The sequence below is a fragment of the Amia ocellicauda genome, chromosome 7, assembly GCF_036373705.1.
Source record: "Amia ocellicauda isolate fAmiCal2 chromosome 7, fAmiCal2.hap1, whole genome shotgun sequence".
Lineage (NCBI taxonomy): Eukaryota > Metazoa > Chordata > Actinopteri > Amiiformes > Amiidae > Amia > Amia ocellicauda.
The window spans coordinates 23,326,863-23,398,951 of NC_089856.1; the positions used below are offsets into that span (position 1 = coordinate 23,326,863).

Below are 72,089 nucleotides of genomic sequence, written 5' to 3' on the forward strand. Positions count from 1 at the left end.
TCTAGCATCAACAAGGCATTTTCGCCCACAGGACTGCCGCATACTGGATGTTTTTCCCTTTTCACACCATTCTTTGTAAACCCTAGAAATGGTTGTGCGTGAAAATCCCAGTAACTGAGCAGATTGTGAAATACTCAGACCGGCCCGTCTGGCACCAACAACCATGCCACGCTCAAAATTGCTTAAATCACCTTTCTTTCCCATTCAGACATTCAGTTTGGAGTTCAGGAGATTGTCTTGACCAGGACCACACCCCTAAATGCATTGAAGCAACTGCCATGTGATTGGTTGGTTAGATAATTGCATTAATGAGAAATTGAACAGGTGTTCCTAATAATCCTTTAGGTGAGTGTATTTATTTGTGATAAAAAAACATTAACTTGGTGAAATGTGGTGTTTCGGGGACTGGAATTATATTATTTTGGTTCATTGAATCTGCAGAAACATATCTAATTTAAGCATTTTATTATATTAGAAACTGCAGCTTTTATAATCCTGATGTTTCCAAAGGATAGTTTTAATTTTTTTTTAACTTTATACAATTTGCAGGATTAATAAACGGAAGCACTTTAAAAGGAACTACAAGTCATGGAAAAGGGTTTCCTATTTAGTAGCTCTATTCTGCATGAAACAACTAAACATTTAATATCCCTGATAAAAATTAAGAAGCTCTCTTCCATGGAAAGATTGATGTGTGTAAGAGAAATCTGATATGCTGCTGTACTGAGTAAAAAAATATTAGATACAAAGAAATATAGAATAAAGCTGCAGTTGAATGTTCAAAAAAGAAATTAGTAAGACATTATGTGCCTCATCTAAACCCATGTTGACTATCTCCAGGAATATGGTTTTCATTAAGATGCTCCTCTATTTTCGGTCTAATATATATATATATATATATGTGTGTGTGTGTGTGTGTGTGTGTGTGTGTGTGTGTGTGTGTTAATACAGGTGAGACTGATTGGTATGTAATTTCCTGGCTCAGTTTTTTCTCCTTCCTCGTGGATAGGTATGACATTAGCTTTTTTCCAATCAGCTGGCACATCCCCTGTTCTAAGTGTCATTTGGAATATTTTTAGTTTTTCTATAAATAATTTTCCTAATTTCTTTAAGTACTGTTGGAAATATACCATCTGGCCCAGAATTTGTTTGATTCTGCTAATCCATTTAGTACCTCCTACTCATTTATTGTGATCTCTCTTAGGGTTTGACTGGAGTGATTGTTAACCTGTGGCATGTTTTTTTCTTTTGTAAACACCTCTGTAAAATACTAATTTAGAATATTTGACACATCTTGTTTGTTTTCGAAGATACTTCATTTTTTTGCCTTTACACATTTCAATTCTTCCTTTATTGACCTCTTGCTTTTATAGTATTGAACAAAGCCTTTTGCATTCGTTTTAGCTCCAAGAGCTATTTTTCTTTCTATTTCCCTCTTTGCTTCCCTGATCCCTCTCTTAACATCTCTTTGTAGTTCTATATATTCCATGTCTTTTGTTTCTTCTCTATCCCTTGTGTATACACTATACAACATTTTCTTTCTCTTGATATATTTTTGCATACTTCTATTACACCATATAGGCCAATGTTTCTTGGTCCTCAATTTGCTAAGTTTTGGTACAAATTTCTCCTGCGCCTCTAGTAGTTTATTCTTGAAATATAACCATCCATTTTCAACTGAGTCTGTATTCAGTGTGCCCCAGTCTAACTCTTCTAAGTGCTGCCTCATACATTCAAGGTTTGCTTTTCTTTAATTGTAGACCATTATTTATTTATTATTTATTGCTATTTATTTAAGCTAACCATATTGTGACCGCATTCGCCATTTGTTCTCTGAAAAGATCAAGTCAATTCTCTCTGGTTGGTTCCCTAACAAATTGAGTTGTAAAGCTGTCATTTGCCATATCAACCATTTCTATTTCTGCTTCTGTAGTCCCAACTGGGCTTTCCCAGTCCATGTTTGGGAAATTTAAATCCCCCATTATAACAGCCACATCCTTGGGTGGTCTGTAACACACTCCTACAACCTTTTATTTTTATTCAAAAGTTTTACCCACAGTCATTCTGTTATGTTAGCAGGATCTAATTTGAGTTCTTCTGCCTCGATGTCACTTTTGACATATAATGCTACCCCACCACCTCTTTGATTATACCAGTCTCTCCTAAACTGTGTGTATCCTTTCAACTTGTATTATTCCCCATCATTTTCTGTAAGTCATGTTTCTGTCACTCCTACAAAATCATAGTCACATGCTAGCACTGTGGCTTCTAGGTCTAGCATATTGTTCCTTATACTCCTGACATTGAGGTACAAACATTTCAGGACTTTCCTACTAACAGTTTCCCTTTGTTTTTTTTCTTTAGTGGAACATCTCCCATTGTCAGAGCTCCCTGCCCCGCTGGTGCCTAGTTTAAAAGATTCTCAATTACTCTGCACATTCGCTCTCCCAATGTATTAGCCTCCTTCTGTTTAGATGTAGACCTTCCTGTTTGTACAGGTCCCATCTATCCCAGAAGAAAAACAAATGCCCCATAAATCTAAAGCCCTCTTCCCTACACTAGGATTTCAACCAGGTGTTGAACTTTCGAATCTCTGCCTGTCCCCCTGGTCTGGCACGTGCTACTGGAAGTATTTTGGAGAAAACTACAGTGGTGGTCCTGCTCTTTAGTTTCTTACCTAATTATTAAAATTTGGTTTGCAGAACCTCTGGTCTACCCTTTCCTATGTTATTGGTTCCAATGTGGACCATGACCAGTGTGCACCCTTTTCTGCGGTTACAACCTACTTGTCATGCTGTCTGCCTGCACCTCCTCCAGCTCACCACCAGATGTCACCCTTCTCCTCTCATGTCATTATTCCATTATCCCTAGCACCTGTTCTTGATTTCCCTCACTCAAACTCCTAGTGTATTTAAGCCCAGCTGAAACCCTGGATCAACACAAAGTCTTTGTTTGCTCTAGCATCAGTTTCCAAGCCTTTCCTAGTTCCTAGCTCTTTCGTGTTTGACCCTTGCTTCCCCTTGACCACTGTTCTTCGGATTTCCTTATTGTCTTGCTTCCTGGATTCTTGACCTTTTGCTTGCTTTACCTCAACTACGTTTCTGGATTACCTGCATTGCCCTGTTTGCCTGTCTCTCGACCTCTGCCTGTTTTCCTGACCACGTTTACGGAACTGTCTCTGCTACTCCTGTTTACCGGCCCCGACCTCCCTGCCTGGAAAGAGATCGCTCCGCGTCTGGTCAGTGCACCATGACCGACCTGGCACTACTGTTATCCAGCAGTTCTCTACACTTTCCTACTCTTAAGGGCTTAGCCTTACTAAGTTGTGGCATGCACACCATCTCTCTAATGGGCTGATTGACCAATTCTTCCATATCACTAATACAGCGCAGATAAGCAAGCTGAGCCTCAGGATCATGGACTTTGATCTCTAGGACTTGCTGACAACATTCACAGATTCAATCTCCAGGAAGGTAATCATTCTGCAAACCTGACACTGTAGTGGCCACATGCTTCTAAATTTAGTAAGTTGTTGGTGCCCTAAAGACCTCTTCGTTTTTGTCCCCTAATTCAACTGCTTGACTTTTTTTGTTTTGTTACCAAGAGAGCTGTTTGACAGTTGACACCTCACTGACTCACTGACTCCAAATTCCTAAACTAGGTCACCTTTCCTTCAATCTAGTTACTCTTACCAACACAACAGCTGGACTGAATTAACTACAATTAAGGCAAACTAGGAAAAATATTAACTTCAATTAAAAACAAGATAAGGAATGTTAAGACTGTCTGAAACTATAAACAAATCAATTCATGTCATGTTGTAATTGTATAAAATACTGATTGAAAAATCTTTAATTGTGTGACCTTAAGTGTAATAGAGGTGTATAAAATATGGTACCTGTGGCACACAAATCGTCACATTTCCATTGTTTGCTCCCCAAGTTGTGCTATTCTCACCTATGCAAAGGCGGGGGTGCCTCCAGAACACTCTCATAAAATCAATACAGAGGTTCGGCTGACAAATTGTAAACTTGTTGACACATGCAGATTAACCATCACCCTTTTGCTGCACATCCAACCAATCAACAATAATGGGCTGTCCTTTGACTGGAAAGGTCAATGAGGAACCACCACTTTAGGTGTGTTTACACACCATTTCTGATCCAGATCAAATGTATCAGTAGCATGGCAGTGGAAACATTCAGGATCAAATGTACCTCTCAGGGAGATGCTACCGATGCATTTGATCCAGATTTGTACCATTTGATCATGGCAGTGTGGATGCTCGACCATCTCAAGTTCCAGGCAATGCTTGTTTTAAAGGCAGGTGGTATGCAAACAACCTTTGCATCAGTGGAGCAGATACGATAACACTTCCCCACTTCCCTTATCATAAATAAAATATTGCTAACATTAACACTAAATGACTTGTTATGTTATATTATTAAAAATATATAATTGTATTTTTATTTAAAATGCTTCCGTTGCGAAAAAATAGTTAAGTGCATTGGTATTACTTGTTAGAAAATTCTCAATGAGATAAAATGACAGTTTGTGTTTCCAAACTCTGTTCCTGGAGGACCCCCTATCCTGCTGGTTTTTGTTCCAACCGAGCATTCAATTACTAAATTGAACCTTAATTGAAGTAATAATCTGCTTAGATTTGACTTTTTAAATTGTAATAAAACAGTTGGTTCTTTAATAAGTTATTTATACAATTCTATACTTAACCTAAACCCCCTACTGTTTAAAATAATTAAAATACTCTTATTTTGGAAATTATTAGTTCAATTATGGGTTCAATTAAGTAATTGATAGCTCGATTGGAACAAAAACCAGTAGGGTAGGGGGTCCTCCAGGACCAGGGTTAGGAACCACTGTTCTAAAGAAGTTTGGACTCACGTTCTAGTGCACATGCAAGGACCCCTGGAGCTGCTGACAGCTGATCCTGATCAAAAGGCAGTGTAGATGTGACATCACTGATCCTAATCAAATGTACCAATGCATTTGATCCAGATCAGAAATGGCAGTGTAAAAGTGCCTATTGTCTCTGATCACAGCCCAATAATTTAAACTGTCCAATCACCACATACAAGGAAAGTATGAAAAGAGCTAGGACATTCAGTTTGAAGCAAGGTTCAAAAAGGTTCACACACTCAAATGAATGGATTTGAGACCACAAAGATCTGCTGGGTTCTGAACAGGGCTTAAAGGACAGGTCAAGAGAAGGTGTGCTGAAACTGTGCAGTGCCCTGTTTTGGAACGCAGGGAATGGCTGCTCTGGTCTCTCCTCAATATTTTTATATATATATATATATATATATATATATATATATATACACACACCCTATTCACGCAGAAACTTATGCCGGCTTTTTGGTGGCATTTTGTTGCCGGCACGGCTTGTATGAAAGGGTCTAAGCCGGCATTTCAGTCACCAGCAAACTGGGGACCTAGTCTAAAGGCCAGAATTTTTCTGGCAACACGTCTTTGTGAATGGAGCAGGATTTGGAATGCTGGGATATAACGTGTCACGTCCTCGCTTTGTCGATGCAGTACGTTAGCTAAGAAGTTATATACCAATATATCATGCAAAATATAATATTTCTAACATAGTCAAATGTGTTAGAGTGCATTACAGTGTACAAAATGGTAGTTTGTTTCAAGTTAAATTTTAAGGTAGTAATGTCAAACTTAAAAAAAAAAATTAATAATAAAATAAGTACCCATACATTTGGTATAGATATCGATATACACATAAAGTAATGTCATGCTTTTTTCTCATTTATTTCAGTTGATTTAACTTTGCTGCAGTATATGTCAAGACCCCACACAATGCCTCTCGTTATTTGACCATGAACCAAGAGCCGAGTTTCATACTGGGTTCACTAATTCAAATGATATGTGACCGCTGGGTCCAGCGTCCTCACCATAAAAACACACAGTCACAAAACCTGATGACCCTAGATTGACATTTTGTTTGCATTTCCCTCCTGACTATTTGTTCTTGGTAGTGAGAATGAACCAAACCGGTGCCCTACTTAGAACCAATAACCCATTAAACACAATAGAAGGAAACTGGCAAAATGGGTAAACAATCGAACATTTACAAACACATCCAGAATATCAGTCTGTGTCTCCTCTCCTGAATCAACATGCTTTTCTAGCATCACGTTCCCAAGGCTACATGGCTTATGTAGTCATTTTATGTTTTCTGTGTGAAAGGGTGCATGCCTGCATTTTGCCGGCTTTCAAGGCCAGTGTGAATTGGGGTGCAATAGGAAAAAAGCATGCAAATGCTGCCTGAATTTCAGTGTCAATTGGACTTTATATACATATTTAGATGTCATAAAAGAAATTTCAGTGAAGAGCAACCAAAACTATGGTATGAGTTAAAAGAATGGATTTTGTGAAATGAATCTCTTCAGTCCTGCGGAGCCACATCTTAGGGGAGACTTAAGTGACATTTTCCAAATTGTAAAGGTAATAAATAAATTATTATACTCTATTTGTTAGTTGATCAAACAGAATGTGAGGACACAACTGGAAACTTAAGAGCATTCTGCAGCTGTACTGGAATGCAAATGTATTTTTTAAACCGAGAATTTGTGACAGACACATATTATAACTTTGTAAAGGCCTGAGCAAGTTCTTCCCCAAAAAACAGTATTCTTGAAAAAACAAAATGTATGATTTAAGTAAACAATATGTATGACCCAGAGCATTAGATATGTAATATCAAGTGCTACATTTCACAAATAATATTCCCAAACGGGACTTTCTTCAACCTATGTTTTCACAACATGGCCAATAATATTTACAAACATGTGGAGGACTAATTTATTAATCATAGTTATTAAGGGTGAATTGAACAACTTATTGTTGATTATTTGTACAAAGGCTGTGTAAAAGGAGAAGAATTGCTCTGATAAGAGTAATCTTAATGTGTAAGGATTAATACATGTATAACGGTGCTTGCACAATTGATTTAAAACCAGGGATGAACCTAAATATCTCCACATTTCAGTTAAATGCTATTTGACATATGTTGGTTTCATTTGAAAAGCAATCTCTGTTCAACCAGGAGTAAATAATTTTCTCTCTCTCCAGGATAGCATTCATTTTGGAACTACTCTCCTGTCATGATGCATTTTATCCACAGGGACTGCAAAACAAAGTTACTCCCACCACAAAAATACTTAAATATTTGTATTATATCTTCCAGCTTTGTTCCCCCACCCCCAACTCTAAAACATTTATTGGAAATATTTTCCCACCATCTCCATTAAAGTATACAGTGTTTTGTGCCCCAGGAGTTTAGCTTGCAGAACTACTCTGAGCAACATTTTTCCCACTGCCACTCCGTGTTCTTGAGTCCTCTGTGAGAACAACCCCTCTCTAACTGTATTTTTAAAAATTCAACTGTCATGGGAATATATTAAGAAATGTACTGTATAAATGTACTCTTTTCAACTGTTTCTCATGGTGTTTGTTAGATTGTTGTAACTAGGTGCGAATATTGTGCATTGGTCTCTACAACTTTTCTCAGAAAGTCCTTGTTTAAAATAGTTGATAACACTTGATAATAAGGTTACATCTATAGCAGTTAATATGTATATTACAGATTATTAATAATAACATATAAAAGTATTATGAATGTTTATATAAACTTCATAAATTAATTATCTTATATGAAAGCAAAAGTGAGAGGATTTAAAATCATATTCCTGTATTCAATGTATTTAATCTATTACAATCACAGACAAGCTATTATAGTAGTCTGACCACAAAGCTGATGTTTGCTGTCCAATCACTTCTTCCTTTGAGCATTTAAACATTATTTACATATTCCAACAGATATAATATTTTAAGGTTACATGAATACAGGTTATTTAATACTCTGTTATACTGTTATACTTTATACTCTGTTAAAGAAAACTGGTTTACTTCCAGGGCAAGCAAGAGCTTCTAAAAATTCTAGCTTAAAGTCTAAAATATACAGTAATATATTGACAGCTGCACACAATTTGTGAATGTACACTTCATAAAGTCCATTCAGTCCATTTGTACAATCTTTAAGAATATACACTGCTGACTGTCACTTACAGACCATAGAAATTGTATTACATGTTTTAACCAAAACAAAATGGTTACTGAATTACTGAAAGGCTTATAGGCATTTCTTGAGTATTCCCTTTATTAAAATGGATCATGGACAATGACGCATATTGCTATGATTCTATGATGTTATTATTCATGTTGTTATTCTATTGCCAGATATTTGAAGATTAGTAAAGCCAAGTGGAGATGTGTTTAGTTGCATGTCAGTTCTACTTACGGCATTGCTCAGAAAGCCTTGTAGAACAGCATTGTTTTGTAGTGCTGGCTTGTTTGGGCAAAATTTGGAAAGCAAATCTTTTTATTATTTTTATTGTTTTATTTCAATAAACAATCAGTTGAAATTTAACACATTACTAATTAAATTAAGGAAATGTATAGTAACCTTTTATAAATAATAACCTCAGGAATAACACATTGAAATATACCATAAAAGCTATAGACTACAAAAAACAAGGACAATTACAAAATTAAAAACTTAAGTGTGTCATAGTGGCCTGTGGGCATTGTTTCTTTCAGGACAAAGTATTGTGGTGAATTTTTTAATTCGTTTGTTCTTTTTGTAATGAAAAGGACAAGGAAAATCAGTATATTGGGCTGCAAGGGTGGGTTTTGTAACATATTATTATTAAAAATATGGATTTTAAAGCCCCAAGGTGGATGTTGTGGTCTTAGTTTTAAATCCTACCTGTCACGGTCTCCCCTGTTTCTACCTTAGTTCACCACCTAGTTTACTAGTTTACTAGTTTAGTGCTTCTCCTTTCCTTTATCCAGTCAAACCAGTCTTTCCACATTCTTCCCTACCAGGTGCACCTGTTCTGTCCTCCTCTCCTATCATTGGTCAATCCTTCATTCACCTTGTTCAATCCCTCTCTCCTTCACAGTACTAAAACCCCTCTGTTTCCTAGATTCATCGCGAAGTCTTGCATTCTCTCCTGGATCATTTCTAAGCCTTGTTTCTTGATTGCCTTCCTGTGTATTTTTGACCTCTTGCTTCCTTCTCTCGTTTACCCCTTTCGGATCTCCCTACTAGCCTGTTCGCTTGATCGTTTGACCTGGACTGTCCCTGTTTATGCTCTCTCGTTTTGCCCTTATTGGATTATCTGCTTCAACTCTAAAAGCCTGCACTTGGATCCTTTCCTTTGGTCCTAGAGGACGTCACACTACCTACGATTATTTCTAATCTATATTCCTGTGAGTTCAGATTCACTCCATTACATTTATATGCATTAACAACAATCTTTGTTCAGCTAGTTTTTCTAATAATTCTTTTAGTAGTCACTTAGCAAGAAAAGGGTCTTAAATACACACTGGGTGATTACCAGAGGCTGTGTGGAACAAAGGATAATCAGTCAATGAGGCGGTTGATTGAATGACAATATCTTGAGTGCACGCTGTGTTTTGTTATTAGGCAAAGCTGCTCAATATTTGCTGGGATGGAAACGGAGCTGATACACAGTAATACTTTCATAAATACTAGGCATTGACATAACAGTAATGTATAGACAAAAAAAATACATTAAATCATAGCTCTCAAGTTTTCAAAATGCCAATGTGTGAGATTTGTCACGTAAGAAGAAAAATGCAGTGACAGTCACAGGTGTGAAGCAACATGGACAGAGGATTCTCCTTCCCCTCTCGCTACAGCAAACGGGTGTTTTCCTTGCAAATGATACTGTAAACTACACACACTGCCCTTGTAATGAAAGCATTGCTTGCAAATGAAACTGAAAACCTTTCCTTTGTCTTCAATGTTTCCCTCTGATTCCAAAACAAATACAAAAAAAAGTATTCACCCCTCTTGGACTTGTCCACATTTCAGTGTGTTACAACATGAAATCAGAACTGATTTAATCAGGAGTTTTTGCAACAGATCAACACAAAAAATGTCCATAAAGTGAAAACATGAATGTCAAAGTGAAAAATATAATCTGCAAATTGCTCTAAATTAATTAAAAATACAAAACACAACATAATTTAATGCATAAGTAATTACCCCCATTGCTATGACACACCTGACTGAGCTCTGGTGAAACCAGTTGTGTTTAGAAGTCACATAATTAGTTGACTGGAGTCCACCTCTGTGTAATTAAGGTGTGTCACATGATTTCAGGTTAAATAATAATAATAATAATAATAATAATAATAATAATAATATGTATTTATGTATTTATTTTTCTTGGACTTACAACATAAGTGCAATAAAAAAATCAAGAATACAGTTAAGTACAAGGCATCAAACATTACAAATTCAAATTTACATTATACAAAGCAATTCAAAGTAAAATACTTCCAATTTACACAGGTAAGAACAGTAAGTGAGGCTGGAAAGTAAAAGCTAAGTGCTGTCAAGATGTAAGGTCACAGTCAAGGGCTACAGGAAAGGGATAATACAATAATAATCAATAATACAAGTATTAGTAACGCAAGAAGCATGATAAAATGAAATGCTATCTTACAGGGATTAAAATGACTAACATTACATAAATACACCTGTCTCTGGGAGGTCCCACATTTTGTTAGTACAATTCCTATCAAAAATTACATCATGAAGACAAAGGAACATTCAAATCAAATCTGGAATAAGGTTCTTCAAAAGCACCAATCAGGAGTAGGATATAAGAACATTTCCAAGGCATTGAATATCTGGCAGAGCACAGTAAAGTCCATTATTAAGAAATGTAGAGAATATGGCACAACTATGAATCTTCCTAGATCAGGCTGTCCTCAAAAACTGAGTATCCGGGCGAGAAGGGCACTAGTCAGGGAGGCCACCAAGAGGCCTTTGGCAACTCAAAAGGAGTTACAGTCTTCTACAGCTGAGTTGGGAGACACTGTGCATACTGTAACAATAGCCCAGGTGCTTCACAAAAGTGGCCTTTATGGGAGAGAAAAAAACTCATATCAAATCTCACCCAGAGGCATATGGGAGGCTCTGAGACCAAGTGGAGGAAGATTATATTGTCTGATGAGACCAAAATAGAGCTTTTTGGCCTCCATACTAAGCGCAAGCCTAACACAAGGATGACGCAAGCCTAACATCATCCTGATAACACCATCCCTACCGTGAAGCATGCATCATCTGTGTCAGGGACTGGAAACCTTGTAAAGATAGAGGGCAAAATGGATCCAGCAAAGTACATAGAAATCTTGGAAGAAAACCTGCTGAAGTTTGCAAGAGACCTGGGACTTGGGAGAAGATACATTTTCCAGCAGAACAATTACCCCAAACATACAGCAAAAAGGCTGTGTTTTGGATCCCTGCATTCTCTTGTGATTACGCCTTCCCGATTTCCTAGTTTGTCTTGTTCGACTGTGACTCCACTATGCCTCTTGCCCAGCCCTTTTGTACCACATGGGACCCCTGACCCTTTAGTCAGTGTTCTGACTAATTCCCACTACCTGTGCATGGATTCCTTTCTCTCCTGTTATTTGTTGATCTCCAAGTGTGATACAGAGTCCTGTTCCTTTAATGCTATGGCTTTATTAACATACGGTAATGACTCTGTAATTGGAAACATGAGATGCAAATGTATTTTGGGCTGACATTAAACATGCGCATAGCACAATCGAATTTGAATTGCGTGAAAGCTCTAACTCGACTGCATATACGTGTAATTTTTGTGTGACATTTGCATGGCACATTCATCTAATAACTTGTGCAAAGCTGTGCTCAAACAGTGTGAATGACCGAACACTGTGCACAGGTAGGTTTGCGAGGCACAGGAAAAAAATGCTATATTCCAATGCCACGCCATGTTAGAATATCTTTTTTTTTTTTTGCGAGGCACACATTTTGCGCAGAAATTGTTGAAGTTTGTATATCAGGCCCATTGTGCTATGTTCATATAACATGATTCTGTTTTTGTTTTAAATCAAAAGCAAACTCCCATTGTTACTCAATGGGACTAACACTGACACATTACTGTGATATTTTGTAACTTCGTAATATACTGTTGAAGTTTGACATTGTTGACATGGTAATGGTGAATGTTTAATGAATATGCAGATCCTAACATCGGCCCTTATTGTTGCATACCTTGTTTTTCTCTTTCAGAGGCTTTCCTTAAACTGCACAAAGCAAGGAAAGTGCCTGGGACCAAATATCAGCTCTGTGCAGACACCAGGCAATCATCACTTCTTTGCTAACCATCTTGGAATCCCAACCATACAGTTTGCATACCAAGAAACCAATGCAGGACAGGTAAGGAAGTGAACCCAATAATTACAGGGTTTAAGTATTTAAGTATTTACATTTAAGTAAAATGTATTTAAACTCTCACAGTAACACCGAACTAATAATAATAGTTATGAACACATTATATGCATTACTAGCATTATTAGTAATCCAGCAACCTGGAGGGTCAGGAGCTGATGAATGGTGGCAGTGTGTGGTGTTTTCATTCTCATTCCTTCTTTCTCCTTTTTAAGGGTCTCTCTTTCAAAACCTTTCCTGTTTTATTCAATGTATCATTCATCCACCTCCCTCTACTTTTGGCATTCTAGTATTTTTATGTCTAGTTGTTACACTGACTTCCCATTATGCAGAGTTAGTGGTTTTCTTTTGATCTGTCTTTTGATTGATTCAAGTCAAATTGTTTTCCGAGTTCATATTTAAATGTTCATTATAGCTAATTAAGCTGTCTTATCTTATTCTAGCAGTGTCTTCTGGTTAAAGAAAACAGTAGTTTCAAAGCTTGATGTGACAAGTAAGCATTCTGACAGAATAGTGGTCCAGTGCACATTTCTTTAGTCATTCTTCAACTGTTCCCAATCCCATGATGTTCCAGAAACTTGAGATAACAGCAGCACAAAAAGACACAGAGTTTAACTCTTAAAGTACACTCACCTAAAGGATTATTAGGAACACCATACTAATACTGTGTTTGACCCCCTTTCACCAGAACTGCCTTAATTCTACGTGGCATTGATTCAACAAGGTGCTGAAAGCATTCTTTAGAAATGTTGGCCCATATTGATAGGATAGCATCTTGCAGTTGATGGAGATTTGTGGGATGCACATTCAGGGCACGAAGCTCCCGTTCCACCACATCCCAAAGATGCTCTATTGGGTTGAGATCTGGTGACTGTGGGGGCCAGTTTAGTACAGTGAACTCATTGTCATGTTCAAGAAACCAATTTGAAATGATTCAACCTTTGTGACATGGTGCATTATCCTGCTGGAAGTAGCCATCAGAGGATGGGTACATGGTGGTCATAAAGGGATGGACATGGTCAGAAACAATGCTCAGGTAGGCCGTGGCATTTAAACGATGCCCAATTGGCACTAAGGGGCCTAAAGTGTGCCAAGAAAACATCCCCCACACCATTACACCACCACCACCAGCCTGCACAGTGGTAACAAGGCATGATGGATCCATGTCCATGTTCTCATTCTGTTTACGCCAAATTCTGACTCTACCATCTGAATGTCTCAACAGAAATCGAGACTCATCAGACCAGGCAACATTTTTCCAGTCTTCAACTGTCCAATTTTGGTGAGCTTGTGCAAATTGTAGCCTCTTTTTCCTATTTGTAGTGGAGATGAGTGGTACCCGGTGGGGTCTTCTGCTGTTGTAGCCCATCCGCCTCAAGGTTGTACGTGTTGTGGCTTCACAAATGCTTTGCTGCATACCTCGGTTGTAACGAGTGGTTATTTCAGTCAAAGTTGCTCTTCTATCAGCTTGAATCAGTCGGCCCATTCTCCTCTGACCTCTAGCATCAACAAGGCATTTCCGCCCACAGGACTGCCGCATACTGGATGTTTTTCCCTTTTCACACCATTCTTTGTAAACCCTAGAAATGGTTGTGCGTGAAAATCCCAGTAACTGAGCAGATTGTGAAATACTCAGACCGGCCCGTCTGGCACCAACAACCATGCCACGCTCAGAATTGCTTAAATCACCTTTCTTTCCCATTCAGACATTCAGTTTGGAGTTCAGGAGATTGTCTTGACCAGGACCACACCCCTAAATGCATTGAAGCAACTGCCATGTGATTGGTTGGTTAGATAATTGCATTAATGAGAAATTGAACAGGTGTTCCTAATAATCCTTTAGGTGAGTGTATAGATTAATGTAAAAGTCTGAAATAGACTTCAGTAGTGCCATCTGCATCTAAGGCAGAAATTCGGAGTAATTAATTTGTATAATTACTTGTATAAGTAGATATGATGTTTGCCTTTAATTAATAATCAAAATAAATTATTTAATTACATGAAACAATCAAGCAGGAAAACAAGTAAATCTCCCTGGCCCTGCTTTCTATAAATTATATATACACTGATCGGCCATAACATTATGACCACTGACAGGTGAAGTGAATAACACTGATAATCTTGTTATAATGGCACCTATCAGTGGGTGAGATATATTAGGCAGCAAGTGAACATTTTGTCCTCAAAGTTGATGTGTTAGAAGCAGGAAAAATGGGCAAGCGTAAGGATCTGAGCGGCTTTGACAAGGGCCAAATTGTGATGGCTAGATGACTGGGTCAGAGCATCTCCAAATCTGCAGCTCTTGTGGGGTGTTCCTGGTCTGCAGTGGTCAGTACATATCAAAAGTGGTCCAAGGAAGGAAAAGCAGTGAACCGGTGACAGGGTCATGAGTGGCCAAGGCTCACTGATGCACGTGGGGGCTGTCCCGTGTGGTCCAACAGACGAGCTACTGTAGCTCAAATTGCTGAAAAAGTTAATGCTGGTTCTGATAGAAAGGTGCATTGCAGTTTGTTGCATATGGGGCTGCGTAGCCGCAGACCAGTCAACGTGCCCATGCTGACCCCTGTCCACTGCCAAAAGCGCCTACAATGGGCACGTGAGTATCATAACTGGACCACGGAGCAATGGAAGAAGGTGGCCTGGTCTGATGAATCACGAGTTCAAGGTGTTGACTTGGCCTCCAAATTCCCCACATCTCAATCCAATCGAGCATCTGTGGGATGTACTGGACAAACAAGTCCGATCCATGGAGGCCCCACCTCACAACTTACAGGACTTAAAGGATCTGCTGCTAACGTCTTGGTGCCAGATACTACAGCACACCTTCAGAGGTCTAGTGGAGTCCATGCCTCGACCGGTCAGGGCTGTTTTGGTGGCAAAAGGGGGACCTACACAATATTAGGCAGGTGGTCATAATGTTATGGCTGATCAGTGTATATATATATATATATATATATATATATATATATATATATACACACACACATTTATATGTAATCAAATTCGATATATTCTTAAATATGATATATGTTAAGTCTACTTTTGAGCATTCACAAATGTAACAAAAATAATAAGTACAGGGCTGGTCAAGATATACATATATAATTCTATACATTTCACTGTTTTTTTCTAAGAAAAGTGGTGTATTTGTCTTTAGTGTCTATTGATAACTACAACAATGAGATCTATATGTGTATTTATGTGTGTGTATACACTCACCTAAAGAATTATTAGGAACACCATACTAATACTGTGTTTGACCCCCTTTCGCCTTCAGAACTGCCTTAATTCTGTGCACTGTGCAGGCTGGTGGTGGTGGTGTAATGGTGTGGGGGATGTTTTCTTGGCACACTTTAGGCCCCTTAGTGCCAATTGGGCATCGTTTAAATGCCACGGCCTACCTGAGCATTGTTTCTGACCATGTCCATCCCTTTATGACCACCATGTACCCATCCTCTGATGGCTACTTCCAGCAGGATAATGCACCATGTCACAAAGGTCGAATCATTTCAAATTGGTTTCTTGAACATGACAATGAGTTCACTGTACTAAACTGGCCCCCATAGTCACCAGATCTCAACCCAATAGAGCATCTTTGGGATGTGGTGGAACGGGAGCTTCGTGCCCTGGATGTGCATCCCACAAATCTCCATCAACTGCAAGATGCTATCCTATCAATATGGGCCAACATTTCTAAAGAATGCTTTCAGCACCTTGTTGAATCAATGCCACGTAGAATTAAGGCAGTTCTGAAGGCGAAAGGGGGTCAAACACAGTATTAGTATGGTGTTCCTAATAATCCTTTAGGTGAGTGTATATATATGTAATGAAATGCAATATATTAAAAGTAAGTCTATACATTTCTTAATTTTTCTTAACAGAGTATCATCCTAAGCCTAATCATAAAACAAATAACCCAAAAAAAAAAAAAAAATCACAGATTAACCTATTAGACATTATACCCCCACACCAAAAGGGTGGGGTAGTGGGGACCTGTTGTCAAAATGACCTTGTTCCTTACCAAGATGGCTGACTGGGGAGGGTCAACGGGTATGCCTCGGGGAGGCTGGGAAGGAGAGGTTCCGGTTCAAGGGGCAACCAGGGGTAAGGTGGGACTTCCAGTCCATGGGCACCGGGAGGCGACACTTCTGGCTGTCACTTCATGGGAAAGTCACATTCCTACTCTTGCCCATTATTTTATTTTTTAACTAACTGATAAAATCATGTGAAATCGTATCTCCTTTAACTATGTTGATTGTTATTGATTTGGACCACTCTGGTACCCCTTTTTCCACCAGTACACTACCACTACCACGACAATACAATATATTCAAATAACCCTGTCTGTTACTAAATACATTAACAAATACATCTCTATTAATATTCTATAACTTATTATGCATATTTATATATTTACATTCATTATACAGCAATTAAACATCAATAAACAGCATTGTCATGTACCGCGGGACACAGGAACAGGGGGACCCAGTTGCGGTGTGTGGTAGAAGTGGTCAGACAGGTGTGGGTCAAATACCGGCAGGACAGAGCTATCAAACGTAAGGCAAAGACGTGGTCATGGTCACAGGCAAGGGTCGGGCGATCAGGCAAACAGAATAACATGGAAAGTCCAAGGTGGTGGTTGGAAAGTTAAGCAAGAGTTTGAGGATTCAAGGATATATCAAGGCACAGGGAGACTTCTTGGAATTGTAGGTGAACTGACAAAAGTTCGCAAAGATAAAGTATGAGTGAGGGGTTTATATGTGGAGCAGAGGGAAGCAAGAAACCAAGTTGGGAGGTGCAGGGCAAATGGGAGCACAGGGTGATTGAACAAGTGCACATGGTGTTAAGGAATGTTGATTGAATGATTGATTGAAGGGAGCTGGGAGAAGTGACTGGTAAGGAAGGGTGATGGCGACATCTAGTGGGGATATGTGTAGGTACATTTAGACAGGGATTGTGACATTACCCACCTCTCCTCGATCGGCCACAGCTGAACCATACCGGACACAGCATCCCTTGGAGAACCAATCGATGGCTACCAAGATGGCAGTGTAGCCCTGTGATTTGGAAAGATCGGTGATGAAATCCACTGCTATGTGGGACCACGGATGGTGAGGAACAGGAAGCAGCTCAAGCAGACCTGCAGGAAGGTGTGTGGAGGCTTCACTGATGAACTAGGTAACCTCACAAACTAAACTAGGCAACCAGAATTTCCCCTGGACCAAGGCAATGGTGCTGCTGAATGGTGCCGCAGCAATTGGGGGCTAACAGAAGACGGGACATAGGTCCGGTTCGCTGGAAATGCGGAAGGAGCCAGATCAGAGGCGAGTCTGTGCTGAATCTGGTCCCAGATGTTCCACTGAATGGGAGCCAGAATGCAGGAGGGAAACAGGATGGATTCCGCAAACTGAGAAACACGAGAGGAGTCGAACTGGCGAGAGAGGGAGTCCGCTTTGATGTTCTTCAATCCCAGGCGGTGTTAATGTGAACTGGAAGCGAGTAAAGAAGAGCCTGTTGTGAAGTTGCGGTGGTCAGTCAAAACCAGGAAGGGATGCTTGGAGCCTTCCAGCCAGTGTCTCCACTCCTCGAAAGCCAGCTTGACAGCGAGGAGTTCACGGTTGCCGATGTCGTAATTGCACACAGAGTGTGAGTGAGGGGTTTATAAGCAAGCACCTACAGCAACATAACCCTGTCTTAAAACTATCGTGAAGGCAAGGTTTCTGTGAACACAAAAGCCACTGATCATATCAATCTTAGGACTCTAATGCTTCGAGGACCTGTATAGTGTAAGATAAGGCATGCTCTCACTGGACCTTGATTGACTTGAGCAAGGTTTAATCTCAGCCCCGGGAGTTTGTTTTAAGTGCTTCAACATCAAAGCCTACTTGCTTGTAAGAAGACTGTGGGTTTATGAATGGCAATACCTCAAGCCTTTCGACTCTAACAATTTCTGTTGATGCGCAGATAAAGAGGTGTACTAGCAGGGCACTTTGACCAGACAATACAGTTTAACTATGTGAAAAGGAAGGAAAAGAACCTTGATGACAGGTGGTAGCATCTCGGGCAATCCTCTACAGTCAGAATCTCACCAGCTGGAAATGATCAAGGTCACAGCCATTTGTTCCAATGAAATAAAACAGAGACAGAGAAGGTAGATAAATGCTATGAGCAACCTGCAACAAGATGGAGGTAACATAAAAGCAGCTGTTATTTACTTTATGTATACTTGAGTCATTGTGTCCTTCTGAAATACCCTAAAAGCCTAGAAAAATAAAACATAAACAGAAGAAAATAATTAATTGTCTTCATTTAAGGAAGGTAATTTTTACATTGTATACAAAATTAGGTTCCTTTTTTATGATGGATATAATATAGTCATTTGTATTTCTTTGCTGAAAAGCTTATTGCACCATATTAATAACTTGAGGTAGCTAAATGTCTATTTTCTCTGAATCCTGCATGTGATAGATGAATAGTAACATGTTTTACACATTTATTTAGTTAGGTAATTACACAAGGAAACAAAGATGACATGATGGCACATTATTTTTTTCTTGGAGTAACGCCAAGTATTATTCCCTCCTGTTTGTGTTTTAGAGTTGTGTGAAATAACACAATTCCTAAGAGCATTATCTCTTTTAAATGTCTCCACAACAAGATATTTCAAGAAGAAATTAAAAATAAATGGCAATCATTACATTGCAAATGACTGTTTAAGAATTTGCTGAACAATGTATATGATCTTTGTTATTTGCATTTGTCTGAGACTGAGAGAGGAGCTATTTACTAGCTTTCAAAACCTCAGTATAAAATGGGACAAAGGAACCTCTATCTTTGAGATATCAGAATCCCACTAACAATATTTAGCACAGTGCTAAGTCCCTAGGTTGGCACATACATGTGAAGAACTGCTCTAGGATTCATTCAAGTCACAGCCTACTTATTTAAAATGACATACTGACTGTGAGGCTTTACTTTCCCAGCTTTTAACACAGAGTTTCGTTTTCAGACATCCTGTGGTTGGCTTTTAAGCCCGAGGCACCTGCTATGATTTTAGTTCAACATCAGTTTCTCTTAGGAACCATCTCTGCCATGTAATGTCCAATTCTGCAGCATAAACTTGGCTAAACATAAACTAATTGTCTAAACAAATAATGAACTGTGTGCTATCTGTTGGATATCTAGAGATCTGTTCCAAAACATATTTTCGTATTATTTATTTTCTTCTCCTTCCTCTTATAATTAAAAATAAATAAATAAATCCATTCCTATATCATCATTACAAAAAAATGTATTTCTCACTGACTCTTGAACATTCTATCCAAAAGATAACCGCAATGAAACCCATGTTGGAAATCAGGTGAATATATAACTGTACCTTGAGGTGAGATGCAAAAGAAAGCAAATCATTGACTTTGGCAGGGTTAAAGGTGCAATGATTTGTGACATTGCTATCATTTCAGTGGACATTCTTCATGCCACTTTTGTGAATGTTATGTTATGCCTTGATGTCACTCTGAACACTAATGATAACCATTCTGCTGGGCTACATGATTGAATAAAACTGGCATGCTAGAGGCTGAAGCTGGCATCTTGGATGGTCCCAAGCTGCAGGGATGATTTTCAAACTTGAAGTACGTAGAGCATGGACAGGCTTTGCCTTCTTACAGGCAATTGAATGTGACTTTCTGACAGACATAGAAGATCACTGGTAAATGATACAAAAGCAGTTAAACTTTTGCTCCTATTATGGTTAGTCTGTGTGTTTTTAAAAATAATGAAATAAGACACTACATAAATTAAGAATAACATAGGCCCTCCCACAATATTGTGGCTTCCAAAAGATTATCCTTCTATGGCTGCTATTGAAGAGCGAATTATGTACAGTGGGGGAAAAAAGTATTTGATCCCCTGCTGATTTTGTACGTTTGCCCACTGACAAAGAAATGATCAGTCTATAATTTTAATGGTAGGTGTATTTTAGCAGTGAGAGACAGAATAACAACAAAAAAATCCAGAAAAATGCATTTCAAAAAAGTTATACATTGATTTGCATGTTAATGAGGGAAATAAGTATTTGACCCCTTCGACTTAGTACTTGGTGGCAAAACCCTTGCTGGCAAGACGTTTCTTGTAGTTGGCCACCAGGTTTGCACACATCTCAGGAGGGATTTTGTCCCACTCCTCTTTGCAGATCCTCTCCAAGTCATTAAGGTTTCAAGGCTGACGTTTGGCAACTCGAACCTTCAGCTCCCTCCACAGATTTTCTATGGGATTAGGGTCTGGAGACTGGCTTGGCCACTCCAGGACCTTAATGTGCTTCTTCTTGAGCCACTCCTTTGTTGCCTTGGCTGTGTGTTTTGGGTCATTGTCATGCTGGAATACCCATCCACGACCCTTTGATGCGGTGGAGTTGTCCTGTCCCCTTAGCAGAAAAACACCCCCAAAGCATAATGTTTCCACCTCCATGTTTGACGGTGGGGATGATGTTCTTGGGGTCATTCCTCCTCCTCCAAACATAGCGAGTTGAGTTGATGCCAAAGAGCTCGATTTTGGTCTCATCTGACCACAACACTTTCACCCAGTTCTCCTCTGAATCATTCAGATGTTGGCAAACTTCAGACGGGCCTGTACATGTGCTTTCTTGAACAGGGGGACCTTGCGGGCGCTGCAGGATTTCAGTCCTTCACGGCGTAGTGTGTTACCAATTGTTTTCTTGGTGACTATGGTCCCAGCTGCCTTGAGATCATTAACAAGATCCTCCCGTGTAGTTCTGGGCTGATTCCTCACCGTTCTCATGATCATTGAAACTCCACGAGGTGAGATCTTGCATGGAGCCCCAGACTGAGGGAGACTGACAGTTATTTTGTGTTTCTTCCATTTGCGAATAATCGCACCAAGCTGCTTGGCGATGGTCTTGTAGCCCATTCCAGCCTTGTGTAGGTCTACAATCTTGTCCCTGACAACCTTGGACAGCTCTTTGGTCCTGAGTTTGGAATCTGATTCATTGATTGCTTCTGTGGACAGGTGTCTTTTATACAGGTAACGAGCTGAGATTAGGAGCACTCCCTTTAAGAGAGTGCTCTTAATCTAACCTTGCTATCTGTTTAAAAGACACCTGGGAGCCAGAAATCTTGTTGATTGATAGGGGATCAAATACTTATTTCCCTCATTAACATGCAAATCAATTTATAACTTTTTTGAAATGCGTTTTTTCTGGATTTTTTTGCTGTTATTCTATCTCTCACTGTTAAAATACACCTACCATTAAAATTATAGACTGATCATTTCTTTGTCAGTGGGCAAATCTACAAAATCAGCAGGGGATCAAATACTTTTTTTCCTCACTGTATGTATAAGCAGATGGCTCTGAAAAACTTTGCTCTGGTGTTTTGGGGCTCACAATTCATCTGGTGACCTGAGAGAGACCTGATGTAGTAAAACATGCTGCTTCCTAGATTGTGTATGCCTTCTTGAATATATTTTTTTCATAACTTTACCTAATGTTGCCTTTTCTTAACGTTGTGAACATGCTTCTTTGCCAAGTCAGAAAATAGCCAATTTTCTTAAGTGTGATCAGGTTTCTGGCTAGAGGTGATATACTTGTGTATGCAAAAATAATCTGATTAGCACCATGAAGTTGTTACAGCTGGATCAGTGAGGTACAAATACCCCTGATGAGTGATGATGATGATTAGATGGTTTTGTCCGCTGGTTAAGTTTATTGAATTGACAGTTCAGTCAGTCTTGTCCTTTCTATCTGCACTCCACCATCTGGATTTTCCAGATGCCAGTGACCTGATTTTGGAAGACACTCTGTGAAATCAGATTTGTTTCCTTTCAAGTGACACATTTTGTCAGCTTTTCTGAGAGTGCTCAATTGACATTACATATTTTAAAATAATATGTAACCATGTATTGCTTTAATTTTGTTTAATTTAATTCTGTCCAGTTTGGATCAAGGCAAAATTTAAATTGAACTGTACAATGGGAGCTACAATGGTAGTAACAGTGTGAGAGATTAAAGGTGCACATATAATGCCAACACAATTGTACTATCATAAGACCAATAGAATCACATAATTTTCCGATGGGAAATGTATTTTAATGTCAGAAAGGACAATCCTGAAGAGGAAACGGAAAGAGGAAAAACAAATATTAGATTCTGGCTGTGTATACGCTACACCAAGAAGTTTGTGATATAAGTTTCCATCTTTTGAAAAAGGCATTCCACAAAGTACCCTTTTGGGTTTGTCAACTGCTCATGGCAGAATGCCTCACGTACAAAAAGCCTCATAATAACCATCTAGGGCAAGTAAATGGATGCAGCTGCTACCTCTTTACTGCACTTCAATGGTAAAATGAATTGGCGATGTATGTTCACTGAATAATGAATTGTGTTTGCTTATTTATTATTAATAGTAAAAACTGTGTGAACTGGATTAATCCTTCTGTTGTGGGATATGCATATTCTGCCAGATGCTTACTTTTCAAGTGGATGTGAAATAGAGACATAGATAGGTTATTGACTTCTTTATGTCATAAATAAACTGTATGGCATTCTATGTAAATATAAGAAACTGTGAGTGAAGTCTCCTGACTAATCAAACATTACTGTTTAGCTGTTTCCAAAGTGTACAAATACAGACTATTGGTATGTTAGATACCCCCTAAGATACATTTCCATATATATGGTTTATTACAGTATATAAACTCAGATAAAACCAAATAATATATTTCAAATTCTTTTAAAGACAGGACATTATTTATCTATTTATACAGACTTGTTTTTGATGAAAGAAGAAAGGGTGTTTAATTTTGATAATATACTGCAGTTTAAGTATAGTGTAACCAGTGCCCACTACTTGGGATTTGATCCATGTACTATAGGTGCTCCTCTGAGCACTCCGCAATGCAGCAGCTCCACCTAGTAGAGTGATAAGCCCGCTACACTAAAAGACAGGATCTCCCAACTGTACTGATTTGCAGAGGGGTTACATCACCTGTGATAAGCTCATATACCTGATGAGCCCTGTTACAATAGGTTTTACACGTCATGTTTCAAATGGCATTTGCGAGCCTTTATTTGATAGTTACGTTCCAGGTATCTGACCCAGACACTATGACAACGCATCACTTTAAAAAAAGCACTTTAATAAGCAAGTAATTGCGGTTATAAACAAAAAGAGATGTATCTACACATCCTACCTCACAACTTCCAATTGAAAAAAAAGGTGTGCATGTGATACCATTATCCCACACACTGCACAAATCTGGTCTGTATGGTAGGCTGGCAAGAAGAAAGACATTACTCAAGAAAGCCCACCTGAAACAAGTACAGAATTGTCCTTGAGGAATTCCTGCTGCCTTCTGCAAGAAAGCTGGAACTGGAATGGAAAGGACCCAAAGTACACAGCCAAAGCTACACTGGAGTGGCTTAGGTACAAAAAAATGAAATGTCCTTGAGTGGCCCAATCAGAGCCCAGGATCTAAATGCAATCAAAACTTTGTGACATAACTTGAAGAGTGATGAATCTTTTCCCAAGTCCCAGGTCTCTTGCAGACTTCAGCAGGTTTAGGATTTCTCTGTACTTTGCTGAATCCATTTTGTCCTCTACAAGGTTTCCAGGCCCTGATGCAGAAAGCATCACCATAGCATGATGCTGCCACCACCATGCCTCACAGTAGGAATGGTGTTCTTAGGATGATGTGCACCAGGCTTGCACCAAACATAGCGCTTAGCATTGATGTGAAAAAGCTCTATTTTAGTCTCTTCTGGCAAACTATAGCTGAGATTTTTTGCAAGTTTTTTTCTCTCCCATAAAGGCCACTTTTGTGAAGCACCCAGGCTTTGCAGTATTCACAGTGTCTCCCAGCTCAGCCATAGAGTTGCCATAGACCTCTTGGTGGCCTCCCTAACTAGTGCCCTTCTCGCCAGGATACTCAGTTTTTGAGGACGGCCTGATCTAGGCAGATTAACAGTTGTGCCCTATACTCTCCATTTCTTTATAATGGACTTTACTGTGCTCCGGGGGATATTCAATGCCTTGGAAATGTTCTTATATCCTACCCCTGATTGGTGCTTTTGAAGAACCTTTTTCCGGAATTGCTTTGAATGTTCTTTCACCTTAATGATTCAGTATTTGTTAGAAATTGTACTAACCAACCATGGGACCTCCCAGAGACAGGTGTATTTAACCTGAAATTATGTGACACACCTTAATTGCAGGTGGACTCCATTCAAATAATTAGGTGACTTCTAAAGACAATTGGTTTCCCCACAACTCAATCAGGTGTGTCATAGCAAAGAGGGTGATAACAATTATTTTCTGTTTTGTATTTGTAAGTAATTAAGAACAATTTGAAGATTATATTTTTCACTTTGACATTATGGACATTTTCTGTGTTGATCAGAACACAAATTCCTGATTAAATCCATTCTGATTTCATGTTGTAACACAATGAAATGTGGAATAGTCCAAGGGGGTGAATACTTTTGAGAGCCACTGTATCTGCATTGTAAAACTGTGTATGAAGTTTCCAAAAATGCTATCTGTTTTACGATCTGAGCTAAGAATCAAGTGCTATTGCTATATGATTGCTATATAACTCACGTTGGAACTCATATGTGGTCTGTTCAAAACTGTCCTCCACTGTGACCTTTGACCTTTCAGTTAGAACTGACTCATAACTTCAAACATATGGAACACATATAGTGTCCCATGTACAATCTATCTGGGAATGCCCTTTGTGATGACCTTTGACCTTCCTGTAAGGTGAAATGCAAAACCCTCTCATTAATCCTGTGAGAGAAAGCTATCAAGCTGTTTTCAAGCTACACTGCCTTAAAAGGTGTTTAACATGCTGAACTGCTTATGCTCATCACATTCTCTTTTAAATGGTTTTAAAATGTTCATTTTACAATGCAGATTTAGTTTCTAGAAACAGTTTTGTATTTTTAATATATATATATATATATACACTCACCTAAAGGATTATTAGGAACACCTGTTCAATTTCTCATTAATGCAATTATCTAACCAACCAATCACATGGCAGTTGCTTCAATGCATTTAGGGGTGTGGTCCTGGTCAAGACAATCTCCTGAACTCCAAACTGAATGTCTGAATGGGAAAGAAAGGTGATTTAAGCAATTTTGAGCGTGGCATGGTTGTTGGTGCCAGACGGGCCGGTCTGAGTATTTCACAATCTGCTCAGTTACTGGGATTTTCACGCACAACCATTTCTAGGGTTTACAAAAAATGGTGTGAAAAGGGAAAAACATCCAGTATGCGGCAGTCCTGTGGGCGAAAATGCCTTGTTGATGCTAGAGGTCAGAGGAGAATGGGCCGACTGATTCAAGCTGATAGAAGAGCAACTTTGACTGAAATAACCACTCGTTACAACCAAGGTATGCAGCAAAGCATTTGTGAAGCCACAACACGTACAACCTTGAGACGGATGGGCTACAACAGCAGAAGACCCCACCGGGTACCACTCATCTCCACTACAAATAGGAAAAAGAGGCTACAATTTGCACAAGCTCACCAAAATTGGACAGTTGAAGACTGGAAAAATGTTGCCTGGTCTGATGAGTCTCGATTTCTGTTGAGACATTCAGATGGTAGAGTAAACAGAATGAGAACATGGATCCATCATGCCTTGTTACCACTGTGCAGGCTGGTGGTGGTGGTGTAATGGTGTGGGGGATGTTTTCTTGGCACACTTTAGGCCCCTTAGTGCCAATTGGGCATCGTTTAAATGCCACGGCCTACCTGAGCATTGTTTCTGACCATGTCCATCCCTTTATGACCACCATGTACCCATCCTCTGATGGCTACTTCCAGCAGGATAATGCACCATGTCACAAAGGTCGAATCATTTCAAATTGGTTTCTTGACCATGACAATGAGTTCACTGTACTAAACTGGCCCCCACAGTCACCAGATCTCAACCCAATAGAGCATCTTTGGGATGTGGTGGAACGGGAGCTTCGTGCCCTGGATGTGCATCCCACAAATCTCCATCAACTGCAAGATGCTATCCTATCAATATGGGCCAACATTTCTAAAGAATGCTTTCAGCACCTTGTTGAATCAATGCCACGTAGAATTAAGGCAGTTCTGAAGGCGAAAGGGGGTCAAACACAGTATTAGTATGGTGTTCCTAATAATCCTTTAGGTGAGTGTAGTTTAGAGTTTAAAATACAATCATGATCATTACAAGCTCATTCATATTTTTTTTTCTGATTACATTTTTGGGTGTGCATTCTCCATTAGATGTCCATCACCAAAGAATGTAATGACATGTATAAATAGATATTTTGGTTAAGGAGATCGCAAACCCAATTTCCTTACTACTGCAAATAAGTCCATGGATTGCTTAAACAGCAGAGCTGCTGTAAAAGGTAAGTGGATACCTTATATTTGTATATGATATTCAAAAGGGGAAAGCTATGAATTTGCTACATTAATTATTACCCCTCGCTGAATAAGCAAGTACATGATAAGCTTGTTTCATCAAAGGCTGTTTTTCCCATCTGGGGAGATTCTGAAACTTGCTTGCAATCATTTACTCTTTCTTAGGCTTAAATCAATCTGCATTCACTTCAAAAGGGGAATACATTATTTCATCTACATGAAATCAAGAGTGATGCTCTTCCCAGATCACTATAATAAGGATATTCAAAACAAGCACTTGTAATTTGTTTAGGCCACATATATTATCTTGTTTTTGTAATTTTTGAGGTTGAAAACTAACAGCTCCTCCAAGTACTTCAACTAGTACATTGCCTGAACATTAAACAAAACCGGATGTTGCAAATTCAAACATCCATTATTAAACTAAATATTCATGGTGAGAAAAAGAAAGCAGGACTGCTTCAGATTACTTGGCCACGGAAACAGAGGTAAAAGTAAATGGATGTATCCATGGGACAGACCGAGACAGGAGTTTGTGGAAATAGAGCACAGGGCAGTTGGAAACAAACAAACAAACCGAAACTTACATAATATCTCCTGAAAGTTTTCACACACAATTTATTTTAATGTATACAAAAAAACATTTCACAAATATTATTTATTAGTCAGTATGCTTACATGGGCACACTGGTGCACATCTGGCTTTTACAGTTTACTGCCTACAGGTACGTTTTAAGGGGGATGTCTGCATGTGTAAAGAATGTTGCTTTGAAGCCCTGGGGAATGATAATTGCCAAAATAGATTAAAAAAAAAACACTGCTTTCTTTATGTTTAACTCACTGGTGCCTTACAGGAACTGTTTGATTCTCTCGCCCTCTGGACAACCTGGTTTTGCTGTGTAGCTGTTGTTCCTGGAACTCTATAACCTGAACCTAACCATAATCCTAACCACCTCTTTATTGTTGTTCCAAGAATAATGTTTGCTTAGATTTTTGGCAATGAAGCCCAGTACCATTCAATTGATTGTACCCCAGGAGGCCAAATCAGAGCTTGGTTTGAGCATGGAGTGGATCAGCACTGCAACACGAGAGATAAAAACAAACAATCAAAACATCAATGCAAAGTTAATCTACGTTGAAGATACTAGCAAAGGAAAGATTGCAGAAAAGGCTTCTAGGTCCTAGTGTATGTTTTTCAACTTGACTCCCCCCGTTGTAGTCCTTGAGTACTGAGGGTGTGAAGTCTGCATCCTGCTGTCAAGCTGGCTAGAAAATATGAGCAACATTTCTTTGTAGGCTGCGGTGCCTGGAGACCCACTGATGCAGTCCTGTGGGAGCAGTGGGGATGTTTACAGCGCCCTAGTCCATCTCATTCTCAGAGCTGCTACATGGAAAATCCAGTTCAAATGCAGATCAGTAATAGTATGTTGCCACCAAAGGGATCTGTACAAAGTGTTTGTGCAGATTACCCATGGAGTGCTTTTCCGAAGAAAACAACTTTAAATGGCATATACCCAGCTGAATTGTATCCAGCTTGTATCACTTCCATTCATCCAGATGTTGAAACTCTTAAATGCTTTGGAAATAAATACAATTATCATGCCTTTCAATACTAAGCAGATGTTACATCAGTTGGAGTTGTTTTCTTTTTGCTCTGTTTGTACAGCACCTGCATGGGGGCTGAGACATGAAGAGGAAAAACTGTATGGTTTTTTTTTATGTTTAAAGCTCTGGATACATGATCTTATTATACCCACCAACCCTTTCCTTTATTTGGCATGTACTGCAAAAATATGGTGTTACGGAACGTCAGAAGTCATTATCACGCTCTTCATCCCCTGTTAGAAAATGTATAACATGCTGTTTTCAGTATCTACAGCAAGGAAAAATGGGGTTGAAGGGAGATTTTCATATTATACTTTCTGCTTTCTCCTTCTTACAGAACTATAAGAAATACCAAATAAGAAATACAGACTAAAATGCAGAATGTAATGCATCATTTTCTTAGTTTTTTTCATTCAGATTAAAAAAGAATCTCAGTAAAAATCACTAAATATTAAGAGCATAATCTACAGATAAAAAAAATCTGAGACAGTAAGCATATATTGCTATTCAGCATATACAATAATTTTGGTCAAAGCAAAGCAAAGCACATTTCTTCAAATATTCTTCCATCTATAGTAATTTATGTCAGTCTTCCGCTCCTTTACTACCATGGAAGTCCATGAAAAGGCCTACATAATAATATTGTTTATCCACAGCACTGACTCCACTTATCCCTGATCATTGCTAATCCACCCTGCTTTTTCATGGTATATTAAACACAGTCCTTGGTAAATTAGAAAGCCATTGACTAGTTGCTTTTCAAACAATAGGCTACTTTTGATTGCTCTTCGATTACACATTAGGCTTTCAATCTCAAGATGAATTGATCAGATCTTTTCAATTCAGCCCCAATTTAATTGGGTCTACAGGTCCCTTGGCGTTAATTCATTGATTTAACTATCAATAATCAGCAAAGGTCGATGTCTTAAAACACAATTACTTGGTGATTCATTTGCAATTGATACTTGATTTCACTTTTGTCTATTTAAGTGAATCCTGGTATAATTTATGTTTCCTCTTCTATGTTCTTCTTTTGTAAAATCAAAGTTAAAGAAGGCTGTGCAAGTGCAATATTCCTGCTTGAAGCCTGTTTATATATACTGTCCAATTTATTAGGTACATTGACCTACTATTGAGTACCTCCCCCTTTTTCCCTCAGAACAGACTTCTTCGGGACATGGACAATATGTTGAAAGCATGGCACAGGGATGCTGGCCCAAGTCAAATCCATTGCTTTCCATAGTTGTTGCAAATTGGCTGGTGGTAGATCTCTACTCTGAAAAGCTGATTCCATCTCATCCCACAGACTGGGGAGGTCACTGCAGTAACTGTCATGTTCCTGTAACCATTCCTGGAAAATTCCAGTCTTGTGGCATGGAGCATTATCCTGCTGAAAGAGCCCATTTGCAGATGGACACGCTGCTGCCATGAATGCATGCACCTGATTGGCAATAATGTTCAGATATCCCGTGGCATTCAAACGTTGCTCTATTTGAATCAAGGGATCCAATGCGTGCCATCAAAACACATCCCACAGCATCACCCTGCCACCAGCCGGCATTTTTGACACCCAGCAGGCTGGATTCATGGACTCCTGAAGTATTTGCCATAACCTAATCCTTCCATAAGCATTAAACAGCAGGAAGCAGGATTCATCAGACCAAGTGATGTTTTTGCGATTCTTGTTTTTCTTGTTTTTTGCTGACAGGAGTGGAACTCCGTTAGGTTGTCAGCTGGCATATCCGATCTGTGACAAGGTACTACAGGTTATGCATTCTGATATGCCTCTTTCGGCACCACTGTTGTACTCAGATGTTATTTGACTGACTGTGTAGATGTTTTTATACCTGACTACCTACTTTAAATAGCATAGTCTGAAAATGTGAAGCTGTCACTAACTGTGCAAACTATTTCATGTAAAGCACCTAATGTTTCATGTGTGTACCTAATAAAATGGCCAGTGTGTTGAAATAGCACGAATACTATTGTCTAAACTCAGCAGTAGTGACCGTGCACGTCTGTTGCTCTTGATGTAATTTTGCGAGTGAAAAAAGGAGTCAGTGCAATCATCTAACCCAGCATTGGCTTTCAAACTGTGGCCATACCCTGCCATAATCTGGGCGCCAAGGGGGTCCCTGGGGTCAAACAGTTTGGGATCCCCTGATCTAACCCATAGCAGCCTAATGCATGGTATTTCTAGCTACTGGGAAGGGTGCTACTCCATTGTGTGTGTATTCACATTGAAATTCAGACGTTGATTTGAGCCCCACCACTGTATGGATTAGCCCTGGAATGGAATGGAAGAAGGTGGCCTGGTCTGATGAATCACGAGTTCATGGTGTTGACTTGGCCTCCAAATTCCCCAGATCTCAATCTAATCGAGCATCTGTGGGATGTGCTGGACAAACAAGTCCGATCCATGGAGGCCCCACCTCACAAGTTACAGGACTTAAAGGATCTGCTGCTAACGTCTTGGTGCCAGATACCACAGCACACCTTCAGAGCTCTAGTGGAGTCCATGCCTCGACGGGTCAGGGCTGTTTTGACGGCAAAAGGGGGACCTACACAATATTAGGCAGGTGGTCATAATGTTATGGCTGATCGGTGTATCTTTCCATATTGTGACACAGTGCAGTGTGTCAAATGCAAGGAAGCAAAGCCTTGAGAAAGGATGTGCAATGAATAACACCTGGGTTGGGTCTCTACCTAAACACCATTGTGGCTGCCCTAAATTTCCCAGCTCCAATACTACCGGTCACAAAACTACATTGAAAAAGTGAAGGGAGAGATGGCATCGTAGTCTTTATGGTGAAGCAGGGACAAACACAGTAATCGTCGTAAGCCGGTCCAGGTTGGTTTTCTAATTTGGAGTCATAATCCAGATTTCTCAGTTCAATATAATTTCTCCACTCTCTTTCTCTCTCCTTTTTGCTCTTCACACTCCAAACACCCTCCTCACTTTTCCCTTCAGGTACTCAGCACTCTCTGAAGGGAGCAGGGGTATTTTAATAGTCAGTGCTTACTTCCATTCTGAAGTCTGTCACGGTTGCATACACAGCTGCGTCAGTACCTGGGTGTGTGTGTGTGGTTTCCAGGCAGCTCATACGAGGGAATCTACTGGGTCCTAATATACCTCCCATCCTGCATCACACCTCGCACATTGTCACAACATATAGTGCCTATAGGCACTACAATTCAGTATCTATACATGACTGAGAAGATGCTCCTTAACCTTCAGCCAGTGCTGCACCCACTGGCACACACAATTCAATACAATGCCAGGTTGTTAAATGCAACAGAAACACCCTTTTTGATTTGTGCGCATGTTGTGAAAAGGCCATCTGTGGCAAATGCACTGGTAGTGTAGAGAAGCGTGTTTTCTGCATAAATTGTACACAGCTGTAATAATAGACTGACTGAGCCAATTCAAAGCACTTTCACATTTCATAAGATGTTATATGTTTGTTTTATGCTATTTTTATAACTGGTTATTTATGTTTAATAATTGTATAAGTCTACTAAGACATGTGCATAATAGATTTCTATACCTGTTTTCACAGTTTATTGCGTAAAGTTTTTGATTGCAGTTTATTCATGTTTATGTACACTCACCTAAAGGATTATTAGGAACACCTGTTCAATTTCTCATTAATGCAATTATCTAACCAACCAATCACATGGCAGTTGCTTCAATGCATTTAGGGGTGTGGTCCTGGTCAAGACAATCTCCTGAACTCCAAACTGAATGTCTGAATGGGAAAGAAAGGTGATTTAAGCAATTTTGAGCGTGGCATGGTTGTTGGTGCCAGACGGGCCGGTCTGAGTATTTCACAATCTGCTCAGTTACTGGGATTTTCACGCACAACCATTTCTAGGGTTTACAAAGAATGGTGTGAAAAGGGAAAAACATCCAGTATGCGGCAGTCCTGTGGGCGAAAATGCCTTGTTGATGCTAGAGGTCAGAGGAGAATGGGCCGACTGATTCAAACTGATAGAAGAGCAACTTTGACTGAAATAACCACTCGTTACAACCGAGGTATGCAGCAAAGCATTTGTGAAGCCACAACACGTACAACGTTGAGGCGGATGGGCTACAACAGCAGAAGACCCCACCGGGTACCACTCATCTCCACTACAAATGGGAAAAAGAGGCTACAATTTGCACAAGCTCACCAAAATTGGACAGTTGAAGACTGGAAAAATGTTGCCTGGTCTGATGAGTCTCGATTTCTGTTGAGACATTCAGATGGTAGAGTCAGAATTTGGCATAAACAGAATGAGAACATGGATCCATCATGCCTTGTTACCACTGTGCAGGCTGGTGGTGGTGGTGTAATGGTGTGGGGGATGTTTTCTTGGCACACTTTAGGTCCCTTAGTGCCAATTGGGCATCGTTTAAATGCCACGGCCTACCTGAGCATTGTTTCTGACCATGTCCATCCCTTTATGACCACCATGTACCCATCCTCTGATGGCTACTTCCAGCAGGATAATGCACCATGTCACAAAGGTTGAATCATTTCAAATTGGTTTCTTGAACATGACAATGAGTTCACTGTACTAAACTGGCCCCAATAGTCACCAGATCTCAACCCAATAGAGCATCTTTGGGATGTGGTGGAACGGGAGTTTCGTGCCCTGGATGTGCATCCCACAAATCTCCATCAACTGCAAGATGCTATCCAATCAATATGGGCCAACATTTCTAAAGAATGCTTTCAGCACCTTGTTGAATCAATGCCACGTAGAATTAAGGCAGTTCTGAAGGCGAAAGGGGGTCAAACAAAGTATTAGTATGGTGTTCCTAATAATTCTTTAGGTGAGTGTATAGTACACCAAATAATGGTAGGCTTTTCAAATATCGTTTCTATTTAAAATACATGTAATGTCACATTTCTGTTGCCCCGAGAGGTTTTAAATGGCATTTATGTATTTATTTATTTATACATTGGATCAGTTTTTATAATGTAGGTGGAAAAACACTAAATATCTTTCAAACAATGCTCGGACATTATTTCCTAATACAGTAGCATGCACTTAAGTTTATGAATTTATAGGAAATCTTTAATTTGCGAGCACTTGACAGTTACAGTATATACAAAAAATAATACTAATAGCTTAGACCGAGATCTATTTTCATAGTATAAGTCTCACGGACAATACAATGGGGGTTAACTTAAATATTTCTATGAATTAATACATGTTTTGGTTTAGTTATGATATGATTATTTTGTATTTGTTTTTGTGTTATTGTTTTCAATAAGCTCTGCACATGGAAGGGCTTACCCTCAGCTGAAAGGGGAATTGCCTAGCAATGGGGGCATAGTAAAATGATACATCTTAGCCTTATTTAGTGCTGGATTTGGGGATTTTAAAGAGGGGTGAAGAGCACTGGCAAGAGGGGCAGTACAATAAGCACCAAAGGAGAGAAATCAGCAGGCAGTGGAGAGTGGTGGACGTGACTGTTCAGGTGGACATGCTCTGGGTGTTACAGATCGAAAGGAGGCCAGTATGTGAGGAGGGAGAGATTGTTGCTCCTTAGGAGCCTTGGAGATTTCCCCCTCCGCAGGGTAACATGAGACTGACTGCTGGTTTTGGAGGAGGGAAATGGTATTAATAAGACTGGTCACAAGAGACACTGGAAAAATTGATATTATGGACTCCTTCCTCTCGCTGTGGATTAAATTGTGAAATGTGTGGATAAGATGCTTGTGTGTTCTATGCTATTGTTTCTGTTTAATTTTGTTCTTATGTAAACGGATGATGTTACATCATCCTTCCTTCAGTGAGAACTTAGTTTTTACAAACACGAGTGAAGCTTTATAAGAAAATTATGTGGAATGTTGTGGCCGTTCATCCAATCAAAAGGTACAAGCCCACATCCGTTTACGATCTGTCTTCCCGGGGGGAGATGTGTTGATATTTTGCCGAGAAGTCTGGTCGAACGGTTATCTTTTACAACTGTCCCTCAATCATTAACAAAACAGTTCCTTACAATCTGGGGAAGAAATTAAGTCCACAAACAGACTTTTAACAAACAGCTGTGGGCTCTCTCTCTGTTTGGGTATTCCTCTTATCATAATAAACAGAAGTCAAAGTGGAGAGAGGAATGTCTAGAGGGTATGCCCTGAACATACTGTTGCTAGCTAAATAAATCTACTTTGCTTGGTCTGCATACTATTATTAATATAAAACATAATACAGTCTCTTCAGCATCCCGAGATCTGAAACAGCTGCAGTCATCGAATGGATGTGAGGTTTCCCTTCCTTGTAAATCACAGGGATGGCGTAGTCGGGTCAAGTCACATAACCACCTGTGACATCATCTTTGTCATGTCCCAACCCTGACAATTCCCCAATTCGCCACCAGAGGTCGTCATCTCCTGAATTGTAGCCCTGTCTCTGACATTCCATTAATGCATCATGTGCATTTAGATCAATTGACCCTCTACTCCCATTTGTCCAACACACCACTCCACTGTTGTCTGCTGCCCTCTGCTCTGTGTATATATACCCCATTGTTGTTCATACTCTTTGCAAAGAAATATATTGCAGAAGAGTAGAACTACAGTCACACTTTGCTTCATTTTCTCTTTCCCTGGTGAGGTGGGAATGTGGGAAGCTTGAAAGAGTATTTCTCAAATTTGTATTATCCAATACACACCGTTATTTAAAAAGCAGACGTCTTATACATGCTGAACAGAAAGCTTAATTAAATAATGAATTTAATATTAAATAAGTAAATGTGCAGTAGCCACTTGGAGAATTACAGATCCCCAGATCAAAACACAACAGAAAGACATGTAAGATTGTATATTCAAATCACTCAGAGGCATTATTAAGGAATAACAAGCACCAATTTTATTCACAAATAGTAGATTAAACATTTAAAAGAACAAACGACAAACTTCTTGTCTTGCTTCTCAGTGATCGAGTTACTGAATCATCTGGACACGTCTGGCTCAATTCTAGATAAACAGATAAACAAAAATAACTTGTAAACTACAAGGCATTCAATAAGCGATATTCATTCTTATTTTAATTGTCAGTATTGACCACTTTTAAAATATTTATGTGAATGTTCCCTTCTGTCCTGTAGCCATTAAGTTACATGTGTGGCTAATTTAGTGTCCTGTTACAAATACAAACAACTCATTTCAGTGGCATCTTCGCACACAACGCCTGTACTTAATGAAACTGACTCACTGAAGAAAAAAAAATGCGAAGAAAATGTGAACACTTCTGTTTTTCACTTCTGACAAATTAGTTACAAATTGATATACATTCGCTACATCATTCATTAGCCAACTGGCTATATATTGTAATTTACACTTTAAGCCATTCCACGATACAGAAAATTAAAAGCCTATCATTGATATTTTATATTCTTCTTTTCGGTACATTTAAACATTTTAATAATAGTCTGAAAGTGAACTTACTTTCCAGCGCACTCTGCGGTCTGACGTCATCTGAGGAGACACCTTTTCTCAACGTGGTCTCGAGGGAGAGCTCTAGAGCTTTCAAATAATGACACTGGGGACATTTCTGACAGTATCAAACATATTTATAATGATTATTATTCATACATATGATATTTAAAAGTTATATAGGTCAATTTATTAAAACAAGTTTCACTGATATCGCATCTGTCGACATTTAGCTGGACATGATCCATCACGCCGACCATAACTGCAATTCGACCATGCCAACCATATGCCGACGTCAGTCATCCTCCACCTCCACAACCTACTGCTGTCCGACCATGCCAACCACAATCCGACGTCGGCTATACGTCCCCCGCCCGACCAAACTGCTGTCCGACCATGCCAACAATATGCTGACATCAGCTATACGTCACCCCTCCGACCAGACTGCTGTCCGACCATGCCAACCAAATGCCGACGTCAGCTATATGTCACCCCCGACTGAACTGCTGTCCAACCATGCCAACGATATGCCGATGTTTGCCCAACATCCTGTGCTATCTGGAAATGTATTGAAATACGTTTTTTGAAATCGCTTTAATAGTTGGAAACTATTATCTCTGACATACACTACAAGGCACCAAGGCCTATAATGCCTTTAATGTATTATTAGAGCTACTGTATGGTTTCTGAAACCTTGTCATTAGTACAGTTTAACGTAAAACAAATTGTACATAAATATTTGTTAAGTGTAGTCTTAATCGCTGCTTATTGTAATAATGTCAGCCAGACTGTCTTCAGCTGAGGCTTTGACTGACAAGATAGAAAGCAGTGAGAACTCTGAATATCTAAGTTTTGAAAACCTGAACTTTGTTCAGCTTGGGCAAATGCAGTCGCAAATTATGAATGAGATTTTAGCCACACTGGATCGGTCTGAATGTGTTGATACGGTTAAAATTTTGGCATACTTGGTGTTGAATTAAGGAGCTTTCACACCTGACGTGATCCATACACAGCTTCCCTGTGTGCTGCGCGGTACTCATCACAGACCGCCCTTCACACTGAATGTGGGGTGTCAGTGGGCAGTCTCTTCTTAAATCAAAGCTGTATGACTTTTGATTGCCTAGCAATACACATGAAATTCCATCAGGAAGGGAAAAGAGCCTAGAAAAAAAAAAAAAAAAGATATATATATATAATTTTTACACAAAATAAATGCATAAGCCTACATACATATTTTTAAACCCCACCTCCTTCAATACCACTATCATAATCCCCTACACAATAACCTAAAATTACTAAATGTAACTACGCTATTGTGTGTTTATTTAAAATAAAGTTTACTAATATATTAATGTTTCTGAGTTGTGTGTCATTTGCTGGGTATGGTTAGAGAAGGCATCATTGTGCATCATACATTAATATTATTTTGTATGCATTTAACATTTTAATGCATTTTGCATTATCCCTCTTATACCTTCATATTTTGGTATACTAGTTATTTTAATTGAGCTTTATATGCCCATCCATCATTTAATGAATACCACTACAGAGCTTAATTTTATTTTTGCAGTGCTGTTGCACATTCCACAGAGCAATGTACTTCCAATTGCAACCAGAAAGGATTACAGTTGAAGTTAAGGATGTCTACTATTTAATCACAGCTCTGTCTGTTTTCTCTAATATTCTATTTCTTTTATAATACTTTTTTCTTTTGAGGCTAGACAGCTAGACTCTTGACCTCTAGAAATTATTTTGAATCTTAGACTGCTAACAGAATTACTCGTATCTTGTTTTCAATCCTGTGTATAGTTCACCATACATTAAATGTGATTTGTTTGCATCTTTGGAAGCAAATTATTAAATCATAATAATAATAATTATAATACATAATAATTATAATAAAATCCTGGCCTATTAGCCTACTTCTACAACGAAGCAATGTTTCCAGGCTCTTCTTACCCTGCATGAGTCCGCAATGTCTTTTTATTTATGAATGTTTAATACAAACGCCGGTCTCCTACAATTGCCGGTCTCCAATTGATGCCATGTCGAGTTCGCCCCGGTGCCCTCTCATTTCCTGCTGAAGTCAACATGAATCCTGATCAGTGCCCTCTCCTGTCTCATTCCCAATGCCAGTTCCCAGTGTCAGTTTGGGGCGCTGAAACTGTATTTGTTTCTGCCTTAATAGACTTGGGATCAGAGGGCAATTTTGAGCTACTGTCAAGTCATCAGGCATTCCCCTTACTGCTTGCAACCCACCTCTACAAGTCCGGGCTATTAACAACCAACCCATTGGCTCTGGTCGCCTCAACCGAGGACCATCAAGGAATATCAGTGCTTTCTTGGGTTTGCTAATTTCTATCACTGCTTCATTAGAAATTTCAGTGCCATTGCCTCTCACTTCTGAATGGGTGTGCTCATACTCTTTCCTGGACGGAATTGGCGACTACTGAAATTGCTCAGCTCAAAACCTTATTCACTACGGCTCCAATCCTGAGACACCCAGATCCCTCACTTCCCTTTGTAGTAGAAGTGGATGCCTCTGAGTCAGGAGTGGGTGCCAAATTCTCATCAGCCCATACACATCTACAAGCTATCCGCTTCAAGAAGACTCAGGCAGACCGCCGCTGGAGACCAGCTCCCCAGTATCTGCCCAGGCAGGAGGTCTGGCTGTCTACCAGGGATATCGGTCTCCGTCTCCCATCCAACAAACCTGAATAAATGGAGGAACATAACGAATGCAGATGCCTCCAAAGAGGTGTACTACATGATACAATTAAGCAATTAACATCCTGTCATGCTCTGTGGCATGTATAAAAATGCTGAGCAGGCCCAGTTGACCCAGTTGATTTTAGATCAAGATCAAGATGGCAAGAGGAAAGGATCTAAGTGACTTTGATAGAGGGATCATTATTGGGGGAAGGGTCACTGCAAATCATTACAAAGTTATTCTGAGTGATCACCTTTATCCTATGGTGAAACATTTCTATCCTTAATGGAGTGGTCTCTTCCAGGATGACAATGGCCCCATCCACAGGGCACGAGGGCTCAGTGAATGGTTTGATGAGTATGAAAATTATGTGAATCATATGCTATGACCTTTGCAGTCACCAGCTCTCAACCCAGTTGAACACCAATGGGAGGAACTACCAAATGAGGGAATATCTTTTGGAAGAATGGTGTTTCATCCCTCCAGTAGAGTTCCAGAGACTCGTTGAATTTATGCCAAGGTGCATTGAAGCTCTTCTGGCGGCTCGTGGTGGCCCAACACCTTGCTTAGACACTTTATGTTGTTTTTTTTCATATAATTTGTCACCTGTCTGTAGGTACACTACCGTACAAAAGTTTGGGGTCACTTAGGAATGTCCTTGTTTTCCATGAAAACATACATGAAATGAGTTTGAATAGGAAATATAGCAAAATGAATAGGAAATATAGTCATTGACAAGGTTAGAAATCATTATTTTTAATTGAAATAATAATTGTGTCCTTCAAACTTTGCTTTCGTCAAATAATCCTCCATTTACAGCAATTACAGCATTGCAGACTTTTGCATTCTAGTTGTCAATTTGTTGTCAAGAGATTTCACCCCATGCTTCCTGTAGTGGGGCCTCCCACTCCTCTTTCTATTCTGGTTAGAGCCAGTTTGCGCTGTTTTGTGAAGGAAGTAGTACACAGCATTGTACGAGATCTTCAGTTTCTTGTCAATTTCTCACATGGAATAGCCTTAATTTCTCAGAACAATAATAAACTGATGAGTTTCAGAAAAAAAGTTTTTTGTTTCTGGCCATTTTGAGCCTGTAATCAAATCCACAAATGGTGATGCTCCTAGTCTAAAGAAGGCCAGTTTCAGTGCTTTCTTAATCAGCACAGCAGTTTTCAGCTTTGCTAACATTATTGCAAAAGGGTTTTCTAATCAACAATTAGTCTTTTAAAAGGATAAACTTGGATTAGCAAACACAACGTGCCATTGGAACACAGGACTGATGGTTGCTGATAATGGGCGTCTGTACGCCTATGTAGATATTCTATTACAAATCAGCCATTTCCAGTTACAATAGTCATTTACAGCATTAACAATGTCTACACTGTATTTCTGATCAATTTGATATTATTTTAATGGACAACAAATTGGCTTTTGTTTAGAAAACAAGGACATTTTGAAGTGACCCTAAACTTTTGAACGGTAGTGTATATATATATATATACACTCACCTAAAGGATTATTAGGAACACCATACTAATACTGTGTTTGACCCCCTTTCGCCTTCAGAACTGCCTTAATTCTACGTGGCATTGATTCAACAAGGTGCTGAAAGCATTCTTTAGAAATGTTGGCCCATATTGATAGGATAGCATATTGCAGTTGATGGAGATTTGTGGGATGCACATCCAGGGCACGAAGCTCCCGTTCCACCACATCCCAAAGCTGCTCTATTGGGTTGAGATCTGGTGACTGTAGGGGCCAGTTTAGTACAGTGAACTCATTGTCATGTTCAAGAAACCAATTTGAAATGATTCGACCTTTGTGACATGGTGCATTATCCTGCTGGAAGTAGCCATCAGAGGATGGGTACATGGTGGTCATAAAGGGATGGACATGGTCAGAAACAATGCTCAGGTAGGCCGTGGCATTTAAACGATGCCCAATTGACACTAAGGGGCCTAAAGTGTGCCAAGAAAACATCCCCCACACCATTACACCACCACCACCAGCCTGCACAGTGGTAACAAGGCATGTTACCAAGGTAACAAGATCCATGTTCTCATTCTGTTTACGCCAAATTCTGACTCTACCATCTGAATGTCTCAACACAAATCGAGACTCATCAGACCAGGCAACATTTTTCCAGTCTTCAACTGTCCAATTTTGGTGAGCTTGTGCAAATTGTAGCCTCTTTTTCCTATTTGTAGTGGAGATGAGTGGTACCCGGTGGGGTCTTCTGCTGTTGTAGCCCATCCGCCATAAGGTTGTACGTGTTGTGGCTTCACAAATGCTTTGCTGCATACCTCGGTTGTAACGAGTGGTTATTTCAGTCAAAGTTGCTCTTCTATCAGCTTGAATCAGTCGGCCCATTCTCCTCTGACCTCTAGCATCAACAAGGCATTTTCGCCCACAGGACTGCCGCATACTGGATGTTTTTCCCTTTTCACACCATTCTTTGTAAACCCTAGAAATGGTTGTGCGTGAAAATCCCAGTAACTGAGCAGATTGTGAAATACTCAGACCGGCCCGTCTGGCACCAACAACCATGCCACGCTCAAAATTGCTTAAATCACCTTTCTTTCCCATTCAGACATTCAGTTTGGAGTTCAGGAGGTTGTCTTGACCAGGACCACACCCCTAAATGCATTGAAGCAACTGCCATGTGATTGGTTGGTTAGATAATTGCATTAATGAGAAATTGAACAGGTGTTCCTAATAATCCTTTAGGTGAGTGTATATATATATGTATATATATTGAGAGAGATCTTCACCATTCTGCCATTAGTTATTTTAGTAAAATTCAATATTAGATAATAATATAGTGGATTGATATTTAGTCTATATTTAATGCAATTAATTGAATGTCTGTCTTTAAAGAAAATAGATGCTAATAAAACTGAATTCCATTTGTAAAGGATTGTGTGTGCCAAAAATGTGTTATCCTTTTGAGAAACTGGATATATACATATATAGATACATATTTCATTATTCTTTATGAGACTTATTCATATTTGTGCGAAATCAATGTACATTTGCACATGAAACCTCCTAATTTCAAATGCAAACACTTCTTAATGATGTGAATGATAGTTTACATTCCAAATGTATATTTTTCCCCTCTCATGTTCAACTCATAGAATTTCTTCCCCATGAGTGTGCTAAAAAATCTTGTAATAAGATTGTAAATAGTTAGCCTACTATGTCAAAGTACCTGATTCCTAATGTTATTATTTGCTTAGACTATAACATTGTACAGATATGGGTAACACTTTACAAGTTGGGCATTAATTCCTGATGAATTCCGATAGTGTGTGAAGACATATATACATATCATATACAGTATATACATGATCTACTTAATTTATTAAAAATGAATTCCATATGAATAAGAGACTTTAAATCATTACAAATTCACATACTTGAATTATAAATTAATTTAATCTGAGTTCACAAGAATTACATAATGTATTCATGTGTTTTTCCTGTGTTTTTCCTCAGAATTCATGAGGAATTAATGCCTATTATTGTAAAGAGTTACCCAGATATGGACACATTATAATTAACACATTCATAGCTATATATAATCTCTCTTTCTCTCCCTGTTTCTGACACTTTCTTTGTTTCCATGATTTTCATACTTTACAGATAGCTGCCCTGGCCTTCATCATCATACTCTCTCTCTTTGTTCATCTCATCCCCTAGGACTCTCTAATAATCTCTAACCCTGCACTATTCACCCCCTACCCCTCCCAGCCTGAGCTATTCTCTGCTCATCTTCCTTGTGAAGTATTCTACTGTGCACTCTACTTGCTCAGCTATGTTTCATTTTATTGTATTTCTTTTAGCTGTGTGCGCCTGAAACTTAAACATGATGGGATCATGCTGTATATACATATACAGTATATGACACCACACAGTCCCATATTGTACCATAGGTTATATTTTTTAAAATTTTGTTCTGGTTTCTTGTTTTATCTGACAACACACTGCATGGATCATGTACTTTATAAATAAGTAAAATCAAATTAACACTGAACACTGAATTCCACAGTGCTAAAACTTCAACACTCTTCCACCCTGCACATCGCCATTCACCCTCACAATCGCCTTTCATTACTCAGAGACAATGCTGTAGTAAAAACTATGGACGTTCATTGCCCTTTTCACAACAACATACATGTGGTTTTCTGTGGAATCAGGTTAAATTTCCTATTGCCTCATGTAGATACAGATATTCATGCAGTGGTACATTTACTGTATGTTCTCTTAAAATAATTGTGTGTTCTTTTCTGCAAGTGTAGGTAATGCATGTTTGTTTGTATCATCCTTTAACCTTTTGTGTGCTACTGTGCTCTATGAGGTATACAGTACAGATTCAACAAAGAAGGAATGCTAGAGAGCTAGATTTTAATTGTCTTTAGTCTTTAACTTACAATGTTAGTAATCTTTTGCTACTGGAGTTCAGAGGTAATGTCAGAAAACTAGTCCTATGCAAAACAACAATGATGGAAAATACTGGGATACAATCAAAGTACTCTTTACAGAGACTAAATCATATATATATATATATATATATATATATATATATATATATATATATATATGATTTATATATGGTGTTTGTTTGTCTTTAACATACATTTATTATCAATATATATAAATAAAGTTATGTACCAAGTGTGCATCTTACATGGTTTGAATACTAACTTGCTGGGTGCATAAAAAGACATAAAGTAGCTGTATTATATGTAGAACTTAAATTAATTCAGTTTAGTTTCAAAGAATGGTGGAGCTGTATTTACTGCTGCTTTGTTTACATTCGGGTAGGTGACTATGTGCTTGATATGAGTATATGAGTATTTTTCATTCATTAGGATGTACATAACATTTAAGAAAATATCTTAATTGATAGACTACTTTCATCTAAATCTGAGCCATTTTCTCTTGGGTTAGCAGTTGTCAGCAGAAAAAAGTAGACTAAGGACAATCACTAGAATCCATTAAACAATTTGAAGCTCTTTCAATATTTAAACCTAAATCCAATAATCTTATAAAGAAGGAAATCAATTGCTGGTCTTAAGGATTTCTCTTTTTTCTAGGGTATCTGAGTTTAGTGGAACAAATCATATTGTTCAATATTACATCAGTTTATGTGAAAGCCCACCACCACTTCATTCATTCTGTTATATTTTTACAAACAAGACAGCAACAATAACAAAACATCTCATAGAGCAGAAATGACTGCTTAAATGGATGAATATCCAGTCATATGTCTGTAAAGACAAAGTTTGAAATGATTTTGTTGTTGTACAGTGGCTCTCAAAAGTATTCATGTTACAACATGAAATCAGAGTGGATTAAATCAGGAGTTTGTGCCACTGATCAACACAGAAAATGTAATCTGCAAATTGTTCTAAATTAATTACAAATACAAAACAGAAATTAATCTAATGCATAAGTAATCACCTGTCTCTGGGAGGTCCCACAGTTTATTAGTACAATTCCTATCAACAATTACATCATGAAGACAAAGGAACATTCAAATCAAATCCGGAATAAGGTTCTTCAAAAGCACCAATCAGGAGTAGGATATAAGAACATGTCTAAGGCGTTGAATATCTGGCAGAGCACAGTCAAGTCCATTATTAAGAAATTGAGAGATTATGGCACAACTATGAATCTGCCTAGATCAGGCTGTCCTCAAAAACTGAGTATCCGGGCGAGAAGGGCACTAGTCAGGGAGGCCACCAAGAGGCCTATGGCAACTCAAAAGAAGTTACAGTCCAGGGGCGGTAAAACATTTTGAGAGCCATTTTATGTGTGTTGGATTGTGAGGAAGAGGGGCAACTTGCAGGCTCTCTCTCCTCCGCAGTGAGCTGAGCTTTTTCCTGTGAGGCTTGGGAGAAACTGACAGACATCTCATGTGTATTCTTACTCCCTGAATGTTAATTTGTGCGCTGGATGCAGTTGTTTGAGCCTGAGGTGCCCAACCACTTCTGCTTTGTGCTTCTCCACACCGACCTTGAGTGGACTGCCAGTGTATCCATACATCCAGGCTATGGGAAATGTAGTCCAGGCTCTGATATGTCACTTTATTAAAAGCTAACAGTCAGTCGACCCATCTCTACCTGACACTGATTGCTTGGCTAAAGGCTCAGCACTGACAGCTTATTTTTCACACTACCTGCTCTTTGCTTTAAAAGGACAGGTTACGTGTTTGAGAAAACAAAACTAAAAAATTCTAAATGTGTGCGTTTTTATCAGCTTTCATATTCATGTATTTTTCCTCCGCTACGGAATACTGTAGTCGGATACATATAGGAGTGAAATACATAATTGTGATTACATGCTGACACAAAAAGAATAATGATGTGTATGTTTTTACTTTTTTGCAGTACGAAGTCTGAATATGAGATTATATCAAATATAAATAATTGTATCACTGGTAGAACAAATACTTCATATGCCCCAAAATAAAATTGCAATGGTAAATATGTGCTATATCAATTACAATGATTTTATACCACAAAGATGTTTTTGTTTAGCAAATTTATTCCAGTATGAAACTCAAGCACTCCAGCTAGCACCTGTAGGTCTCTCATGTATAAAGTACAATTACTTTACTCCATCAATGCTGAGTGCAAAAGGAATCAGGAACTGGAGTGTCTCGTTGCATAAGCTTTATTCCGGAAGAATAGGGTTCATGACAGATACATAGGAAGATAGAAAAAAGATAGAAAAAGCAGTCAGAATACAAGCTTAGGAATGTCAGTTCACAGATATCAAGTAGCATTACTTTTTCCCAAAGCTATACTTATAATGTAATGCATTTTCTAATGTAAAGTGTGTTCAGTGATGGCAGAGTTTTGCAAAGTCGTAAGTCTTCACTATAAGTAAAATTATGGCAATTCATCCTAACTTAAAACAAATAAAAATAACATAAGAAGCATTTCATTCAATCAAAATACAATGAACATAGAGTGTCAAAAATGCAGATCCCTTGAAGCTACTGCTAAGTCACTACCAGAGAAACGTCACTGCAACAAAATAAAATTAAAAACACTTTTTCATAAAGTTCAAACGTTTTCTTTTTATTTATTTTTTTCAAAAGGAGAGATTGCTTCTATTGGGGAGATCCCTTTTTTAAAGGTGTAAACATATGTAAGAACACACACACACACACACACACACACACACACACACATATTTCCACAACAGCGAAGAAAAGTCTAGAATTGCTTTCAAGTGGCAATATTGTCTTATCAGGGCCCACTTCCAAACTCTCCTGGGAGTGCAGATTGTAGGATCCACAGCTGCTGGAAGCAGTAAAGACAGTAGCTAGAGAGCTGGGAGAATAAAAAAAAGAATCTGACCTTTTTATAAATCAAGCACAAAAATATATTTATTTTCCTGGGAAAAATGCTTTTTGAAAATAATGTTTGAGTATGCTCGTTGCACTACAAAGCACAGTGTCAAAGAGCTCTGGGATCAGGATATAGTGGCAAACTAACTAATATACTTTTGGTTTATATAGCCTGCAAATGATCAGAGCCATTGTAGTTTATTCTGTCCTCCTAGTGGAAATGTGCTTATCAATAGCACACCTCATATAAATAAGTTGTCAGCAGCATCTGTGATAAATCTTCACACGAATAACTCCTGATTAAAATCATAGACATCTGACAACTCCTTTCAACAGCATTTCAAGGTACAGCTGCTGAGAAAGTAATTAGGTTGTAGAAAGGTGATTTAGTCAAGCACTAGCAGGAATTCTGTTGCAGGAGGAGCCAGGTGGGGCCAGTTAGGTGTGAATTGGGGGCAGATAGACAAAAGCTACTTAAAGCAGCTGTTGAGACCAAAAGGTAAACAGAAGTATTTACAAGTTGCCACAGACAGACACACAAGAATACAGGTGAGAGGCAGCCATCTTGTTGTTTGACTAGTTTCAGACAAGTCTTAGCATTCCTCATTTTGTTTTAACTTTGCCTTAATTGAAGTTAGCATTGTCTGTAATTTGCCTTAATTGAAGTCAATTCATTTCAGCTGCCGAGTTGGTGAAAGTAAGGTTGTAGAAAGGTGATTTAGTCAAGGACTTGCAGGAATTCTGTTGCAGAAGAAGCCAGGTAGGGCCAGTAAGGGTGAATTGGGGGCAGGTAGACAAAAGCTACTTAAAGCAGCTGTTGAGAAAGAGTTGCGCTGTTTCTCGATCACAAAAGTTAAGCAGTTGACTAGGGATTGCAGGATAAACTCATCCAAGAGGATTTCATTTGTGAACGTTGTCAGTATGTTGAAATCCTAGAGATCAAGGTTCGTGATCTTGAGGCTCAGCTTGTTGATCTGCGCTGTATTAGTGATATAGACGAATTGGTCAATCAGCCCATGAGAGAGATGGTGTGCACGCCAAAACCTAGGAGAGTTGAGACCTAGGACAGCGTAGAGAACTGCTGGGTTGTAACCGCAGAAATGGACGCGCACAACCCCTAGAGACATCCCAAGAGCTGGAAATGCCCAGCAGGTTCCAACTGTTGGACGGTTGGACAGTGACAGCTCAGAGGGTGATGGGAGGGCAGTTGAGCACCAGAGCACTATGGTGCCCACTCCCCCCAAGAAGAGGAAGGTAGTTATAGTAGGAGATTTAATCCTTAGAGGCATAGATCACACAGTGTGTTCTAGTGATAAGGAGACCCGCATGGAATCTTGCCTTCCTGCCTGGTGCTCAGGTTGCAGATCTCCCTAAACTAGTAGACAAGCTACTGGCCAAAGCCGGGGGAAATCCACTGGTCATGGTCCACATTGGAACCAATGACAGGATAAGGAAGGGAAGAAGTTCTGCAAGACAATTTAAAGAGTTAGGAACAAAACTAAAGAGCAGAACCTCCACGGTAGTTTTCTCTGAAATACTTCCGGTGCCACCTGCATGGCCAGGGAGGCAGGCTGAGATTAGAAAGTTTAACATTATTTCTACTCTGATACCGTTTAACTCCAGGACATTATATATTTAAATAATTATAATAATGTACACATAAGAAAATAACAAGTACTGATCAGGAATCAAACCCAGTTCACCCAGTTTGCAGTGCTGTTCTCTAACCACTGCACCTACTGATATATAACTTTCAAATTTATTTTAAGTAGCCTGCAGCCGTCGCTGACTAATTGTATAAAACTTAATTATTGGGGTTAAAGTCTAAAATTAATGTATCTATTAAACATATACATTATAATATATAATACAAAATAGGTGTGTGTGTGTGTTAGATATATAGTAGCCTGCCTACTATACAATCACCTAAAGGATTATTAGGAACACCATAGTAATACTGTGTTTGACCCCCTTTCGCCTTCAGAACTGCCTTAATTCTACGTGGCATTGATTCAACAAGGTGCTGAAAGCATTCTTTAGAAATGTTGGCCCATATTGATAGGATAGCATCTTGCAGTTGATGGAGATTTGTGGGATGAACATCCAGGGCACGAAGCTGCCGTTCCACCACATCCCAAAGATGCTCTATTGGGTTGAGATCTGGTGACTGTGGGGGCCAGTTTAGTACAGTGAACTCATTGTCATGTTCAAGAAACCAATTTGAAATGATTTGACCTTTGTGACATGGTGCATTATCCTGCTGGAAGTAGCCATCAGAGGATGGGTACATGGTGGTCATAAAGGGATGGACATGGTCAGAAACAATGCTCAGGTAGGCCGTGGCATTTAAACGATGCCCAATTGGCACTAAGGGGCCTAAAGTGTGCCAAGAAAACATCCCCCACACCATTACACCACCACCACCAGCCTGCACAGTGGTAACAAGGCATGATGGATCCATGTTCTCATTCTGTTTACGCCAAATTCTGACTCTACCATCTGAATGTCTCTACAGAAATCGAGACTCATCAGACCAGGCAACATTTTTCCAGTCTTCAACTGTCCAATTTTGGTGAGCTTGTGCAAATTGTAGCCTCTTTTTCCTATTTGTAGTGGAGATGAGTGGTACCCGGTGGGGTCTTCTGCTTTTGTAGCCCATCCGCCTTAAGGTTGTACGTGTTGTGGCTTCACAAATACTTTGCTGCATACCTCGGTTGTAACGAGTGGTTATTTCAGTCAAAGTTGCTCTTCTATCAGCTTGAATCAGTCGGCCCATTCTCCTCTGACCTCTAGCATCAACAAGGCATTTTCGCCCACAGGACTGCCGCATACTGGATGTTTTTCCCTTTTCACACCATTCTTTGTAAACCCTAGAAATGGTTGTGCGTGAAAATCCCAGTAACTGAGCAGATTGTGAAATACTCAGACCGGCCCGTCTGGCACCAACAACCATGCCACGCTCAAAATTGCTTAAATCACCTTTCTTTCCCATTCAGACATTCAGTTTGGAGTTCAGGAGATTGTCTTGACCAGGACCACACCCCTAAATGCATTGAAGCAACTGCCATGTGATTGGTTGGTTAGATAATTGCATTAATGAGAAATTGAACAGGTGTTCCTAATAATCCTTTAGGTGAGTGTATATACACATATGTGTATTCTATAGCTCTACAATAAGTGAATGCACTCATGGTTACAAATGCTCAAGTGGAGAATGTATAATGATGGGTGCGAATTGACGTGGGGACGAATTGTTTTAGGGGTGAATTGACGTGGGGATGAATTGTCACAGGGACCAATTATCGCAAGGACCAATTGTCGCAGAGACCAATTATCGCCAGGAACTAAATTGTCGCTGGGGTGAATTGTCGGGGACGAATTGTCCGGGACAAATTGTCATGGACAAGAAGGACATTGTAAAATATAGTCTTGGTGCAAAAAAATGTTTTGCAACATGTTAGAGGTATTTGCGCGTGTGAGTCATACCCATATCACTGGAAAACAACACACGTTGCCATGAATTCACTGAAGTACATTATATCTGAAAAGAATGTTTAATAAAACAATTCACCTGACTGGTATAATATTGCATTAGTCATGTTTCATTTAGTAATCCTGTATTTTACATCTACAGAATGGTCTGGTATCTGTTGCTTAGAATCAGAACTTGAATGGCCTATTTAAATTCCCAGTTCTATGTATCTCATGCAGAGTGAATTCCATTTATGAGCATGATGCTGTGCTTAAGATTCAAGCTAGCTCTTATGCAGATTTTATTAAAATAACGACATTTTTGCTGCCCACGTATTGTGAATTCTGATTGCATTCCATTTATCTTGGCATTGTTTCTCTTCTAGTGAATTTCTCTATTTTTTAAAATATTAATTAATGAATGTCCTTTAAATGCATGTTATTCAAAAAGTTTGATGGTCTTTTTGATTAACGCTTATCAGTGCTTGTATGTGTTGAGGGATTATTTATAGGGATGCCTGCAGGGTAAAATATGAAATGATTAAATGCATTGTTCATTTAACTGTATGTAAACACCCCAGTAGAAGTTTTGGCATGTTAATTGAGTGTTTGTTTGACAAAGCATTGCATTTAATTGTTAATTATTTCCACACAAATTCTTGTAAGTGAAGGGAAAAATCCCCTGTTTTACTCTGGGGCCAGTACACTGTTGCTAGCTATGGACTTAACTACTTGTCAAATCTCAGTGGACCTAAACTGCTGTCCACTTTCTTTCTTTTGTTTCTGGGGAGCCATGGGATTATACACCTAGCCCAATCCCCAAAGCAATTTTTCAAGTACAGCATTGGCTGCATCTGGGACAGGAAGACAGTCTCTTTTTTGATTCTAAGTATGGGCTGTATTCATGCAGGCTCCACATCACAATTAATTGTAAGCCCCTATTCATCATTAGAACTAAATGCTTTTATCTTCCCTTGAGTATTTTAGTGCTGTTTCCTATTTTTATTTATTTTCTGTGTTTGGTGTGTGTGTGGCTAAACAGTGACCTCAAATTGACAGACAACATCATGAGAAGGATTAAGATCCAGGGTGTGTGTGCTGGCCAGTGCTGACCACAATAAAAGATTAATTAACCCAACCTTTTTCGTACAGAAGCTGAACAGTGGTTCCTTTAAAGCAGCACAGTGGGGGTCCAAGGTTCACAGTCTTTTTATATTCTTGATTAATTAGCTTGTCCTGCTCTTGTACAATGTCAAGAGACAGAGATCACTTATATGAAACTTAAATTAATTTAGCAGCTGCCAATGTTTCGATATGATAACTCGTAGCATTGTAAAGTTATGCAAGTCCAATTGATTTGCCAGCAGTAGTACTCCTGGATTTGTTTGTTGAGGAATCCTTTATATAAGCTTTTCTCCCTCCAACAGAGCTTGCAGTCTAGAGGCTGTATTGTAATTCCATAATGAGGAATAATAGAATAAGAATTAGATTGCTTGCACATCAGTTTAAAGTATACAAAAGGTAGTTGATAAATGTGTAATTGCAAAGCTATTAACACTGAATAATTAACTTACAAAGTTTTCATGTATGAGAACAACGTATTACTAGAGGCCAGTTACTCTATTGTGTTATTGAGGCTCTGTGATAAAGCTGTTAATGCAATTAGCTGTAAACTGTATGAATGCAAGTTGTGTACTATAATCCAAAGTGTTACCAGATGAGCAAACTGAAACATCCCAGAGGTTGAATTCAGCTCCAGCTCTGTCCTTTGGCCCAGGGGAAGTAGACAGAAAATAAGAGACTAGGAAGAAGAATTCAAATGTTCCTTGTGAAGACACTTAGCTGGATTGTCAGGGCACTGAACGTGTTGAAAGAGAATGGTTCCCTGGATTTTAGTGCAGGTAGGTGAGAGCAGTCCAGGATGGGTAAATCCTCATACAGTAAAAAGTGGTAAAGTAAGGTGACAGATCCTCACAAAAGCTAGTAAAGTGAGTTCTGTCAATACAACAGAGAACAACAACTGTCCACATTTCCTCACTGTGTGACCTCCCCCTTGACCTGTCTCAGAATCCCTGAGAGGTCAACAGTCCTCCTTTCCACCTACTTGCCAGGCCCTTACTACACCAAACCCACCAAGTCCATAAGTTGAGCTCCTCTTGGACTTTTGTGTTTTGTGTGGTTTTGTGTGGGCAGTCACTTGGGAGAAAAAAGCAAAGGAAATTCTTCCTTTTCATCAATAGGATGTTATGGATTTTTTTTTAAATGACCCTGATGTTTTCTTTGAGATTGGAGATTTTATATAAAAAATAGAGAAACGAAATCTTAATGAACAGTTTTGAACATTCAGACCTTCGTAAATAACCTAAAATCAAACTTGGCAGAAACACTGATTGAGTAAGTCACTGTGTGTTAAGAACACATTAACCTCTGTATGTGAAGTTAGCCAATGAAAGGAAACAGAAGCCCTGGCTGGTTCAGAGATCAGGGTGGTAGACTGTCAGGAAATTAGCTGTTTTTAAATTAAGCTGCCACACATGAAGACCTAATGTCAAGAATCGCATGGAGGTAAACTAGGACGTGTGTGGCAGAGAAGAAATAAACAAGGAAAGAGCTGTCAGGGGTGCCGAAGTCAAGCTTGTGGGATGGCTAAAAGTAATGGAAATGGCCAGCCAAATTGAAGCTGTTGTGTTGTATTTGGACTGGCAGTGAGACTGGAGAATAAAAGCAAGGGGATTGTTGAACTGAGCAGAGGAAAACAATATGAGACAAGCCCATTCATTGGAAAATGCTTAATTGCAATCAGGTACAATGAGTAATTAATTTTAGTGTCTCACAGACCATAGATACTCAGTCTTAGTTTTGGAAGGTCACATGAACTTGGACTGGTCTCTTAATTGTTTCCAGAGCCATATATATGTTGTAGGTAACAACACATTGCAGTTTTTTTTAAGGGCATTATCTCTCATAGGTGAAGAGTTTACATGTGTATTTGCAAGAAAACATTACAATTCTTCAAATTCTTGAAACCATGTCACTGCTGAGAAATTGATGGCCCCATAATATTACAACTGACCCCAGCCAGGCCCCCCCAGCTGAAATGGTCTAGAACCGCCACTGATGCCCATGTCATCAGCCTGTATGGTTGTTTTTTTTTGCGGTGTGCTCACTGGACCCAGAGGTCACAGATCATTTTAACCATTGAACTGAGTATGAGACTCGGTTCTCGGTTCACGGTCATGTTTGGGGTCTTAACATATACTGCAGCATGACCCCATTCACACTTGAGATTTAGGCCGGCCCTGGGCCAGATCAAAACTAGTCCCGCTTTTTGACCCAGATTAAATCTTTCGACCCGGCCTAATGCCGGCCTAAATGTGAATGTAAACGCGCCAGGACCTGGGCCGGGTGGAAAGCGTCCGCGTGTGACGCAATCTCAAGCCCCACCCCAAGAGATGCCGCTTCATCCCACAGAATAAACACGGGCACCGAAACAGCTACACCACTGCAGGACACACAGTATTGTCTCTGTATTGTTTGAATGTCATATCGATCTATATTCTTAAATGTACTGATACATTTCGCTAGCTCACATCTTTATATATATTTAAAAAAGTCTAGGCTAAGTAATGAGTTATAATGATGTAAACAGTTCAAACTACTCGGTCGATTAAAATAAAAGTGTGTGTAGCTGGTAAACTTGCCATTGTTTTTTTCTTGTACTAAGTATGATTGAAGTCTGGAATTTAAAAGCATGCATTTTACATGTGAAAATTGCCTTGTGAAATTTTGAACGGGACCAGGTAACTTTATTAATTATCCGAATTTTGCATTAAAACTATATAAATTTAGCAGGTTTCCATTCAAATCAATGCATTTTAAAACGAGACCAGCTGTTTACTATCCAATCCGAAATGCGATTATATTGAGCTAAGCAGTACAATCACAATTGCTGGCGTTGGAGGAAACAACTGGGACGATGCAGAAATTAAAGTGCTGCTTACAATGTGGATGGAAGATAAAGTTAAAACGGAAACCGAAGGAAGTGTACGAGCGCTGCTGTCTATGAGGATATAATAGTATAGACGCATCACAGAGGCTGCTTTCGATGCATACGATTGCATAATACATACGATTTCTTGTGATTTAAATGCAGATGTCCTAATAAAGGTGCTTCGCTTTCGGGTGAATTGTATAACAGCATGTTTAGACTTGCAGAACCGAAGATAGACATTTGAAAAGGGAAATATATGAATTTGTTTCCCCATTGAACCAGCACATTTTTAAATTATATTAGAAAGCTTCGGCTGCAAAGGGTTAAGATTACTTTCAAAGAAATATAGAACCAATCAATAGCCTATATATTTACATCAATATTAATACGTTTTGACTATAAATACATCACATACACCTGTAAGCAGACCTAATGTCCTGCATCACTGGTTTGTTTGAGCAGATTTGTTTACTTCCCAGCATGCATTTCATTTAGGCCGCCTTTTCGCCCACATATGGATCACAGCCAAGATTCAGTATCTTCCCTAACTGTATAATATGTGGAAAAAGGATAGCATTAGGAGCTATCCGGGAAATACATAAAAATGTTAAGAATAGTAGTATCCAATTCAATTCTCATCTATGCAAGACGCCTCTTTAAATTGCAATACGATTTTTGCATGTGCAGCATGTGATCAGCTCTGTTCCCCTGCTTTTTTCTGTGCTCCAGATACTACAAACAAAGAATACCCCCAAAGGAGAGAGATTTTCAGATCTAGACTTTGATAACAGTGGGATCACATAGCGCTATTGCACTGCTTTGCAGGCAATCCTTTGGTCGAGAAATTCCTATGTAATAGAAAGCCAAACTCAAGTTAAAGACAAAGCTTGGATTTGGTGATTTGATTTGTTGATGTAATCAAAACGTTAGGTTATTATCATAACCCCGGTTCCCTGAAAAAGAAAGACAGCCATTACCGAATGGGAAGAGCCTTCTGACTTGCCAAATCATGAAAACAAAGCTGCTCTATAGGGGCCCTGATGGCAGGAGGAAGTCCGGCTCCAGGGGTCTGTGAAAAGTATCCTCCTGCCAGCTGCAACCTGACATTTCTTTGTTATGAAGGTCATTTGGTCGAGCGACCCCTGAAGGGGGTTATGATAATTGCCTAACATTCCCTTTCAAGTTGAAAGACAGCCATTACCAAATGGGAAGACTACCAGAACTGTTGCAAGTCCTGACACACGATTTAAGCCCCAGTCCCATTATGGCAAGTGCAACAGTGCCTCACGGCGGCTGACGGCAAGCTGCTTGTGTACCTGAGTGCCCAAGGTAGGTCGCAGCCAGTCCACCACATTGAGACGGTAGAACCACATGAAGGTTTGTTAACTGGACCAGGTTGCAACATTACACAGATCTTCAAGTGAGGTGTTGTGGCCTGTCCCCTTGTTGAGTGCGTTGAGATGTGTTCAGACATGGGAACATTAGCAGTCTCGGGTGAGCTGGATAGCGTCCACCACCCAGTGTGCCAGTCGTTGTTTGGAAACAGCCCACCCTCTAGGACAATCGGTTGATTTATGTGAAACGCTGACATGACCTTAGGTAAGAAGGCTTGGTTTGTCCTCAGAGTGACTCTGTCGTTGCTCCCCAAGGCATACATTTCACTGATTCTCCTTGCTGAAGTTATAGCTACAAGGAGGGCCACCTTGAGAGAGAGAACAGCGGAGCTCTGTTGTGGAAGTGGGCTTAAAGGGAGCTCTGCTGAGTCCTTGTAACACTAATTCCAAGTCCCGGGCTGGAATTGTATCCTTTAATGGTGGTCTCAACTGTCTCGCACCCTTCAGGAACTGGGTCATCAGGAAGTGGGCTCCTAGGGAGTCATTGTCAATCATATGGTGGCATGCTGAGATAGCAGCCAGATCAGCAGTACATGGGCTACGTCCTGGCGAATCCTCTCCAGTGTCAGTGGAAGAAGTGGCAGTGGGGGGAAGGCATACAGCAGTTCCTGGGGCCATGGGTGAGGAAAGGCATCCATGCCCAGAGGGCCTCCTCCTGTCTTCAGTGAGAACCACAGAGGTCAGTGGGTTGTAGCCTGTGTGGCGAAGATGTCAGCCTGAGCTCGTTCCAGCTTCTCCCAGATCTGTTCCACCACTTGGGGATGCAATCTCCATTCTGAGCTGTTTGGACCTCACCGGGAGATAAAGTCCACCGCTGTGTTGGACAATCTGAGATTGTGCCCACAGGAGAAGCCTGCATGCTACACGATGTAGTCCGGGTGATGTACGCCACCACTGTCATGTTGTCTGTTCGAACTAAGACATGCTTGTTCAACAGGACATGCTGGAAGTGGCACAGTGCCAGCAGCACCATCTGCAGCTCCTGTGCATTGATGTGGACAGATGATCAGGGGCCGTCCTAAGTCCCTTTCACCCCTATCTCATTCCAGACAGATCCCCAACCTGTGTTCAAGGCATCTGTGGTGATGACTTCCCTTCTGTGAGAGCAGCCCAGGGGAACACCAAGGTGTTTTTGCCTTGTGCAGGCCGTGGTCACTGTCAGTCTGTAATGGTTGTCTCTCCCTGGGTGCAGACAGTGGGCATTCACCAGTGTTGAAGCGGATGCATTTGCATGAGTCCGAGAGGAAGGATGTTTGAGACGGTCGCCATCAGCCCCAGTAATTTTTGGAATTGGACCAGTTGGAGATTGCTTATGTAGCCCCTGGGTAAATCCCCAGAGCTAAATATACACAGTTGTAGAAATCATACTTTAGTTATTAGAGTAGGCTCTGTTCCTTTAAGGAGGTAACATTTCATAGTTTGTTTGGGATGTACATCCCTCAACACAAGGTGAGACAGATTAACCTGTTGCTTTTATTTAGCTGCCTCAGATTAGTCCATTGAGAGAGACATACATTTTCTAGAGGTATGATTGGTAAAGGGGCGGGACTATCGGGGAGAAACATGGGGGGCGGGAGAGAAGAGACAACAACAGTGCAGTGTAGTTGCGACTGCATTACAGTGGCGACAAGGTACAAACTAGATGTAGACACTAGTAATAGCCCGACCTGCTATTGAGACGTGTGTTAGGTGGCTATGCGTCTGCTTGTGGACATTAAAGTGTATATTGAGCTAATTTCGCCCAGTAGGCTAATTAGTGAGTTTTCTCAAAGCGTGCTAGTTGGGGTGTTTGGACATAGACGCCCGGACTGAGTACCAGATAGCGCCCCGTGTGACCAGGGAAACACGGGTGCACCTCTGGCTCCGAGGGAGACAAGCCGTTTTCCTCCTCATCACCGCTGGGACTAACATAGGCGTTTTCTCCTCTTCTTCATCACACTGGGGAATTAGTAGACTGTCGTCCGCCTTAAACAGTACGGGACACTAGAACTGTTCGTCATTGGTGAGTAATCGGCTGGTACACTGCTCGGGAGTGAAGAAACCATCCGCTCCGCAGTAAATTGTGACTCATCGCACTCAAGCTGCATTCAGGCCTGCAACGGGGGAGGGGGGGTGTTTATTTTGGTTTATTGCCGGCTTTTATTTTTGGGACTCATAAAAGTAACTGAGTAAATTGCTGAGGTTATTGATTAAGGCTAACTGGGTATCTGAAGCCTATTGAGGTATTTGTTGCTGAAGTTGTATGAGTTTGAATGTAAAAGGATATTGTTTATTGAATTACCCTCTGATATTTACACTACGAGTGTTGATGCAAAGGAGTCTTAAGTTTTCCAATTAACATTTTACAAGGTACAGTCAAACATGTAAGTTTTACAGTTTGGAAGAAAGAAAAGGACTGTTGTACATTTTTGTTTGGTAAGGTAATGTAAGGGACATCAAACAGAACTCTGAGTGGACTTTATTTCCTTTTATTTTATTTTACTTTAAAAAGTATGGTGAATAAATACTGCCATTTCATATGATTTATCTCTTTGTCAGTTTAATAAATAGAAAGGTTTGAAGCAGGGGATTGCAGTGGTAAACATTTAAAAGATACACTCTATCCTATGTAATGTTGATATCATTTCGATTAAGTGTTTTAAAATACCAAACGGTTTAAAGCAGTACAACTAATAATATAGGGTGTAGATTACAAAGAAGAACCCATGGTGCTGTATCTCAGGATAGTTGATACAAAGAAAGCACTACACTTATTCGAACACAAGGGCTCCTTGCCCAGCAGTGCATTCACCTGGACTAGTTTTGTGACTGAATCACTTATTGGTGGGAAGGCCTCCTAGTTGCAGGTCGACATTGAGGCCGGGGCTTTGATGTCTGATGTCGGTGGTTGACTCGAAAGGCTTCTTTGTTGACATCAATCGTCGATAAGTTGATGTTGAAAGGTCGACTTCGAACGTCGACGGAAGGGTTGAGGTCGACGTTGAGATGGAAGTTGTTGAGATCGATTGACATAGGCATCGAGGTCAACGTGGATGCAGGTGGAGCTCCTTTTCAATGTCCGGGTCTTCCGTTGACAGAAGGTTGAGGAGTCGAAGCGGGTGTCGAGCCGTCGATGTCCCGAGACTCTTATTGATGTTCTATGTTGAACTGTCGATGATTTTGTCAAGGGTCGACTTTGAGCTTTGAGAGGTCGACCAGAAAGGAGCTCCGAGGGTGGTGTGTCGACTTTGATGGAATTTAATTGACAAAGAGGTCAAGAATTCGACATGGGTCAAGCCCAAGGTCGATTGAGGGTCATGGGTTAAGGGGGAGGTAGAACGACCAGTGCCCACAGCGGTGCTGCTACCCGCAATTAGCTCCTCTTTATCCATCCGAGTTCTGAAAGGGAAAGGTACAGGAAGTAACAACCGCACAGCAGATCTTGGAGAGAGGGAACGAAGTCAGCGAGACTACTGCTGCACACTTACCTCCGAAGAGAAGTAAAGCTCTGGAAAGAAAACAGACTTGAAGTAGAGGCAAACTCCAAAGAGTGCAAAAAATGAAATACCACACTCCGAAGAGATAAGAACAAAAAATGACCAGACACCAAAGGAGCAGGGGAGCACAGTTTTTGCACTTAGAAGGTACGCTACACGAAAAATGAAAGCGAGATGCTAAGCTCATTCACTGGCAAGGTGAAAGAAGAAATGGCATGTTGCAGCTGGCAGGAGGAGACTTTTCACAGACCCCCGGGGTGGGACTTCCTGCTGCCAGGGCCCCTATATGGCAGCTTTGGTAGGTACATGTTTCATGTTTGGCAGGTCAGTAGGCTCTACCCATTCGGTAATGGCTGTCTTTTGACTTGAAAGGGAACCTGATATGAATGGTCCCCCCTATTATTATAATTATTATTATTATTATTATTATTATTATATATTCACAGATGCCCTTTTCCAGGTCAACTTACAGTTTACACACTTACAAGTAGTGGTTTAAGTCAAACAGCACTTAAACCACAAAGAACAGCACTGTAAATTGGCAATTGTATTTTCTCCAAAGCCTTAGCTTTGCAAAGAAGTTTACAGGCAATTTAAAGTGACCAATAAAAAATAATCTGACAGACATGTTCATTAGTAATATTCAATTAAAGGTTCCAGTAATGCAGAACTTGGTTGAACCCTGTGGCTCTAGCAAAGATGTAGACTTTTACCTTCAAAGCACATAATCAATCTGAGTCCATACTTTGTGCTGCATTTAACAACAGTGTCTTAGTCAGCATCGTCTCCAGTTATGCTGCAGGATGTTCTATCCCATCTCCTTATTAGCAGTCTCCTGTGGGGTTTAAAGCCAAATTTAACCTCTGACACCCGATAGCTGAGGAGCAATAAATAGTGTAAGAGGTTAAAGGCATTCATTTATTTTTTAAAGCCAATAAATACAAATATGTGTTATCTCTTTCTGACCACCAACTCCATGATTGAATGTGATTTTACATTAAAACCTTTTCCATTGCAATTTTGCTTCTCAGTGTTTTGTTTTGAACATATATCTGCTGTGCTTTGTCAAATAACCGTTTTTTAAATAATAACAATCACAAACTATACACATTTTCAGAATTAATAGCATGATATTTATTTATTTATACTTTCTCAGCTTTCTTCAGATACTGAAGTGCCGGAAGGACTGCGCAAGTGGGTGGGCCAGGCAAACAAATTCATTTCTGAGGGCATTACCTACCACGTCATACCACAGCTACCTAGAGTTACTTTGAAATATCACTCACTACTACACACAATGACAAAATTCAGAATAGGTACTGCATCAAATAACTTATGTCACTTTGTTGGAAAAACAAATCACAGGACAAACCCTTCTCAAAATACACCAGTGGTGCAGTCAGCAAACTTTTATCTTTTACTAGTCGTCAGTTTTAAACTGTAGCCTAAATGATGTTTTGATTATTCAACAGAAGGAAAAACAAACTGCTGAATAGTTCAAACATTTCTGCACAGTTTACATTTAAATTAGGGGAGAAATACAAGGGGCTTTTTTTTAACTGAAAACAAAAATATGCATGTGTTCCTTTCCATTAATAATAATCACAAAAAGCTATTCCTGGCTAAAATCCACACAATGGATTGTATAAGATCCAAAGCATCACTAATGTCTTTATGTACATGTAGAAGCATTACATGATTTATGTGTCTGTGTTATAGTAGATAGGTAGGCTTTAATTCTTTGCATTGCTGAAAAATGTTGCTATGCACTTGCATTGGACATAGGGATTGTCAAATTGAGGCTAATGAGTCTATCAACTTCTTCAAGTAGTTTCTGTGCCCCCTGATCAGCTCTAAGTATATTCACAATAGTGGAGAGTTTCACAACCAGTCCATTGCTAGGCAACACACAAACACACTGGGCAATTTAGCTTGGCCAATTAACCTAAACTGCATGTCTTTGGATGGTGGGAGGAAACCAGAGTGCCCAGAGGAAACCCACATGGACACAGGGAGAACATGCCAACTCCACACAGACGGACACCCTGAGCTGAGACTTGAACCCAGGACCCCTGGAGCTGTGAGGCAGCAGTGCTAACCACCATGCCTCTGTGCTGCCCAACTACAGTATATATGATTGTATATTCCTGGGTAATGTGGTATCAAATGTAAATAAAACAACTGGATACAGAAGGTGATTACAGGCCATTAAAGTACATTTCCATAAATAAACACTACATATGTCAAAGAGTTAAACACCCCTTTTTGAAAATATGGTATCGTCTTTCCAAGACACCCATCAATATAGTGAAGATCGATCCAAACGTATAGCACCATGATGTTCGTTGCACAGGATTTTTTTAAATGCTTAATTCGTGAATGTGTTTGATTTCTGTGTCCCTGTGTTTTGGAAGAGTGATTAGTGTTTTTGTTTGTTTGTTTTTGTTTATATTTTTTTGGTCTCCCTGTAAAAAGTGTGTGGGCAGGGTCTCCCTGTTTTAAAAGTGTGTGGGCAGTGGCTGATTGGCCCACCCATCTCTGGCGCCTATACATGGTATACATTTGTTTTACATTGATTGTACAAGTGGAAAGCTGCACAGTGCTTGGGAACAAAGTTGCAGAATGTTATAGGACACAGTTCTGGAGTGTTAACTCCCGCTTGGAAAGTCACTAACCCATTGAGGTAACAAAGCATCCTGTCATGGTCTGGCTCTGTGTCGCTCCAGTAGTTCATGGACAAAACCACACACACGTAGCCCTTGCATTTGGTTGTCTTCTGTAAGACAGATTGTGCAATCAGGGGTGATGCCAGCTCCTTCTTGCTGATGTGAAGTGCCTATAAGTATGCATCAGGGGTGCTCCAGCAGACTTACTTCTCCTAATTGACATTGATTGGTTTCTTTGTCAGGTCTTCCATGCACAAGATGTTCATTTGACTAGGAGGAATGATCATTACGATTACATCAGCTTTGGATTTATGCTGATTTTGTTTATGAAGTGTTGAATGTGTGTGTCAGTGTGTGTGTGAGATTCTTTTTTTTTTTTTTTTGTTTAACCAAAGAAGTATGTTTCAAACACCAGGTTGAAAATGCAGTGGAGAAGGAATCCCCAGGTCATAGATGAAGAGATTAAAAAGACCTAGAACAGGGATGCACCACATACAGCCCACTTGGTCCATCTGGCCCATGAATGAACTAGTAAAACATTTTTAAAATAAAGTCCGCACTTCTTCTTCGTCCCCCCCCCCAGGTCGGGCCACTGTCATGCACCCCTGACCTAGAAGAAGTTCGCAGAAAAGATGACCTGGAAAAGAGTATAATTATATACATTTAATTTGTTTCTTGTGCAGAGTTTAAGAAACTAGAGTTAGTCTTCTAATTTGTACCTAGGTATGTCAAAAGGGAAAACTCAAACCCTGTAATGTATAGTATACTTCCCTCAGACTGAATTAAAAAACACTGATGTTTACACGGTATTGAACCTAACTGGCTTCACTTTTGCCAAAATTGGTTTCCATTAAATGTCATAAATTCTGCTGCTAATCTGTGGGCAATGCGGCTGTTTTATCAAGTCTCCCATAGACTTAACATACCAGTAACTATTAACACAAATACAACCTGTGGCATTTGGTAATTTAAAATAAGCAAGGAAGGGGCTCAACATGTTTTTTTCAAGACACCTACTAATGAAAATCAATAGGTTAGCTGTTTAACCAGACATGAAGCTGAATCAAAAACACTTAAGGCCTCGTATGGTAACTGATTTTGTGATTTTATGTCTTTTTGCAATTTTGCTTGGTAAAGCTAAACTCACACTACATGTACTTTAAAATGTATTTTTCATAATGGTGGGCAGCTCACATTTAAGTGTTTTGTGTCGTGCACACTAGACGATCATTTAAGGACAGGGGGTCACACACTTAATGAATGATCTGAAATGCTTTGTCATGGGGATCTCCAACACAGCCTTGAAACTCCCCAATCTCACAGTAACACGTGTGATCCATCCAGAGAAAAAGTATACAAATGTGGACCTGGACAGTCATGAGCTCACTGCCCTTGCTGTTTGTGCATTCATCAGTGCAGACATGCAAAGAAGAGGAGAGAAAAGAGAATGTGGATGAAGACATGATTGGGAGGCAAGGGCAATATGGCCCATATACTCTGCTGCAAGAGATGGAGGTGAGCAATTTTCATATGCTACAGTGAGGGAAAAAAGTATTTGATCCCCTGCTGATTTTGTACGTTTGCCCACTGACAAAGAAATGATCAGTCTATAATTTTAATGGTAGGTGTATTTTAACAGTGAGAGACAGAATAACAACAAAAAAATCCAGAAAAACGCATTTCAAAAAAGTTATAAATTGATTTGCATGTTAATGAGTGAAATACGTATTTGATCCCCTATCAATCAGCAAGATTTCTGGCTCCCAGGTGGCTTTTATACAGCTCGTTACCTGTATAAAAGAAACCTGTCCACAGAAGCAATCAATCAATCAGATTCCAAACTCTCCACCATGGCCAAGACCAAAGAGCTGTCCAAGGATGTCAGGGACCTACACAAGGCTGCAATGGGCTACAAGACCATCGCCAAGCAGCTTGGTGAGAAGGTGACAACAGTTGGTGCGATTATTCACAAATGGAAGAAACACAAAATAACTGACAGTCTCCCTCGGTCTGGGGCTCCATGCAAGATCTCACCTCGTGGAGTTTCAATGATCATGAGAATGGTGAGGAATCAGCCCAGAACTACACAGGAGGATCTTGTTAATGATCTCAAGGCAGCTGGGACCATAGTCACCAAGAAAACAATTGGTAACACACTACACCGTGAAGGACTGAAATCCTGCAGCGCCCGCAAGGTCCCCCTGTTCAAGAAAGCACATGTCCAGGCCCGTCTGAAGTTTGCCAATGAACATCTGAATGATTCAGAGGAGAACAGGGTGAAACTGTTGTGGTCAGATGAGACCAAAATCGAGCTCTTTGGCATCAACTCAACTCGCTGTGTTTGGAGGAGGAGGAATGCTGCCTATGACCCCAAGAACACCATCCCCACCGTCAAACATGGAGGTGGAAACATTATGCTTTGGGGGTGTTTTTCTGCTAAGGGGACAGGACAACTGCACCACATCAAAGGGACAATGGACGGGGCCATGTACCGTCAAATCTTGGGTGAGAACCTCCTTCCCTCAGCCAGGGCATTGAAAATGGGTCGTGGATGGGTATTCCAGCATCACTATGACCCAAAACACACAGCCAAGGCAACAAAGGAGTGGCTCAAGAAGAAGCACATTAAGGTCTTGGAGTGGCCTAGCCAGTCTCCAGACCTTAATCCCATAGAAAATCTGTGGAGGGAGCTGAAGGTTCGAGTTGCCAAACGTCAGCCTCGAAACCTTAATGACTTGGAGAGGATCTGCAAAGAGGAGTGGGACAAAATCCCTCCTGAGATGTGTGCAAATCTGGTGGCCAACTACAAGAAACGTCTGACCTCTGTGATTCCCAACAAGGGTTTTGCCACCAAGTACTAAGTCAAAGGGGTCAAATACTTATTTCACTCATTAACATGCAAATCAATTTATAAGTTTTTTGAAATGCGTTTTTCTCTCACTGTTAAAATACACCTACCATTAAAATTATAGACTGATCATTTCTTTGTCAGTGGGCAAACGTATAAAATCAGCAGGGGATCAAATACTTTTTTCCTTCACTGTATAACTTTAACAAGTTCAAAGTAAACTAGTAATATTCTTTTCTCTGCAGCCTGATTTTGAATTTCTGCCTGAGTAATTCATTGGAAAATTAATCATAACCAGCAAAAAAAATCTAAAACTTTATAAGAATGTACTACCCTGATAAAAATGCAGATTCTTATACAGCACAATTATTTTATCTACCACTGAAACATACTGTAAGAAAAGACAGGAATTAACTTAAATTCACAAATCACTTTTCTGTAAGCAAGCCAAATTAAAGTAAAAAATTACAGACCTGAAAGGAATCACAGTAGAATGTGGATCTGTTCTGTGGGTGGATATGTGAAAAGTCCAAGCATTTTGAAAATGCAAATTAATTTTGTGACATTGCTTTTATCTAAACATCACAATTTCCCTGGAGTTTTTAGATTTGCTTGATGCGGGAAAGCCCTGTGATACTGCAGCTGTGTGTATCTGTAAAATGGGTCAAAGTCCCAGGTGACAGAGAAGTGATTTATAGCACTGTGTTTGGGTAACATGATAAATAGCAACTTGAGACTACTAATACTACTACTGCTACTATTACTTCTAATAATAAGAGTAACGACAATAATAATAATAGTAAATAATAATAAAAAGCATTTTTTTCTGCAGCTGCCTCCCACAGACTATAATATTTTCTGCTGTTCTTTTTTCCTATTTCACTAGATTACTTTCAGTAAATACATAAAGAGCCTCAGAAAATCCCGAATGCACAACAAAAGTGCGGTCTGCAGTGAGAGTGCTGAGTGGTTGTGTTTTAGCAGATTATTGCATTCTCATATATAAGCTGATGAGTTGTCATGGGGTAATTATTTCTGACACCTCAGGGTTTATGCTTCCTCCTTTTGACAGGCGACAGACTAGCACTTCTATCAACAGGGTAACACGACTGGCATCTTTGTGTATGAATGCTGACACCGTCGACTGACATGCATTGTAATTTAATAGTGTAATTTGTCTAAAGATCATAGCCTGTCCAGCTATTTATCTCATACTGTTCCAGCGAGGCTCACACACACAGCTCATCCATCACAGCATATGATTAAAAGTCAGCAGAGTTTTGAGTCCTTTGCAAAATAAGAAATTGAAAAACTTAAATTCTGGATTTTGAAAAAATGCTGTAAAGCAGGGTTCCACAACTGGTGAGGTTATTCCAGTCAATCACACATAACAATTTTGTTGTATGTTGGCAGGGTTCACACACACAATAGCTGAATTTGCAGAGCTAGTGAGCAAACCGATGGCGCAAACTAAAGCAAACATTAGCTAGCAAGCTAGCTAGCACCTATTCCATTTATGTGGTGATGTCAAAGATGGAATCTTTGCTATCGTCAGTTTATTCCAAGATCAGCATGCAGCTGTAGTGCTTCAAAGTCCCTGTGATAAGGTTAGCGATAAACTCAACTCCAAACTGAACAGAACTACACTCTCTTCTACCATTGTCTTAAATATCTTTGATGGTCTCATTGCAAAAGCTAAATTGTCGCTAGGGGACTTTGAAGCACCTTTGTGCCGATCTTGGAGTAAACTGACGATAGCAAAGATTATAGCAAACACCACGTAACATAAACAAAACATAAACTATATTATAATTACATAAGGTTGCAGCTTACATTGTGAAAATGGTGAACTCATACAGCTGTCAACCCTTGTCACTGCAATCTGTTTCACATTAGCTAGCTGACTAGCTAGCTACCTGGTAGATCAAAGCCCATTATAGAATGATAGAAGATAATTGATGATAGAAGCTCATCTCCTACTGCACACTGTCTGTGTGTGTGTGTGTGTGTGTGTGTGTGTGTGCATGTGCGTGTGTGTGTGTGTGTGTGTGTGTGTAGCCAGTCAGCCAGGTAGTAAAATGGCAGAAAAAATAAAAAAGATGGACATCAGAGCATTTTTCAGTACACCAAAATGAAAAGTAAGAACCCTAGTAGCCTAATATCTCAAAGACTAGATGTTAAAATGTTCATAAGAAATAAGTGAAATGCTAATGTAACTGTACATTTAACATATTATAATGTAGGCCATATGTTACAGCACTACTCTTGGTGTCCCCCTCAGGAATTGCTCTTGAGAAAATTTCATGTAATTATCCCCTCCAAAGTTGATATGAGATTTTTGCCCCTGCTAATATTATATGCTAATTATGTTCTGGCCTGCCGACTATTAGCTCAGAAAACAAATTGGCCTAAGGCCAAACCTAATTGACGAACCCTGCTTTAAAGTAAGAATGCTTTCCAAAATAGACATGTTAATAGATTATATTTGTAGCGTTATGTTGGCTGTATTTGGATAAGAGCATCTGGGCTCGGAACTGAAGCATTGATCTAAAGAAAACCTCTCCCCCCCAAAGTTATCAGATTTCCTTAGCTCATCAGCTTGGAACTGGTTTGCATCAAAGTGACAGTTTTGGGGAGGATGGCACCGAGAATGGGCCGAATGGTTTAGAGTCCTGCTGTGAAATGTCTGGAGAAAGGGGCCTGTAGGTGATAAAAACTCTTTGAAGTGGATGAGAGCCGAAATCCCGACATAGAGCTACGAACCCAAGCCAACCGGCATTTCCAAAAGATGGCATGGATTGACATCAGTCATAAATCAAGCCCCCCTCCAATAGGACACTGGGGGCTGAAACCGAAATCCAATCTCAAGAACTCAGGGACCAATCACCTATTGATCTGACAGACTATAAGGAACAGCGGACAGTCAGGCTCTCGCTCTCTCTCACCTGAACCAGTAACTCGCTGCCACAGCTCAACCTGTAGCTCTGTTGCCAGAACCGGAACCAGAAACCAACTAAGTCTTTGCCGGCAACAGAAGAGTTAAACTGGGAGAAGGAGATTGAGCCGTACAAAGAAGTCGACTGTATACGAAAGTGTCAGTCATTTAAATAGCTATTTGAGTCTTAAGAAACTTGACCCTTGGAACAAACAGGGCCCTGCTTTCCTCAAAGACTTTGTCTTCAAATAAGTACGGTGAGAGACCCTACTTGCCAAGAAGATTTTGTGCACAACCTTGGAGCCTTCAAACCAGTGGAAAATCTGTTTGGAAACGACTCTACTTTCGCGAAACCCCAACTTCCAGGTGCATCGACTGAGTGGAAGTTCTTGGACAAAGCCGAACCGGACTGCCTTTGTTCCAACCACACGGACCTCGTGCCGTGTGCTGTTATCTGAGCCCGAAGCCAGAGAGGCCTCTCTGCGACGAAGTTCAGATAAGTTTAACAGTTTGGAGTTCATGATTCATGACATTTGAGAAATCAATTAGAAATGTTAATCTGTGATTCATAACTCTAGAATGTGTAATATCATTTAGTTTTCTTAAATATAAATGTGTGTTGCATTAAACTGTTTTGTTGATAATTTTAGAAATAAAATCTGTCAACGCCGAGAAATATCTTCTCATTCCTGTTTAACTGTTTAGTCTGAAATTGACACAAGTTAATAGACATTAGATTATTGGTGGCCCTGCCTATCCTTAATCATTGAATAATAATCAGTTAAGGGAAATTGTGGTAACAAGTAATGATAGGATCTTTCTCGGCACCTAAACGTAAATGAGACTGATATATATATAACGAGAAGTTACCTGACATAAATACTAACCTGCGTAGTTATTTAATGTCTGACTAATAATACTAACGAGAGACTCCCCTTCGTCTTACTAACCGGTATTGTAGTCAATGTGTTTATAACCTTTTTTTGTTTAACGATTTGTGTTATCATATGCGATCCCATGGTCTTTGATTTGGTCACGGAAGTGATTTGTCTTTGATTTGTTGATCTAGAGTTTAATTTTAATTAGTTTTTCCCTTTTGTATAATTAGTGTAGTGCTACATTTAGTCTTTGTTTTGAATAAATTTGACAATTTATATCTTTGGAATTGGTGTCTGCGTCCAATTATTACAGAAATTGAGTTCTACAAGATTCCAGGATTCGTGATAAGGTGATACTATAAATTCACTTCTTTAATTGAATTTTATAAGTGTACCTTACGCTACATAATTGGTGCCCCGTGTGAGGAATCTTAGACTGAAAAGAACTAGTTTCTGAAATAGTTATTGGATAGCTTTGTCCAGAAATCCACATTCCAAAGTTTTGAAACAAGAAAACTTTTGTAGGCACGATACACTGTTTGTACTCTAGAGGGCGCTCTAGACTTGCACACGTGGTATTCTGTATGGTCTCCAAAGTCACAAAAGGTTTTTGTCTGGTTTAGATTTACTTGTGGTAAATTGTTGATATTCTAAGTTTTGGCATTAGAGTCATTAAGTGTTTAATCTCTTACTGTTTGGTTGGGTTGTTACTGAATAACCAAAAACAATGACGACCCAAATGTCCCCATGTGAAGCATTGATTGTGAAAGTATCAGGGATTGAGATCCCCGAATACATTGAAAGCCTAGGCGGTTTGGACTTTGATGAAGTAGAGTTGCATCGAACTCAAGTGTTGAACGACACTTCGACTAAACTTGAAAAAGAAGAGGCGATAGATGTGGTGAAGGTTGTGTCTAGCTTAGCGTTTGCGAGTTCAAGGCTAGTGGATTTGAGCATAAGTAAATTTGAAAAATTGAAAAAGCTAGGAGAAAAGTATGCGAAAGTGAAAGACGAAAGAGCCGAACTGCATGGAATGGCTTTAGATTTCGAAAGAAGACTAGAGGCTTGTGGAAATCAAGTAATTGTGTTGGAGGCTGAAAGAGAGGATTCAATTGAACAAAGGGAGCAGTTAAGAAACGAATTAACAAAATGTCAAGAAGAATTGGAAACAAAAAAAGTAAAAGATCTGCAAAATGACAGAGATAAAGCAGTGGAAAATGAGAGGATAGCTGTCAAGGACTGTGATGTTTTGGAAGCGCGTCTTCACAAAACCGTCATGGAGAAAGATAAGGGAACTGTAAAAATGGAGATACTCGAAGGCGAGGTCAGACATTTTAAAAGGGACAGTGAAGAAACAAAGAGAGTAAATCAGGAGCTTAGGGGAGAACTCAGATCACGTGATGTTGAAAATGAGTGTCTCAAGCAACAAATAGAGGCTCTAAAAACTGCATCTCGGCGGGCTGCAAAGCCGACCCCAGACAGTAAAAGGGAACAGGCCAGGATACGGAGTCGCACACCGTCTCCATATCTAAGCCCTGGGTTGCCTCGCCGTGATCTGTCCCCTGACCATAGTCAGTCCCCACCCAGGGCAAGGAGCCCGTCGCACCGGCGAAATTCCTCCCCCGAGAGTCCGGACCGAAAGGTTGACATGCGACAGCTGAGAGAGCTGGCTAAAGATTGCGAGGTTTTTAATCCAGCAGACAAGGAAGGAAATGTGGAAGCGTATATTAAGGACATTAAGTATGCTTTGCGTTTCTATCCTGATGCTACGGAGAAGGAAAAGGTTCTCCTAATCCGCAAAACCACCTCTCGCCAAGTCCATTCTTGGATGGAGAGGCAAGGGTCCATGGTCTGCGATAGTTTTCCGCGATTGTGCAGAGCATTAATTAGGGACTATTCCAGGTTCATTGACCCGGTGGCAGCAGTGACTGCCGCACACCAGATCAAACAGGGTAAATACGAGTCCCCCCGCGATTATTATGAGAAACTTAGGAAAACCTATTTTGCGGGTCAAGATCGACCCAGGGCCGAGGAAGAGGTGAGCTTTAAGGGTTTGTTTGTTGCTAATTTGTTTCCAGCGATTAAGGAGATGATCATATTACATGCGGACGCGAAGTATATGAGCATGGCCGAAATTCGTAAATAGGCGCAAACAGCTTGGGAAAGCAAATATAACAGCGCTTCTGATCGCAAAGACACAAGCACCCGAGTATTGGCAATGCACTCTGAGTGCCCTATTTCTCCACTGGAGTTAGAGGGGACAGAGATTCCCAGGAGGAACGAACCTCCCAAGGACGGAACCCGAGACACCCAGGCTTACAATAAAAAAAAGAAAGAAAATCCTAAGTGGAGTAAGAGTGAACCGAAATACAAAAAAAAGTATGAAGGTAAGAAATCTGCTCCTACCCCAGTGAGGTTAACTCAATCTCTGAGCGATGCTGCCGTCGCTGAGCTGCGACAACGCTTAGCTCTGCTCCCCTCTCCCTCTCTTCCCAAACTGGAAGTTAGTAACCAGGGTGAAGGGCCGGACCGGCAATCGGAGGCGTGACTAGGCCTGGAACCACCCCCTGCCCCCACCTCCGTGTTTCTGATTGGATGGGAGGTACAGCAAGGGGGTCTCCCTGACACATCAGCCCAATGGGACCTCCCAGGGGGGGAAGCTGCCAGCAGGCAAGCCGAACATTTGATGATGTTACTAGGTGACTTGACACAGAGAGGCAGAGCCAAGCGAGTTTACATAGAAGTGACCATTGAGAATGTGTGGAAGTGTGAAGCCTTGTTGGACACTGGGGCTGAAATTTGTTTAATATCTGCCACCACATTTGGTGACCTGAAACAAATTATGGAGACCTCAGACCGACGACTGAAAGTGGAAGCGTGTAGTGTGAACATTACAAGTTACATGCAGACTAAGGCACAGCTCACTCGGAAGGCGTGGTTAGAGTTTACTTTTGGGAAGATGAAGTTGGTTCACCCAGTTTATATTTCCCATTTTGAAACAGAGAAGTTGATCATTGGTCAGGATCTGCTGAACAGGTTAGCTCCGCTTATCGATTGTAAGCGGAACAAGTTGTGGGCTCAAGTGCAATCACCAAAGTAGGCCAAGTTGAGTAACAGTCAGGTGGAGAGCAATTTAGTTATGCATGATTTGCATGGCAGAGTTAACATGCTTGGGCAGCAAGGTGAAACCCGATTGCAACAATTGAATAACTCCCCTTGCCTCTCCAATGTACAGGGAACAGCTACTACCACCCAAACAACTGCCGCAACCCAACTGGCGGAGACCTGTTCTGGGCACGTGCCTGAACAGACAGGTAAAAACCATACGCACCCACAACACGTCCCTGAAAACAATTGGCCTCCCACACACATACTTAAAGACCGGGAAACATTTCTGTGTGCCATGGAGCCCCATGACAACCTGACAGACCGTCCTCGAATTGTCGGAGGAGCTCAAGTAGAGGGAATGTGGGTGGAGGACGTAATCCTGGCTGTTGACTGGGAAAAGTCCGCCATTAGTGAGAAATTGTATCCCAGTGGTCACAAAGACTCAGAGATTCTCCAGCTGCAATGGTGCCCCCCCACAAAAAGGCATAGGTATCTGCGCGGTCTCCCTTACCATAGGCAAGCGACAAGCAGTTCACTACATGCACATAATTCCCCAATTGTCTCACTCGGTCTACCTAGGGGCAGACCTATTGGTGAGATTTGGCGTTCAGTTGGACACCATAAACAGCGTTCTATGGACACAGGTGTCTCCAGGTACTAACATCATTGAGTTCGACCCAGACCGCATGTGTTCCGGTCAGACCATTCCACAGGTTTGTGTAGTGGTGAATGAGTTTGAGTCTATAGTGCCTGCTTTGACAGCCGGCGCCGCAATAAGGCTTAACATTAAGAAAGGACAGAAAATGTGTGGAAAGCAAGCTTTCTTCCGACCATCAAGATGGTTTGAAGAGCTCAGCTTGACAACCTGTGGCAACCCCCTGCTAGAGTTAAACCACAGGTCCACTTACTTGCTGGTGCAGAACTTGACGAGGGGGAATGTCCGAATCCCAAAACACACTGAGTTGGGACTTCTTGTAGACAGCACATTTCATGACTTTGAACTGAATATCCCAGTAATTGGTCAACTCCCCAGAGCGTTGGTGGAAAAAGGGGGTAGTGTGCAGAGGTGTTACACCCAACCGGGGGGCATGATCAGCATTACACCCACCGAAGCTTTCCTTAATGAAGATGTGTGTAGAGTAGATTTGAGTAGTGAAAGCGAAATGGTCTTACATGTGGTGACCTCGGAGGCACAGTTCCACCTTCCCAGTGACACCGACAAAAGCCCATCCCCTCCCAATCCTCTCCCCAAATTTGAGGAGCAAGTGCAGCAACAATTGGCTAGAGCAGACGCTTTAGAGACAGATGAGCAAAGACAACAGCTGCATGAAATATTCCAGGAATATAGGGGAGTCTTCTCCACAGACTCTTACGACTGTGGAGTCACTGCGTTGCACACCGTCCGCATTCCAACCGACCCAAATGCTCAGCCCACATATATTCGACAGTATAGGATCCCCTTA

The 72,089-nt window shown here is 40.1% G+C and overlaps 1 long non-coding RNA gene across 1 annotated transcript; it reads left to right on the forward strand.

Moving 5' to 3' along the window:
• Positions 1 to 9,019: 9,019 nt before the first annotated feature.
• LOC136753051 (uncharacterized) lies at positions 9,020 to 30,326 on the forward strand. Its single transcript, XR_010817392.1, has 3 exons — positions 9,020 to 9,312; positions 12,176 to 12,322; positions 29,522 to 30,326. It is a non-coding gene; the product is annotated as an uncharacterized LOC136753051 (long non-coding RNA).
• The last annotated feature ends 41,763 nt before the right edge of the window (positions 30,327 to 72,089 follow it).